Source organism: Thermobia domestica, chromosome 6 (assembly GCF_964235325.1).
Source record: "Thermobia domestica chromosome 6, izTheDome1.hap1.1, whole genome shotgun sequence".
NCBI classification, from domain to species: domain Eukaryota; kingdom Metazoa; phylum Arthropoda; class Insecta; order Zygentoma; family Lepismatidae; genus Thermobia; species Thermobia domestica.
Window position 1 is genome coordinate 97,270,489 of NC_137459.1, and position 60,948 is coordinate 97,331,436.

Here is a 60,948-nt window from a genome sequence, read left to right on the forward strand (position 1 = left end):
ACGCGATAGCAAAAAGATCAGTAGAGGAAGGTTACATTGACTAATCAATGCATTAGCAAGAAGTTCAGTAGCATGGTTAGAAAATACTTTTTTTCCCCTTATAGACCATGAGGTTGACTAAAAGCAAACAGTTGTAGAAAAAATTACTACTGAACTATGTGAACCTATTAATCATCAAATATCCTTGAATTGTGAAGTCAGAAGTTTATCAAGTTAATTACTTAATAATCACGTTCGCCAACTTGACGCCTGAATGGTTGAGATAATGCACAACGAACTCTATGTACGTATATCAAAATAAATTATTATATTCCAAAAAAAAAAAAACACTAGAAAACAACTATATTATTCCAAAGGCTTTGTTTGTTTTCTTTAAAAAAAAAATGCCATACCTGTTATATTACAAGTAGTATGCATGTTACTGTTAGAATTTTGTGTGTCATAGTTCGGACTTTGTGTGTCACTGTTAGGGCAAATCAAAGAATAATATATAGATAAAATCTGCTACTCAACAGTATGTATTTTTCATATATATATATATATATATATATATATATATATATATATATATATATATATATATATATATATATATATAATCTTTCCCAGTGGAATAGAAAGTATTAAAAAGTATCAATTACATGAGATTGGTAATGTACGACGTAATTTTTAGCACCATAAAAATATATTTTTCTTTAGATTCCCTGAAAAGGTACACATAAGAATTTACTTCCAAGCATCTAATATTATTCAGCTTTATGTGGTCTCTTGAGCTTAATGGCGTCCACGAACAAGAAAGCGCTATTATTCAGGTCAAAATAAAGTGAGACTCCTTTATAATGACATACCCTTCAGGGCCACCTTTAGCCGCTATAAGGAATCAAAATTCCACTATGTGGCAATACGCAATATCGCAAATTAACTTGGAACCATTAGTGTTGCTCTACGAATCCGTCAAGCAGTTAAATCGATTGTTACGCTAATTGGTGGTGCTAGTGTCAACGTGTATCGATTTTAACTGTCATCTGGAAAGAATCGATGTAACTACTTGATAGATTGGTAGATCTTCTTTGTGGTTCTTTATCTGCGACGTTGTTACATAGTGCAACTCGCGTCTCCAAACGAGAGTCCGAAGGGTATACAATTATACATCCCTCCCTCAATATCTCCACCTTGCCGCGGTGGGGGGTTTGCGTACTCTAATGATCTCAAGCGCTATGCCGGAGATAGCTTCGCTATCAGAGGGCTTCCAATACCGGAAAGATCTTTAAGGATAGGAGTCAGACGAAGAGAGATATTATGGTAGCGGGCAGAAGTTCTACCATTACCACACTGAGGCTGAAGATGATTGACATCGGCAAGGCTCAGATGTGGCCAAAAACAGGCAGGGACAGAATGCCCTCTATGGCTATTTTACTGCGAGGTGGAAGGACCTGGTACACCACCACTTTACTCAGTCCCTAAAAAACAACATGGAAAGAGAAATAAGAGAATGTAATATTAAGAAATACGACACTCCTGTTCAACAGAGAGTCGTCGCCGGCAGTGCACAGTGGTCCAGAAACCCCCAAAACCTGGCCAAAAACCAACTCTTTAAAAATAGCAAACAACCAAATATGTTTGAAAGTCAATGACCTGGGGGTATTCAAACCTACCTGGGTCTTAAAGAAATTGTCACCCCATAGTCAGAAATTGACTTCCGAAGTGAGAGGTTGACCTTGTGCATTAATTACTGAAGATTTCTAAGTTAGCGCTAACAAAGTGTGAGAATGTTTTCTACCTAGCCTTCCTGTAGCCAGGTGGAATGAAGTACTTTTGTCACATCTATAAAGATTATTATTTATGATGATAAGTTTGAATTAGTGTGTATCTATTATATTTATCGATTTACAGGGGATGAAATGAAAGTAAGTTGGAGCAAGAAATTTTATGCGTATTTTTTTGTTCTCGTAGAATTATCTTTTGACTTCCACGTACTTCCCCTTTGGTATCGCACTCTGGAAGTAACTCAACTCTTCCTCTCTTAGAAACCGTAAACCAAACTTGCTCATTTTTGCTCGTCCGTGAAATATTTTTGTTGTAGATAAGACTCATTGTACGATGTGCAAAATTATTTTTTACTGTATTTGTTTCTTCTATTTTTCAGCCATGTCTTATCAAACATCAAGAAGACAGCTGTTGGAGGTCCTTCGGAGGGCAAAAGGAGAAATAGCTGTGAAAAAGAAGCACCTGTTCACGTACCTCAAAGATAAAGCATCTGCTGAATGGCCAAAGGAAGCCAAGCAGAGTGTGCACGTGTTTTGCTCGAAATTGTTTCACATGCTTGACAAGTGCAACAGGAATTACCAAAAATTGGAAGAGGAGAATGCGGATTGGCTGGACGGTGAGTTATTAATGATGACTGATCCTGTCAGTGAAGACGACTGGGGACCATCGACTTCAGCAGGTGTAGCTGGACCTGGGCGACCAGAGGTAGCTTTCACTGTGAGCAGCGAGCGCTCGAAGAGGAGAAAAACAGAAAAATTGCGCTCCTCATTCAGCGGTACTGCTCTTGCTTATGCTACTCAAATGAAATATAGAGAGGAGAGAGAATTGAAAAAAACGAAACTTCTTCTGGAAATGGAACAATCGCCTACCAGGGCTGGCAAGATTCGAAAGTCATGGACACATACCCAAAAACAGAATCCCAAATGTTACAACCCAGAGGAGGCTTTAGCACTGATACTCGAGGGGGATCTGACACGTCACCAGTACCAGCTGCTAAGAAACGGGGCGAAGGACTTGGATCACAATATATATCCTGCTTACAACCATGTTCTGGACACAAAGAAAGACTGCTATCCTGAAGTCGTTAACGTCACAGAATCTGTACCTGAAGTAGCTCTACAATCTCTCCTCGACCATACAACTGCAAGAATTCTGCAAGTACAGGAACCTGTGCTCGAAACCATCCCAGAAAAGTATCAGAAATATCTGCAGCTGATTACCAAATGGGGATCCGACGGAACCTCTGGGCAAGCCCAATACAAACAGACGACACGGGAGGAGGGCTTTCAAGACAGCGACATTTTTTTCACGTCATCTGTGCCTCCTCAACTTTATTATGAGAAAAAAGGGGTTAGAGTTGTAGTGTGGCAAAATAAACGTCCCTCATCCACAAGATATTGTCGGCCGATAAAGTTACAATTCAGAAAAGAAACTGAAGAACTTGCAAGGCAAGAAGCTAGTCTAATGGAAAAGCAAATTAGGTGCCTGACTCCAAGCTGCGTCAGTATTCCGCTGTTACGAGATCGCAGTATAGAAACAACTGAATTCGAGGTTACACACATCTGCAGTTCACAATGGTGGATGGCAATATATGTAACGCCGTGACACAAACAAGATCGGCACAAACTTGCTACGTATGCGGTGCTAATCCAAAAGAAATGAATTCCTTCCAGAAGGGATCCAGAGCTGAAAAACCGGGAACTTTCCGATTCGGAACTTTCCGATTCGATCCGCTACATGTCTGGATTAGATTTATGGAGTGGTTGCTGCATGTGGCATACCGTTTGGATATTAAGATATGGCAGGTGCGGAAAGGCGACCAACCGACCATAATGAAGAAGAAAAAAAGAGATCCAAAAGGCCATGAAAGCTAAGTTAGGCCTCAATACTGACGAACCGAGGCAAGACGGCAGTGGTACTTCCAACGACGGCAATACAGCCAGACGATTTTTTGGAAACTCAACAAGTTGCAGCAATAACAGATCGTAATGAAAAGCTTGTTGAGCAGTGTGGCGTCTTGCTGCAGGCCTTGTCTTGCGGGCTGGGTATCGATCCAAACAAATTTGAAGCTTGGGCAAACGATATCAGGGACCTCCCAAGCATTATTCGTGGTTCTACATGCTCGCCTCCATTCACAAAATTCTCACTCTTGCGTCCTCAATAATCTCGCACGGCCTATTACCCATTGGGCAGATGTCGGAGGAAGCCCAAGAAGCCCGACATAAGCATACTAAACATTATCGGGAGAATCATTCCCGAAAGTGCTCACGCAAAGAAACAATGAAGGATGTGTTGTTGCGGCTCCTCGTAACAAGCGACCCAAAGATATCCATGCTTTGGAATCCCATGGCACAGAAGCACAAGAAAAGAAACTTATCTTCAGCCGTACTGAACATTTTGAAAGAGATGAAGACTCCAGAGCAGCTGTCATCTGAGGATGAATCAGAATAGGCTTAGTGTGTAAAAATCATAAACTGTTCAGTTATTCTTTATTTCACGTTCAAAAATATTATTCTCATTGTGCAAATATATCATTAAAATTGTTAGTAAAACATTTTGTCTTCTTGTTTCGCATTCATTAACAGCTGTGATCTGAGTATGAATCAGAATAGCCTTTATGTGTAAAAATCATAAGCTGTTGTTATGCTTTATTTTCTGTGGAAAATATTATTCTCGTTGTACAAATATGTGCAAATACATTATTATACATGTTCTTCCATCATTCTGTCTTATTTTTAGCATAACATAACATTTCTGCAACGAAAAACACAAGATTTCAACTTTTAGCACGAAAAGGTAATTTTGGCCAGGTTTTGAGGGTTTCTGGACCACTGTGCAGTGGAAGGAAACACAGCAGGGCCTCCTCGGTCGTCATCAAACAAAATCCCTGCAGGATAGGAACCTGGAAGGTGCGATTGCTGTTACAGTGTGGAAAACTGGAAAACCAGAGGAAAGAAATGGAACGCATGAAGATAGATATCTTGGGAATCAGCGAAGTTAGATGCCCAGATGGAAGAGACATGTGGAACGGAGACTTCAGAATGATTTACTCAGGTGCTGTAAACGGTACAGCAGGAGTCGGTTTTATCTTGAATAAGAAAATAGGACAGAAAGTTATAGGCAGTTGGAAATATAATGAAAGGATAATATTAAAGATAGCAACCGAACCGAGGAATATGACGATAATCCAAGTATATATGCCTACATGAAGCTATACAGATGAGGAAGTAGAAGAAATCTATGAGAAAATAGAAGAAGTATTGATGAAAGTTGAAGACCAGGACAATTTAATCATCATGGGCGACGGGAACGCAGTAGTCGGCGAAGGCAAAGAAGAAAAACTGGGAATTTCGGCTTAGGAGAAAGAAATATGAGATATACACGATTAATTGTGTTCTGCAAAAGCCATAATCTGACTGTAACGAACACTCTCTTCGAACAACTACTAAGAAGAACATACACATGCATAAGACCAGTAGACAAAGAAATATATCAAATAGACTATATACTGGTCCGACAAGCATTTAGAAATCAAGTGAAGAATAGTAAGAGTTACTCAGGAGCAGACGTTGACTCAGACCATAACTTAGTTTTGATGAAGAGCGAACTCCGACTAAAGAGGAAACGAGTGGTAGCACCAAACAAAAGATGGAACACAATCAAGCTAATAAGAGATGAAAACATAAAAAGGAAACTTGCAAATGCGATAGACAAAGAGACGTCTACGGTAGCTTTAGCAGATGAGGATATCGAATCGAAATGGGAATCCATGATAGCAGGGATTACAAAAGCTGCCGACGAGCACGTAGGAAGAGAAACGAGAACCCAATAAAAATCCTGAATAACAGCAGAAATATTGGAAATGATGGAGTGAAGAAGACAGTTCAAGATAAACAAAGAAGAGGAATACAGAAGGTGCAGAAATCACATCAACAAGGAAGTAAAGAAGGCAAGAGAAAACTGGATAAATAATTTATGCAAAGAAATTGGGCAAAATGTAGTCAAAGGCAATACAGAAATAGCTTATAGGAAGGTTAGAAAACACACCCTTTCTATCTTGTGTTATTCCATTATTTAAGATTACTTTGAAGGATTATATATGTGGGGGAAGGATGTGTTTGCTGCTTTTACTATTATATTGAAAAATACGTTCGCTTGTGGGGGCCCCAAATATCCTCTTGCACCTGTGCCCCGAAAGGATTTGTTACGGCACTATGAGAACATACATGTAAAGAAAAAAATGAAATGAAATCTGTGAGTTTTACGTCCCATGGTTATGCCGGTTAGGCTAAAGAAGACGGAGATTATGAGAAATGAATGAAATAGTGGAATGAAGAAAGTGGGAAAAATGGGAGAACCCCGAAAAAACCCACACACACGGTGTTTGTCCACCATACACGTAAAGAAATGAAATGAAATCTTTGAGTTTTACGTCCCACGGTTATGCCAGTTAGGCTAAAGGAGACGGTGATGATGAGTAATGAATGAAATGGTGAAATGAAGAAAGTGGGAGGAAACGGGAGAACCCCGAGAAAACCCACGCACACGGTGTCATACATGTAAAGAGCCTGCAGGAATATCTACACCTATGATACTACCGGCACCATAGATTTATGGACGATCCGAAAGTTGAAGTTCGTGATTTTGATGCCATTTTGGGGGCGTAATATTGTGACGCCGGATTCAAAATATGGTTACATTGCTCTTTATTGAAGGAATTGAAAAAGGCTATTTTGGATTAATGTGCAATTACAGGACGGTTTCTCTTTTAGCTTATCATGAGCTGGTAACAGAGAACGGAACTACGCAAAACCTCGAAGTTGATTATGGTTGTTTTACTGCGCAAAAAGGTCATAGGATGTTTACTTATGCTTGGTTACAAACAGGATGAACTATTACAAATTTGTCAACGTGACCCCGCATTTGCGGAAATTTTGGTTAATAGTTAAGAATCTCTGGACCAGTCATAGATAAATGTGGATAATTCTGGAAATCCTGTTATTGAAATCTTCCGGCGGTAACAGTCACGCCATCCACGTGTGTACTGGATCACGCCATAATTTTTGGGTGCGGTTACTTGCTAATAGCCAATCAGAATGCAGAGAGCAATAAGTTTCCATATTTGTGAATCTGACGACCAGGATGTGATGACTGATGTGCGGTTTGGGAGTGGCCCTTGCACAAATAATAAAAAGGGACCTCAAGGTCTAGATAATAATTCATTCGGGCGGCAACGACGTAGTGACGACGTGTATAAGAACTCAGACCTTCGGGACACCAAGTTGCAGGGTGTAACAAGACTTCTATTCAAGGTATGTACATGCACAATTGCTATTTTGAGCTCAAGTAATAATATGTCAGTCAGCACTGCAAAATGATTCATCAGTTGATAGTAAAACTCTCACGAATAAGAGTAAACGTCGCATACTCGTAATTCATTTTTTTTATCTTTGCTAACTCAAATGCTTGAAAGTCTATTTAGTTCTTCAAATTATGATAATGTAGTCAAAGATCACTGAAGAGGCAAATATCACTACTTTTACTAATTAATTTTGTAAAATACCTAAATTAAATGTTGATGTATACTACCATTTTAGTTGTATAATAAACTAAATAATTTCAATTTATGTTGTCATTTTCCCCTAGGTTAATCCACTTTTCCCATGAAAGTCATGGTGTAATTTGTTTATAATACTTTTGTGACATCCACTAACTTATAGTGCGAGCAGATCTCATCTTTGTGTGGAAATTACGAGCTAAATAATTAAAAATGGAGTCTGCAAATCGTCACAAATGGGGGCTCGTCCAAAGCCTTTTCTTTCTTTTCCATTTTTCGGGACGAAAAATTTTGCAGTGCTGCTATGACATCATCTTTTTTTTCTCTGTTTTTGTTTATGTTTTGTTTGGTATATTGTTCACAGTGCATTATACTTTAAGTAAATTATGTGAATTGTTGCAATTTTGCTAATGTATTATTGTGGATTATAATGGCAATTAGTGATTGATTACATTACTCATAGTGAAATACCCCATATATATATATTTTTTTTCTTTCTTTCCTTCGCTTAGAGAAAACAAAAATTTTAATTCATAATTTAAAATGTCTTTCCATTGGTTCCCCTTTTTCAAACCTAAGAAATCTCCGCCGAAGTATCATGCCTGGTATATTACAAAATCAGGAGAGGCAAATTGCAAATATTGTAGGAAATCTCTCGCTCAGCAAACTGCGCTCACGAAGACTTTGCGTTCCGAGTTATGTCCCATGGCAAAAGAAGCAACCGATTTGCCAGTGCAGCAGGCTAGTTTGCCAGTAGCTAGTTCGCCTACTTCTCTTGAACCGCGGATAAATCATCCACAGCAGTATAGTTTACCAGATCCTGTGGATAGGCAACCGATAACGAAAACGCAACGTTATAAGGAAAATCTTGCTAAGTTTGAAGAAACTTGTAATAAAATGTCATCCTTGACTCCTTTGGACAGTACACAATATAAACCAGTGGTCGTGAAACGGACAATTTTTCTTAAGCCAGAACTACTGACTAACCCTTCTAATGAAGATGCAGTTAGTTCTTCCGAAGAATCCCCTGGTATTATGACGAGTGATTTTGAGTTTGATCCTAGGTTTGTGTCAACACCTTTAAAGACCGAAGCCCAGCAGCAAGTAGTTGCTTCAGAAGCAGTCAAGGATGAAGTTTATTTTCCATTTGATATACCACCTCATGTGGGCGAACCCTTGAAAAGTAAACTCCCAGAAAATTCACCACCTGAATCAAGTAAATATGATTCAGAAGACGAAATTAAGCAATTGGCAAAGAAGGAGCTCTATCAGGAAAAGACTGTACATGATGTACTAACACCAAGTCCTTTCTCATATGAATCAAATGAAGAATTCAAAGATTTTGCAAATGACGAACCTTGTATAGAAAATCTAAGTTTTCCTAAATATCCGCAAGTTGCTTCTCACCCTCCTTCAGTGAAATATTCCCCCACTGCCGATAATGCACTTGCATTATTGTTATATGAGAATATTAGGCATGAAATATTAGATAATCACGATATGAAGACTCCCTCAGAGGATTCATTACAATTGGACGAGAATAAATCTATAAAAGTTAATTCACCTTCTCCGAAGGAATTCCAAGTAGAAAATGGGCAAAACCTTAATGAAACAATTGTACAGGAAGAAACTGATAATCAAGTAGCCAATGTCCCGGTATTTAAATTGCCAAAATTTAAAGGAAACCCTAACGAATCGGTTACTAAATTCCTTGATGAATATCAGACCATAGCTCGTGCCTTAAACTGGGATGACCGGGAGCAGCATATATATTTAGTGGCCTGTCTTGAAAATTCAGCTCTTGATTGGTTTTTATGTCATAAAGATGCCATCCGACAGATACAATTTCGGGAATTAAAGCAAATGATTTCTCGAGCATTTCCTGATGATTTGTATAAAGGTCAGCTTGAACAAAAGTTGAAGAGAAAACGACTTCCTCCTCGTTTTCCACCTGATAACTTCGCGTATACTTTAATACGGGATTGGAAATTCGTGAGACCTGAAATTGGAGAAAGAGAGTTATTACGCCTACTATATAAGGCATTGCCTAGTAACTATGTCCAAGCTTTAGTCTTAAAGGAAGTATCGACCATAGATCAAGCTATCCATGTGCTGCGGTTATTGTACTTAGCTGACGTTTATACTGAATCTCATCGGGAAATGAAAAAAAAGGTAGAGAATTAAGACCACATCATGTAAAACCTTATATGGGTGCTAAAAACAATTCGTTTGTTAGAAGAATGTGGACATATAGACGTGAAATCGGGGGAGATGGTAGGCCAATTGAAGTGAAAAGAGCTCGAACGAATTTGTGTGATCACAGATTGCCCACGATACCAATTCGTATTTTTAATAAAAAGGTAGATGCTTTATTAGACAGCGGTTCCCAAATTTCGGTTTTAGCTGAAGAAATGATCCCTCAAAATTTTCCAATTGCTAAGCGAATGCGTGCCACTATTCGTTTGCGCACATTGGGGGATAAGTTAACTGAACCACTGCCAGTGGTTCGATTAAGTTTCCAAGTTGGAACTTATGGTCGAAGATCGCGTCGCTTGTGGTTAAATGTGGCCTTAGTTAAACAGTCTCAATTAGACGAGAAAATGGTTCTAGGAATGGATTTCCTTCAGCGTTATACGTATGGCATTGGGTTACAGTCCATTCTCATTAAGGGTAATCACAGACATCCTAACATGAAGTTTTATGTCCAGTATTTGCCAAATCGTAAGGAGCAAACAGTACTTAATTTATCGCATGTTCAGTTTTATAACAAAAATGGTAACTCTAGGACGAATAGGAAAGTTAGTTCAACATTAGTATCACCTACGAATATTGACGTGCCTCAAAGTAGTTTAGAACTTCATGAGTCAATTTCCCTTTCTGAAGACGCACATTGTGGTTCCCAACCTGAGGACGAATGTCCTATATTGAAAATCAATTGTATTGAGCAGCAAACCTCTCGTAACTTGATCACAACTGCCGAGCGCATGCGAATACCTGCTGGGAAGGTTGGGTTAGTGCAAGTTAAACCAAGTTATCCTATAACTGGAAACCATTATGTTGAACCGAATGATGTTTTGCATCGCACCTACTCATGCTTAATACCACCTACAATGTATGAAGAAGAAAATGGATATGTTAGATTGCCTGTGTTTAATTTGAGTAAGCGGGACGTCACTATTCCAGATGCTCAAATCATAGGACATTTAGAGGAATGTGTTCCAACACCAGAGGCAAGAGTGAATATGGTTAAGGCCAGCTCACCTTCCCCTGAGAAAGTAAAGGAATCGAATTCTAAAGTACAACACGATATTGGTAAAGAAATTGATATTTCTTCGGACCTGTCCCCTGAAGATCGAAAGAGAGTAGTAGATCTATTAACTGAATTTCAAGATATTTTAGCGTGGACAATTGACGATATGACCGTCACGCATGAATATGAACACTCCATTGAATTAATTTCCAACATTCCGGTATCTTCACCTCCTTATAGAGAGACCTTAGAGACTAAGAGAGCCATGCAGGAAGAAATAGACAGATTGCTCAAACAAAACATCATATTTCCTTGTAGATCCCCTTATGCGTCTCCGGTCCTATTAGTCAATAAGAAAGATAATACTAAGAGATTGGTAGTGGATTTCAGAAAATTAAATTCTATAATATCTCCAGACTGTTATGCTCTTCCGTTAATCAACGATTTGATAGATCTATTCGCAAATATTCAATTTGTAAGCTCCATGGATTTAAGATCAGGATTTTTCCAAATCCCCTTAAGGGAAGAGGACAAATTGAAAACAGCCTTCATCTGTTCCGCGGGCCTCTTTTGTTTCCACGTTACCCCACAAGGACTATCCACTTCCCCCGCAGCATTTCAAAGAATGATCGATAAAGTATTTGCCGGTTTGAAATTCGATATCATGGCCTGTTATATGGACGATTTGATTGTGTTTGGGAAATCAATAGACGAGAAGCTAGATAGACTTAGAAAAGTATTCACTCGGTTGCGAGAAGCTAACTTAAAATTAAATCCATCAAAGTCCCACTTCATGTATTCTGAACTACCTATTTTAGGATTTGTCGTAGGACGCGACGGGGTAAAAATATACCCTAAGCGAATCGAGGCTATTGCTAACTTCCCCGAACCAAAAGCAGTTCGTGATGTTCGCAGCTTTGTCGGGATGGCTAGTTATAATCGAAGGTTTATTAAAAACTTTTCTGTTATCGCGAAACCTCTAATAGATTTGACTAAGTCCGATGTACTCTTCCATTTTGGAGATAGAGAGCGTCAAGCCTTTAATACCCTAAAGGAAAAGTTAATTACTGCCCCTGTATTAGCCATCTTTGATCCGGAAGCAGATGCTATCGAGTTGTATGTAGATGCATGCGAGTACGGAATAGGTGCAGTATTAATGCAGATCAAAAACGGAGAAAAAAGGCCTATTGCTTATTATAGTCGGAAAATCTCAGACCATGAAGCTAAGTCCTTGACGATTCCAGAAAAGGAGACAATGGCCTTGGTACAGGCCGTGTTGCACTTTCATGAATATCTAATAGGAGTGCCACCCTTCACGGCATTTACTGATAGTTGTTGTGTATGCTATTTGAGGAACATGAAAAATCTAAAAGGCAAATACCTTCGTTGGTTAATCCGTTTACAATCTTACAACTTTTCGATTAAAGCGATAAGAGGTAATCCCTCTAATCGTCATTCCGATTGTATGTCAAGATATCCGACGCAAACTTTAAGTGAGGAAGAAAATGCCAATCGCAATGAAGGACTGTGTATAAACACGATGAAAATTGACACGACTGATGTAGTCAAAGCACAGAAAGAAGATGAATATTTTGGTAGAATTCGTGATTTAGTGAAGTCTGATCCTACTAATAATGAGGCTCGTCCTTATGTATTAGTAGATGAGGTGTTATATCGTAAGTCTAATAATGATTTAAAACAATGTGTTCCTCGAAGTCTAGTTCCTGAGGTGCTATATGCTATACATACTTCATGTCTAGAAGGCGGACATCTTGGAGAACGTAAAGTATTTTCTCGTGTTAATGAGCGATTTTATTGGCCTCGAATGGGATTCGATATCAAACAGTATATTAAGTCATGTCGCGAATGTCAAGAACGTAAAGACCCAACCACTAAACCATTAGGGTTGCATGAACCAATTAAACCAATAGCTCCTTTTCATACTCTAAATTTAGACGTGTTTGGCCCACTGCCCTCCTCAAACGGTTATAAGTACGTCATCACTGCTGTTGATCTTTTTTCAAACTATGTAGTAGCCCGACCGTTGAAAACCATAACAGCCAAAAATGTCGCAAAGTTCTTATTGGATGATATAATTTGTTATTTTGGGCCACCGCGTCATCTTTTAAGCGATCTTGGTTCTAATTTTGTCGCAGAAATGACGCGAGAGATTACTGGTGTATTGGGCATACATCAAAAGTTTAGTACTGCTTATCATCCTAGAACAAATTCACGAGTGGAGAGATATAATCATACGTTAGCAAACTATTTGAGTAAATACGTCTCCACTTCCCAAAAGGATTGGTCGCTATTTGTTAAAACTGCTTGTTATGCATACAATACGGCAAGACACGAACATCATCCTTATTCTCCATATGAATTGGTGTTCGGCAGAAAAGCTGTATTAGGTATCGAACTTGAAACACCATGTCGAACTCCATTTGGAAAACTTGTGAAAAAGAATTTAAGTCGAATAAGAAAGCTCGCTCAAAATGCCCTAATTAGGCAACAGGAAAAACAAAAAGTCAAAATTGACAAACATAGGAAGGCCCATACGTTTAAAGAAAACGATTTAGTCCTCGTTAGGAATTTCGCCACTAAGCCAGGATTATCTCCCAAGTTAGTAAGGGCCCGATATGTAGGCCCCTATAAAATTGTACGTATATGTCCTAAAAACGTATGCGAGGTTCTGCATGTGAATGGGAAAAGTCAGCCAAAGAAGGTTAATGTTGAACGAATGAAGCAGTATTATCCAAGTTCTCTGGTTCCGAATCGGATTGATTTTAGTCGATCATCTATTGCAAAGTCCAATTAAAAAAATGTTATTTAATAAGTTATCGCGATAGGCGTAGAAACTTCTAACGTGAAATTCTATATTGAAGCAGGCTTTCTGAAAGAAATGATAGAGTAAATAAAAAAAAACATGAATAATAAATAAATGATTGAGTCCATAAGGAACTAACTGATTTGTAGACAACGTTGTCATAATAAGTAAAGTGTAAGGTCTAAGTTAGGTAAAAAAAATCCATTAATGGTCGGAAACCCTGCAATTGAATAAAGGAACAAATTAAACAACATGAATACATTAAATACAACTAAGGAAGTTAACCGCTTACCTTGGCAAGGTATTATTTTCCTGGTGTTGACTTATAAGACAGATGGCCAGACAGACTGACAGACAAACCCATAACACCAAGTGAAAAAAAAATATTAAAAAAAAGGGGAGAAACTCATCTCCCTCCGTTACAAAAAAAAATAATAATAAAATCAGCGATAGATGAATACCATGAAAGAATACGCTTAAACTAGCATGCGCCTTTCGTATTTTGTAGGTCCAATTAAGGTCAATACTATCATCCGGCTACACCAATACGGATGTCAAAGGATTCTTCATTTGTTCGAAGTCCAATCAGGACAAGAAGTAAGTGTAATAACAAGTGTGTAGAAAATCAATTCCCTTCTAGTTCTCTCGAGAAGGAAAAAGTATTAAAAACAAAAGTGGAAACACAATCAGAAATGGCTGGTATAACTGTAAATAACAAACTGCCCTCCATCACAATTCCGCCCTTTTCTGGAAAATTAAATGAGGACATATCTCAATTTCTTGACGCGTATAAAACATGTGGAAATCTTTATTCATGGAGTGATAGCGAGATGAAAAAGTTTCTTCCCGCGTATTTGCAAGGAAGTGCCGCTGACTGGTATCATATGAAAAAAGAATCATTAGTGGCGTTAACAAAATTTGAAGATCTGGAGGTTCAGCTAAGAAAGGCCTTCGCAGCCTCAGCTGAGCTTGGTGAACCTTTTGCATTACTAGCGAGACGAAATAAAACTCCCCATGAAAGTTTTTCTGAATATATTTATGCAGTTTTAAGACTGTGTAACAAAGTAGATCCTAGTATGAGTGAGACTGAACGCAAACGACATATATTAAAAGGATTGGATCCGCGTGCATTAGAGTTCGTCATCACTCGTGAACCAGATAGTGTGGATGAAGTTGACAGATTGCTTAAATTGTATGAATCTGCTAAAGTTCAAGCAGGCCTACGTGCCCTTTCTGATGTACCCTTGGAACTCCCTGAGGTGGAAGTTAATCAACCGAAGTTCGAAGTAAATCGACAGAGACTACAAAATCGTGTAGGACAAAGATTTTATAACAATAGAGGTCGTGGTACTCGAGGCCCTCGTCCTAATCTGATTCGAAGATTTCAGAATATAAATATTAATAATATACAATGCTACGCATGTGGTAAATATGGTCACTTTGCTCGCGAGTGCCGAATTCGACAAAATCAAAATCAGTATAGGGATCAATCTAATAGACCCCACCGCGGAAATCAAAATTCAAATAGAGGTCAACCGATTAAAAGAGGACAATCTTTTGGAAGACGCCCAAATAGAGGAAGACGAATTAACAATGATAGAACTCAAAATGTAGACAATTCAAATAACACTCAAAAATAAGTATGTATTGAAGTTCACTTTAAGTATATTTTTTTTAGCGATGACTAAAGCGATAAAGTATACTGACTAGAGATTGGCACAATAATTTATATACCCTTATATTGTAGGATAACCAACTATGAACTACTATACGATTCACCCTCGAATAGGAGAATTAGGAACAATTCCGAATTCCATAAGGTCACTAGTAGAGCATTGGTTGAAGGATATCTTACGGCTATGTTTCGAAGGTATCCCAGAAAGGTATGTCAAGTTCATAGTACCCCTTGAATTTTCGTCAATCTTAGCCACTGAAGCTTACTTAAGGTATGCACATTTTCGTTCCGGATGTCTATTAAGATTTTGGTTATATAAATCAAAAAGACGATTAGTATCTATAATTCGTAAACTTCGGAAAAGGTATGGCATCGCCTTCAAATTAACATTCAGGTTAGATAGGAGACTTCAGCAAGTAATATTATTAGTAGTATCTAGAAAAATAACATGGCATGAATTTTTAATTGGTAATTAACTCTGTTCTTTACAGATGGGATTTCTTGTAATAGGGTCTATTCTGATCAACTTAGGGTTATTAATAGATGTATCATCACCGACTTCAGGTAACCAATTCACTGTTTCAATCACAACAGGTGCATTCTGGAATAAGATTTCAAAGGTAATTCCTTATGAGGCTACAATTCCATTAGTTTACCATCAACAGGTAACCACTATACCCCTGATGAAGATCAATTGGCTTTAATTCATAAGATAACTCAGGAAGTATGTTCTCAGCCAGAGAACGTAACTTTTTCATATTGTTCAGTAGTCCAGCACATTAATGAACTTGCTACGCTACTTAATGAACATGATATGACACATCTTGATTATACAATATTAGATCAAAGAGTGAAACGCGGCATAGATTTTCTCGGCTCTGCTCTTTCGTGGTGTTGTTCAGTAGCAACAGTCTCGTTGGTAGATAAGGTGGCTGTTCGAACCACGGAAATGGAACGAGTCATTGAAGGAATTAAGACTGAGATATATCGAGACCATAGAAACATAGTACAGTTTGTGAAGGCTGGTCAAAATTTTAATTCGCAGTTAAAAGCCACCATATCTAAATTAGAAACCCAAATTAAGTTGACTCAGAAAGCATTAAACCGCGAATTAGAGGAAGGCATTCCAGAAAAACAATTGTTGCTAACCCTACAAGTCGCCGGGCTACACCGATTACTGATTCGGATTATCAAAAGTAATGAAGACCAAACAATATTAGCTCATTGTATGTCACAGAGAATACCTCCTACTATGATTACCCCAGATCAATTAAAAGCAAATTTGACTAAATTACAAGTTAAATTAAGACGTTATTCATACATATTAGCTGTACCATTAACGGATCTGATGAAATATTATACATTACCCATTGCGTCTTGCCACTATGAGAATAATGATTTAAATGTAATAATTAAGGTACCTATTACTAGAAATCCGGGCAATGTCGAAGTATACGAATTAATAACAGTACCATATAAGTTTGGAAATGCTACTTGCTTAATCTCACATCAACCATCTATTGTTGTGAAACGTGCTAACGATATTTCAGTATTGGCCACAGATCGGTTATCGGCATGCGATCCTAAGAGTAGTGAGTTATGTTACATTCCAAGTTATCCCGCGGATAATTTGCGTTCACCAGGTTGTGCAAGAACACTATTTCATACTGCCTCAGTAGCAGAGATCAGTAAATATTGTGTTTTTTGATGTGAAGAAACGAATGGATTATTGATCACTGAAGTAAGACCTGGACTATTTGCTTTAACCAACCCCTCTTCTGAAATTTATATAGAATGCCCCAAAGTAAAACGAACAATGCAACTCGATTCTACTATGCCTGGAGCTTATCAGTTATCATTGCCTTGTGAATGTAAAGCAATTATTACTGAGACTCATGTGATATCCCCTTCTTTTCCCTGCCCAGAAATTAATGATAAGGAATTGGAAATGAAAATCATAATTCCCGCTTCTTGGACTCAAGTTTCTACCTTAAAATTGAAAGGATCAACCTTTGAAAATTCTGAATTCACACATCTCAGTCAGTGCTTAGATCCAAACTGGACAGCTCGCGTTCCCCATTTCAAAATCTCGACCACGTTATCTTCAGTTACGCCACTAACTTATAGTGCGAGCAGATCTCATCTTTGTGTGGAAATTACGAGCTAAATAATTAAAAATGGAGTCTGCAAATCGTCACAATATCTCAGAAGGGCAACGTGTTAAAAACTCCCGCTTAGGCGACAAAGTAATTCTGTATGTGAATAAACTATTGCAGAAAATCATGACTGATATTACATAGAGAAAAGTGAGGACATGGTAAAAACGCGAAGAAAGCACGCACGTAACCATGGTCGTACCCGGAAAAAATTAAATGTTTTGATATGTTTCATGCTTGATCTCAAAAACTACGCATGGTTTAGCAATTAGGCCCGCTTTTGTTTGTGTACAGTTGTGCAAAAGCTTACGAGTGGCGTTTCTTCCATCTTTCTAGCTCCATGATGATTGCCACGTCTACAGGGTGGACAATTTATCTTGACCATCCGCTATAATGGACAAACCAAAAGAGAGAGAAAAGCAAAACTTTGCACGAAGCAAGTACAAGGAGGAGGACATCTATGTATGTATTAAACAGAAAGACCCAACAAACAATTTTGCCAACCCAGTATAAAGTTATATTTTTTCAAGTGGCACTACGTCAGATTATTACATAGTTCTAATCAATGTGTCAAACGTAAACGTAAAATATCACTTTTATTATTCAGTGTTGCAAACTAAGGAAGTTATAATGTTACAATCATCCCAAGTTCAGAAGCCTCCAGCGCAAATACAGCATAACGGAGATGCACAGGATAATGCACATCGAAAGTACTTTAGTGTTGGACACCGCGATCATGGTACGCCTTGTTTCGAATGAATAGAAACACGAAGTTACCAGGGCTTGAATTTTTTTGAAAACTTTTATTTCGAAAAATGCTGAGATAAGTATCATATCTAGTTACTTGTGTGGTTTGTAATGGATATGTAAATTATTTTGCCGTTTACACCACTTCGATATCTTAAACTGTTCCGGAAATATGATAAACATTGTTGCAGTTTGCAACACTTCTTAAATCTTGTAATTGCGAGAACTTGTAATTACAGCTACTAAAAGCTATTGCTGTAATGCCATAAACGAGGAGGGAAACAACAATAGTTTTAAATATTTTCTACAAATACGACATTTTAAGCAGGATAGGATAGATAGGTGTAACAACCTTGTAAACACATTAACTTCCATGGGATTTTAATGATACTTTGCTGATACATTAAGTACCTTAATACCGCGGTCCAGTTCGAAGATGGGTGTCGTAGGTGCAAGGGAGAGCTAACCCCTTATCATATAGACGTGGCAATTATTATGGAGCTAGAAAGATGGAACAAAGGCAACTCGCAAGCGTTGGCACAACACAAACAAAAGCGGACCTAATTGCTGAACCATGTGTAGTTTGAGATTTTTGCAATAGTTTATTCACATACAGAATTATTTTGTGGCCTAAGCAGCAATTTTTAGCACTTTTCACTCCTGAGATATTACGCCCAAAAATTGGCATCAAAATCACGAACATCAACTTTCGGACCCCCATTAATCTACAGTGCCAGTAGTATCATAGGTGTCATGAATTTTTTGCAGACTCTCTACATGCAATAGTATTCAGCACAAAACTTATATAGACCCCCCATTTTATGCCATTCCAAATTACAGCCCCTTTAAAAGTGTAACTTTCTATATTTTTTCTAGTGATTTCATGTATTTGTAATCCTGTATATCTATTTAGAAGCAAGAGTATATGATCTCCGTGTACCTCAGTCTATACTTTCAACATTCGTTTTCGTTTGGTGTTCGTCTGATTCGTACGTCCTCAGCAACTGTACTTTTCGTAAACGCTCTCATATGCAAAAATGGCACTCCACCGACAACAAAGATGGCCGCCATTCAGGAGCACTTGCACATATGACAAAGCCAATGATGTTATTGACGTTCTCATACACAAGGTTCATCACACTCCAATTTCTAAAATTTTCGGAGATGGTCGAGCAACCATTTTCGCCATTTTTGGACCACTTCAGATGGATTGACCCTTCATTGACTGAGGTCCCTGATACCGTCTGGCAAGCGGCTCTACTGTTCCTCATACTTCTTACGTCGTCTCAGCGACTTCGCTAAAAATCTAGCGGATGGTTATATTTTGACTGATCAGTGTGAAACGTGCGCGTAGAATGGTGAAGGCCGGCGATATATCAATGTTTAATAGAGGCGAGATTATGTTGGCAGATGACTTGGAACGAGCATATCGGAAATAGCGTGACTTGTCGGATGTTTTCGGGCTCCGGTGGTTGATGTCTTCCGAAGGTGGGAAAAGGATGGTAAAAGCAGCACCAAACCACAAGATGTAGGGCTTCCACACCTCTTTAAAGATGTCGGATGTTGCAGACTGTTAAAGAGTTACAACAGGGTACAATTAACAGCAGACTAACAGACCTTAACAGTGGACAAAGCACGAGTGTTTCTGAACACACAGTTTACCGTACATTGTTATATATGGACCTTCGCAGCCGACTTTCCACAAGTCTACCAATGTTAACCATATGGCATTATGGATTACCACTGTCCATCGCCATTGGACTGCAGAGCAATGGTTGACGTTGCATGGTCCATACTGCATTTATCACATTGATTGCAGAGTCAGAATCCGTCGTCTTCCAGGAAACAGCTGGAGATGTGCATAGTAGAATGATTGCAGCCAGTGATGGCTTCATTATAACTTGAAGAATCTTTACATGGCCATCCATGGATCCGGTAGTGTATGTGGAGAGCACATGATTGCTTCTAACTATGGGAAATTCATTGCAGATCACGTACACTCGTTTATGTCTGTTGTTTCTAGCTGAGAATGGAATTTTTCAGCAGGACAACGCTCCTTGTCACAAGGCCAACATTGTGCTGCATTGGTTCGTGAAGCACAGTGGTGAATTTAAATTGCTGCAATGGCCCAAAACTCACCCGACCTTAACCTAATTGAACATCTTTGGGATGCCATTGAATGTCAGATCCAAGCTCATCGAAGAATTTACAGGAATTAAGTTACTTGTGCAATTATGGTGTGAAATGTCTCCACCAACCTACCAAATCTCATTGCTTCCATGGCAAATCGCACTGCTGTTGTCCTGCGAGCCAAAGATGGGTATATTATATAATAAGCAGGGGGTCATAATGTTCCGGCTTATCAGTATATATTATACTATTATTATTTTGTGTCTTTTTGATAATTATAAATTTTCTCTTTACATGTTACCTTGCATTTTGACAACGAATGTATAAATTACGTAAGTTGCAGCTTTAAAGTTGAGGAATAGAACTTGACCTTGCTCTGCTTATTATGACGCTAGTTGTGGCCTTCAGTAGTTAAGCCTAGACCTTTCACTAGATGCACACTGATAACAGCTTCACATACTATTCAGGACTGGTGATAGAATAATATAGATTGTATCAATAATAATAATAAACCAATCAAAGCCAAGATTAGTTAAGTTTCTCCGTCACAAAAAGTAAAGCACATTACCGCGAAACCACGTAACAGTATAAGAGTTTATAAGTAGTAGTATATTGTAAACAACAAAAACGCAATTTGGGTTTCTTCCACTCTATATTTATTATTTAAAAAACATTTCAATGTCAAGAAAACAAGTGTATAATCAACAACAAGTCCGTTCATGAAAGGACGTCTTACATCACACGTTTAAAATCGCTTCATTTTCATAGTTTTTCTAGCTGTCAAGAAGGTCAACTCTGTTGATTGTAGATGCATCAAAAAGTTTACATGCGGTATTTTGAATATATTTTAAGAAGTAATTGCAACAAATAAAACACTAACAAATGTTCAACATGCTATCGCTAAGACGATAGTAATGGCTATTTCTGAAGTTCAAGAAATGGTTTCCTTGTTTGTAGTTTGACATTCTTTTCCAGCACTACAGCTGTATGCAGGGCCGGCGATAGCGGTCGCGGGCCCCGGGGCTGAACAATCCCGGGCCTTTCACATATTCCCTTATGACTTTACGTACTTAGACCCCTACCACTTTGGACGGAGGTAAACTAAAATGAACATTAAGACTTATTTTGAACTCCTTATTAGACCATTAATTCGTTTAATTTACATGTTAAACAGTATTGCTATATCTCCAAATAAGTAAATAATAACTCTGAACCTAGCCTATGTTCACTGTTCGCTGAAAAAAAAAAAACTCATTAATTCACTATTTATGATTTTGTTTAGACCCCATACTTGTTGGTCCTAAGATTTTTGAAGGCTTCAAAACTAAAATGAATAAAAAAAATAATATATTTAATACAATGGTATCAAAATACAGAAAAAAGTAACTTATCTATTTGTAATAGCAAAAGTTCTCCCCCAATGCTCAATCAAATGCTCAAAACAAACTAATTTGTGAAGGAAATACAAAAAGAACGTATTAAATAGTTAATAAAAGCTGAGAAAGTAAAGGTTCTCAACCATCCAACCTACCCTGTACTATGAATATCTTTGCACAAATTGTTGCTATAAATAATTAGATAGAAGTAAGCTATAGAAGTCTTCCTTAACTAGAGACATGAGGCATTAGGCCTCATTTAGTTATTTCAATGAAATATTGCTCAAATTGACTATAGTGTGATTAACAATATGATATTAATAGTAATTGTCTGTAGCAGAAATTTATTATAGGCCTATGTATTACTACTAGACAACTGTTACAGTTACAATGTATCCCTTTCTACGTATAGTTACAACAGAATTCCCTTTCTGACCTTTTTCAGGGCGAATTCATCAATGATAGCATCCAGGTTGGTACACTTGACAAGTTCTGTCTCCACTGCCAACAAGCCTAAGCTTGATAATCTGTCTTAACACATTATAGAGCGTAAAACATTTTTTACTCTATTTAACACAGAGAAAGAGCGCTCTGCACTAGCAACGGTAGCAGGGATTGTGGCGAATATACGAAGGGCCACTGTCAGATTTGGAAATAAAGTTTCTAGATTCAAAGTTGTGATGTTATTTAGGAGATCCCATGGTGAAAGCGTTTTATCATCAAAATTGGCCGCATATATCAATTTCAGGCTATGCAGTTCATCAGAAAGATCATCTTCTAAATCTTTTGGGTATCGCTGGACTAGTGCAGCTCCTTGTTTTTGGATCTGGTCACCTGTAATTTCTTTGCAAGACCACAGTACACAAAAATTGTTACACAAAGAGCGCACTGATTGGAAGCGAACTGAGTAAGAATATACAACATTTAGTAATACTTTATCCTCGGCCGCGGGGCCCCTTTGGGGCCCTGGGCCCTCCCCTCTCGCCGGCTCTGGCTGTATGCGATGTGAACCTGATGATTTGAACCACGTGTATTCGTCGAAAGAATGAAAAGAGGAACAGCACACTAACTTGTATGCTGATCACTTACCCCCAGAAGCCATACGAGAAAAAGTTGGATTAGGACCATGATGCATACATATACTATATGTATACAATAGAGCACATTATACACTGTATACAAAAATGAAATGAAATCGTTTAGTTTTACGCCACACGGTTATGCCGGCTAGGTTAAAGGAGACTGTGATGAGAAATGAATGCAATGGTGGAAAAATAAAGTGGGAAAAAAACAGGAGAACCCCGAGAAAACCCACTGACATTGTGTTTGTCCACCACAAATTCCACTTCGCGCGATCTGGGATCGAACCAGGGATCCCACGCACCAGAGGTGAACGTTCTTCCACTGAGCCACTGCGGCCCTTACACTATATACCTATACACTACCACTGCGACCCCTACTGACCTGCCACTGAATTAGGCACACCTACCTATTGTGCTGCCAAAATGTCTTGAGCCGTGGCAAAAATGCGAACTAAAGCTCACACCCTCACACACCCACGCGTTGAGCCAATAAGGGTTCAGCTGTTCCTAAGCGAGAGAAAGTGAGTGGAATTCCTTCGCTTGCAACAGCAACGAAGCAACGCTTGATAGCAGCGCTTGCAACGGAAGACTAGGGATCAAGTCAATGTGGCATTAATATAGTACCATGTCGGTCCCCTTGTTGTCCTAAGAACTGCATCGATGCGGCGAGGTAATGGCTACAAGCGTCTGAACGTCGTCTGAAGATATAATAAGCCATGTGTTCTCCACAGCGGCCCATAGCTGATCTGTCCCACAAATGTTCCACTGGATTCAAATCTGGACTCTCGCGAAGCCACTGCATCAACTGGAGGTCGGTAAATGTTTCTCGAACCACTCCGCGGTTGACCTGGACCTGTGGCCTCGACAGTTGTCTTCCTAGAAAATTCCCGTCCCGTTGGTATAAACCATGGCCGTGAATGGATGTATATGATCTCACAGTATGTTTATATACCGGTTGACAATTAGGGATCCTCATACGTGGACTAGTGGTCCCAATGATGCCGAACTGAAGACACCCCAGGACACAATAAACCTCTATCGCATCACACTGCACTAATGCGAGATCCATGGCTTCAAGCTGTTGTCAGATTATATAGAAAATTTTATAATTATTAATGCATTGAGGAATATATATCATTGCATGTAAGAAAGTTTGACCCAAACTGAAATCGAACTCAACCATACTAAGAGCAGTCCCACGCTTTGACACTGAGCTAACATGAACACCCCCTTCCAAACTACTCCTAAAGAAATATAACAATTTCCAAGACAATGACGTTCATATCCATTGCAAATGCTGTTTTTCCTCATTTGTCTTTTTTCATTCTACTATGGAATGTTACTTTCTACTACACTTAACAATTCATCATGTCCTATTGCACTTAAAAGAAGAAACACATCTGAACATTTCTCCCCCCAATTGCGAAGGTTGTCTTGAGGACTGGAACCTGACATCTTTGGTTTGCTGTTTTCGAAGATACCCCAAGTTTGAATTAGAGAATTTTCAGTTCAAAATGGCCATATTCGATGCGGTCATCGTTTTTGGAATAGGGTGTATATTAATTTCCTTTTTAATTGTAAATGTATAGGTATAGGCCCTACTTAAAATATGTATACTGACGGGATTTAATAGTGATACTTGTCGATTAAGAAAAGAATTCAAATAATTGTGTAAAAAAAAAAAAAAAAAACATATATCATGATAGAGACATTTGACATAATTGAAGAGGATCATTAACAGCAACAGCACCAGACTAAAACTAGTGGGGGCTAAGGTCTGTGGCTTCAATTTTCAGGGAGGGATGACTATCAAAACAGATAGATATTAATTACCTCACGAATATTTTAAAAAGGGATAATTTGATCAAGTCAGTGCCCAAATTCTATTTGGAATAAACCAATAATTGAAAGTGTAACATTTAAGATACGAGATCAATCAATGACAAGTTAATACTGGATATAGTTCATATATTTTCTTTTAATGGAACCGACCATACTACCAAAATATAAATGAATGAAATGTTTACAATTGAATGTGGCTCATTGCTAAATATTTTTTGAATATTTTATATATATATATATATATATATATATATATATATATATATATATATATATATATATATATATATATTATATATATATATTTAAATATTAAAATCTGTAAAAGCATTTCAGGGAGAACTGCTACTTATCCATATGTTATGAAATCTGACTAAACCAATAATGGGCCGAGAGTTGTTTTACTGTTTTAATCAATTCCAATATTACACTATCCACGGGTGGATCCAGGGGCGGCGATCAGGGCGATCGCACTCCCAGAAAAGGTATTCTTTTATTTTAAAAATGAAAACTATTCTAAGAATTTTCACCTTTGTATTATAAATGTAAAATAAAACCTTCAATAGGTAGGCCTTATTTTATTATTATTATTATTATTATTATTATTATTAATTATTATTATATTTGGTTTTACGTTGCAGAAGTCAAGTAAAGCAATAAATAGGAAGAAATTACTTACCTTGTCGTTCTTGCTCAAAAAATGTCCACTTTCGAAATCACAGGTGGCCATTTCTGTTCTTTCTTTCCAAGATGTGATATTTTGCGTTCTCCTTCCGTTCTCAAGACTAATCTCTGATTCTTGTTAACAATTTGCAAACAATAGACTATAAACCCTATTTATTCGCATGTGTGGTTTTGAAACTGTCTTTGACTCTCAAGATGGAAAATTGCGTTTGCGGAAGCAGGTTGATCAGAATTGAACACAGTTTTGTTTCACAGATAAGCAGGCTCACAATTAAAGAAACAAAATTTAACGGACAAACTAATGCAAGTGAAATAAGGTACGAAGAGAGAAAAGAAGAAAGGGCGTGGCAATGGTACGAATTACTTAAACGTTGAAGGCAGAATAATAATATAAGGGTTCTGTTTGTAATACTAACACCAAAGCGTGCCTACTGTAAACCTTAGCACTGAAGTAGCCAAGCGACAGTAATCCATCAGTATCAATTTCTAAATAAGTCAATTCTACAGAAGAGCTACTTCTTTACTAAATTTGTTTTACCATTATTATTATTATTATTATTATTATTATTATTATTTTGCAATACACACTTACCTGGATTTGACTTCGAACGACCCTCCCCCCAAACATTCATCCTGGATCCGCCACTGACATTATCTTTGTTTAGGTTTGTTAATAGAACAATTTCCCGTTCTGGCATTCATCATAGGCGTGTTACTATAAATTAGATTTCCAAACTTTAAAGTATTTCCTTTACCACATGAATAAATTTTCTTAGGTAATATTTTTAAAAAAATGGACAACCATTACACTAAATAAGTAAAACATACTAAAGTAAATCACCACAAATATTTCTACGAGTAACAGCAAGAAAATCATCTACAGGAGAAAACTAAAGAAGAATTCGCTTGTTCTTGTGTGCAGTTTCCAAGTTATCAAGTAGCTTATTCAAGTCAATCGAGTTTGCAATTTTCTTCTCTACTGACAAAACAGCATTTAACCGGTCACTGCACATTCGACTCTGAAAATAACCTTTAATTTGTCGCAGACAAGAAAATGTTCTCTCCCATCCAGCGGTTTACAGAGGAATGCACATTGCAATAACACACACTTTGAACCCGTAATTCATGCAAAGCCATCTTGAAAGATTCTAGCATAAAACTATGATCTTAAAGATTCAGTACTTTCACATTCCTCTCAGTTTCTTATCTACTGACAACGTATGGAGCTAATTTCAGTTGAGACTCCAAACTGTCTAAATCGCAGGAGTAATGACTGGCAAAGGGTTTTCTTCATATAATTCACAAAAATCATTTTATTTTTCTTCTTCTTTTTTTTTTTTTTTTTTTTTTTGATTCAGAAAGGTCACACCTTCAAAAATTTCATTATTATTTGAGAACCTTTTACTTTAGTTATTAATCTGTTAAGCACTGGGAAATATATATTTTAATTTATACACCCGTTCAATCATTTGCCCTTTTACTTTCAGACGTATGACTTTCTATAGCATAATGAAATTTCTTCGAAAGTTACGCAGTGTTGACATGAACTGCTGAAATATTGTTTTCTTAAAACTTTTTCACTTCTTCCAAAAGCATCTCGAAGATGCACTGGTTTGTTCGCAGGTAATTTATTCTTTCTTCCAAAACATCTGCTAGTTCACGTACAATTGCCAGTGACAGTTACTTTTCTGCAAGTAGTCGGAAGTCAACTTCAGATCTTGCAGAAGAGCACAAAATAGATGAAGACAAATTACAAAATGCAAGTCAATACGATCAATGATGCCCTTTGCTTCACGCATCTTTTCCGAATAATTTTCCGTCATTATGATTTGATTCAAAGTCAAAAGTATGACGGGAAATGTAGCTTTCATCACTTGGGATGATGTAATTTGGGACACCCACCTGGTTTCACAAAGGTACTTCAATTCGTGGTAAGTTATTTTCCTACTGTGGTTTCTAAAACAAAGAGTGTATAGTAGGACGTGACATGAAAACCTATAGTTGTTGCAACAAGGAAAAGAATATGTGAACTTCCGCAACCTCATGACTAGACTTCGGATTTCTGCATAGTTGCAAGTTTTTTTCCTGATGTGATATTGATATGCTCTTTAAACAGAAATTCGTTTCAGCTGTTTTGGGGTAAAATAGTAGAGTTTTATAGTGCATATATTTGCATATTTCGGAGGTTAGTGCATGTTTATGTCGTTATTGCATATAAATGCATATTTAAAGAAACAACCAAATTGATAATTTTTAATGTGCAATAACTTTCGTCATAAATGGAATTCCAAGTTTCTAATATAAATAGACTCAAGACCTTGAAATGGGTCTTTGTTGTCGGTTTCGAATATCTTCCTAGGTCATGTTAAAGGAGAATAAGAAAGGGGTGAGTGATTGATCCTCCACGCAATGATGCATGATTGACACCTTTATTACATATATATCTAGAAGATATAAATAACGGTGTCAAATCACCTACAACAAAATTTCTACGTCACTCATCTCGGAAGTTAAAGTTGCTAGCGTTGTGTGCGTATGGATTTGAAATTTTGTGGTCCTGTGGCTGGATAAAAATACCGAAAAAAAATCTTCTAGAAGTTATCTCCTGAAACAGGGTCCATTTAGTTATATTGCGACATCTACAAATTGAATTTTAACTAGCTCAGAATTTTGTCCAATTTTTGTCCATTTTTGTCCAACCTAGAACAAATTTTAAACGATATTAAGAAATGCATCGCATCTTTCTTTTATAAGATTAGGAACAAATATCAAGAGGTTAATAGAAATCATGACTTTAAAAAAAAGAAAGAATAATGAATGGCTAAGGCTAATATTATCGTTTGCCTGATAATACTGCGAAGACATCAAGGAAACAAAGTTCAACCACCACCTTCGGAAATTTTATTTTTAAGTGAACGTTCAAAGCGAAGTGAAGAAATTCGCAATAATAGTGATATTAATACATTGGCATACGTTACGCAAATGAGTCTTCGCTCTTCTGGAAAATAGACCGCTTCAAAAGTTGTCAAAGACGTTTTGTCTAAGTCCATCGAGAGCAGAGAAGTATATGAAAGCTGTGACATCACTGTCTTCACACACGTACTCTATACCAATGATGAAGCGTTAGCTCTTTCTTGATATGAGAATATCAAGAAAAAATCAAACGTTGGAAAACGGGGCACAACAAAAGGTTCTAAATTGCACCCACCATATTTATATAAATGTTAATTTGATCCGCCATATTGGATCCACCATTTTAATTTTTTTCCATTTTGGTATCAAATTTGTAATCAGTGAGTTTGAAACCACCAGTATGTATTATTTTACTTTATTCCACTTTTTCAAAATTTGATCCGCCATATTGGTTCTGCCATTTTGAGATTTTCAATTTTGGTACCACATTCTTAATCAGTGAGGTCAAAAACCGCAGCATACTCATTTCTGTTCACTATGAAAGATTGTGAAATTTGGCCACGTTTTACGCATTTCGTATACTGTGTGCCAGAAGAGGACAGAATGTACAGGAATGAACCTCTTACTATTGTTTGTAGCACCACTTTACTCATTACTGACAACAGTTCATCTTGAATGGTGAGTATTTCTCATTTCCAGGTAATACCGCAATCTTATTCCGAATCCGCTTGTCACGCTTAACAGTGAACTGCAATAATTCTAGGAAGTTTCCTCTGTTTTCACTCTTGTTGCATCCCCTCAATGGAATTTTTGATTTGCAATCAATAGTAGAATTTTAGCAATAGTGGAAATGTCTATTTTCCTCTGTTATTTTATTAGCATCACTCAATTTGAGAGCCTCTGGGCTATGACTTCATTGATACACAACACACCCACTTTGCCATGCTGTTTCTATGATTGTTACTCTCGCCATGTTCGATACCAGCATGTTTTGTCAGTAGCCTTCTTCCAGTACTTCAGATTTGCAAATAAAAGTCTGCAAGTTGAAGTTTTAATGGCCTTCTATGAAGTAGCTTGAACAAGTTCTAGGACATTGAAGTCATCCAAGATGTCATAAGACGTTTATCTCTCGACATGAAATACTGTCATGGTCAATGTTATGATTGTGCGAGTAATGTCAGTGGACATTTAACAAGATTACAAAGTAGGATTACTCACTTGAAGTCGAGAGCTATATTTGTCCATTGTTCGCTACACAATTTGAATTTGTTAGTGCAAGACGCTATCCAAGGTATTACTTACGTGCAAGACTTTCTGGTGATTCTTCGTGAATTAATATTTGAGAAATTCGCCAAAAAGGTTAGCAGTGTTTCAATCGCTACAACAAGGCAACGAAGTCGAAGAAGGAATTGTAGAAAACATTCCCAGACTGATTTTGGGATCATTCTGCCCCACAAGGTGGTGTTAGGGTAAAATCACTGAAATCGTTGAAAATAATTGTGAAGTTCTCTTGAAATTTTTCAAAGATCTGTCAGAAGAAAAAAGAAGTTAGTGGGAAGGATAGTGGATATTTTTTAAACTTACATCAATTCAGATTTCTTATTTTGCTGAAAATGTTAATTTCATTTTTCGGCAGGATTGAACGACTTCATTCTTTTCAGAAACAATCAGTGTCATACCGAGAAATCAAAACTTCGGTGGAAATTTTGTCTGCAAGTTTAGCTTCACAAAGGGATAGATTTGAATTGTGGAATGAAACCATGATGCACCTTTGGATTCGCTAAATTGTAGATTTCAAGTTTTGGAACTTATTTCAGAACTTGAAGCTTTTGCTATTGATGAAAGTGGCTGATCGAATTCTGCAGTTCTATGAGAGACTGGTAAAAAGCTAATATGGCGTAGCGATAGGTTTCTAGATGTGTGCAGAACGAAGAAAAAGCAGTGGCCAATTAATCAGACATTACAAATATTTTAAGTAGAGAAAACAGTGCTCCCTTGCGTGAAATGCTCACAGAATTTGTGAGTTTGTGTGGATGATTTTAAACATACCTGTTACTTTTTGTAACTCTGAGCGGTCATTTTCAACACAGACGATTGAGAACACTTTTGCGATCAACAAAAGCTCAAAAAAAAAAAAAAAAAAAAAAAAAAAAAAAAAAAAAAAAAAAAAAAAAAAAAAAGATCGAATGATTTGGGAATTTTGCATCATAAAGAAATGACTAAAAATATTCCACCTTATGCAGAGTCGTTTCGACGTATGATTAGAGTCATACTAAAGGCCTCACTACTGCAGGGAACATGTTAGTCGCTCTTTAGTATGGCACTAATCACGCATCAACCACTCTGCAGAAGGCCCATTGACATTATCAAACTTGCAGACAAATTCATAAGTGCAAATGCTTTGAAAAGGAATGTGTTTTATATTGAAAGCTAACATGTCATGATTATTACTGTTATTTGGTACATAAAGTTAGTCATCTTGTAGTTCATATCCACAACAAAATCTTTGCGCAATTCTTTCAGAAATACCATTAAAATTATTTGGTTGCATGATTTTTTTTTTCATTTTAATTTGTATGTTTTTTTTTAACGTGTTGATAATATCACTGCCTCTTTCAATCATTGCGTATTATGTAAGTTAAGTATACAACTAATATTACATATATCGAGAATATCTATTACAGTAGCTTAACCTTGGAACCGGATTTGAACCCATTTCTCTTATGTTTAAGTTAGTCATGTTACCAACTGAGCTAGAGCAGCCCCAACTTATCCTAATAGTAGGCCTACCGGTATATTTTACTTCATCACAGCATAGTCCTCTATGACTGTGTTCATAAAATTTTAACTAAAAGGAAATCAATCAAAAAATATCGAGATTCTCCTGAAAACATAACTCATCCCGCCGCGCTGTTGATATGCACCTATTTTAGAAAGTGTGCCGCTGCGTCTTGGTGCTTTATCTGAATTGCAACAACATCCGGTTTATTGTAAGATTATTTCTAATTGTTAAGTCTACAACATTTTTCTTCAAGATTGGCATCACACCTCAAAGGATTTCATGGTTTTCTTTTTACTTTACGACAGAGGCAGGCGCTGAAGTGGATTATCGCACTTTATCGTTGAAGTATTAGTGAATTGTTATATCGCACACCCGGTGGAAGAGTTACAACTCAAAAAATGGAAATTTTGAGCCATCATCGCCCGGAAGAGAATAGAGAGAAGCGAGCTCTACCGGGTGGTATTTTCACAGAAACTTAACTAAACAAATTAACCCCTAGATGGCAGAAATACAAGTATTCCAGGGTGCGATTTTGAGAGAATAACAAATTTTAAAAGTCATGTTCCCACAAATGTCTATTTTTGACTTGGAACAGTCTTCCACTGGGTGTGCGATATAGTGACTGGCAGCTTCTGGTCTAACAAAAATCAAACCTAACCTGATTTTCACATACTATCGAAAAATGAGATTCACAGTCTGTATTTCACGTAGTTTTTCTTCTTGGCTGAAATACGGTAATAGGACAAATTCATTATGCGGATAATTGATACATAAAGTATTTGGAGAATATGTTTAAATTTGGGATGCTATTGAGGGGGCTGAAGGCACTTTTGGGGCTATAGCCCCATCTAGCTCCCGTAGCGCCGTCCCTGATCATTAACAAAAAGAACGCCATTTTCTAAATCAACGTGTTGAGAAAATATATTGGTTGCTACTTTCAAATTCTTTAAAAAATGCTACAAAAATTTTGTACAACAGTTTATTAAGACAATTATAAAAATGTTTTAAAAGGTCTTCAAAATACAATAACAAGTCTAATGATATTCAATTAAAATTTATATGAGTTAAATTAACCATGAGGCAGAGGGAAATTGTCAATCATGCACAATAAACATTGTAAACTACATACAAAATACATAAAATCAAACGTAAATCTTAACATTTAAGGCAAATATCTACGAGCTTTTGTATAGCTGTTTTACAAATGATTATTCTAATACTTTTCACAATAATTAAACTATTAAAATTTCAAATTTACCTATATTATTTTGGCATTTTGTCATAGGTCTAATATGAAAAATAATTTATAGAAAATAGCTATAACATTCTGTATATATTCCATGTAAACTTCTAATACTAAGTATTGTTCTTAAAGCATTTGAGTTTATTGTAATGTGATATACATTGACACTTATCTAACACTATAGTGTTAAAGCACATCAAGAACTATTATACATAACTAAAGTTATTCATTTTTTCCTTTTTTTTTTTTTTTTTTACGGAAACAAATATTAACCTAATGAATATATTTTAGAATGCAATTTTCAATTTAAACGTACTTAATTTAAACAATTCAAATAAACAGTCAACTTGCAATTATGTATTTTAACCTCCTGTATTTGTATTATCAAAATTTGAATGAGGGAATTTTAATTATGCATTACGTATACCTAAAATTAACTCAATTTCGGTAATGTTAACTTAGTTTATGCCTTTCTAACCGCCAAGATTTTCACTGAGGTTCTGGGTGTTTCACTGTGGATTGATTACTTCAAAACAATTCGAGTTTCATTGTTGTTGTTCATAAGCAATTTTTGACTCTCTGCTGATGTGGATGCATCAGAACGAACGGAACTGTTACATGATTTTCTATTAGGTCTATTTGCTTTGCAAATTTCAACGATCCCTTTTGTTCCACTTAAGCGAATTCCACGAATTTTACCCTGAGGTTTGTTTGTAGGTGTATTTTCATTTGTACGACTGGAAGGTGTAGCTGAGAGACGACGGAACTTAAATTTTGAAGTTTTGTCGGACTCAGGAAGTGATGCACGGGGGCGCTTATTACTAATAGGTTGTTTGTTTTCTTTCCCCGAACTGCATGGTACTGGTATTTTAGATTTCTTCATCACTTCTTCGCTGGACTTTTTTGGCGTAAGGGAAGTTTTCAACTTTGTAACGTTGCCTACCGTAGATTTCAAAGCAACTAGACTTGAAGCAATTTTATTTTTCGGAGTTGATTTACCTGAAACTAGAATATTGGGTGATCTGGTATTGCTCTTGGCACCTATTTTTAGTAGAGATGACTTAAGTTTAGAGTTTCCTTTATCGTTTACCTTTGGTAAGGATTTCTGCAAGCCATGTGGACCTTCAAAAACTGAATCATTGAGCTGAGTTTCGGAAACCGCCTTCTCAGGTAGTTCCACCTTTGGGCTAGATGCTGTAACTTCACTTATGTTAAAGCTTAGATCAGATATATCTGATTCTTTTCCCAACGTACTTTTGGTCTTAGGCTGTGTTGGAACACTAACTTTGGCTTCGGGAGTACTAAATTTTCCGGATGTGCTACTCGTAGCTACTTCTTTCTCCGCTAACTTTATCATGGGTTCTTTCACACTTATAGTTCTTTTAAGAGAACTGACTCTTGCCGGTACCTTGAAATGATCTGTTGTTAAAGTATCCAGAGAACGATATCTTGCAGGAGTTTCTTTTCCTGACAGAGAAAGACGCTCGAGACGTTCGATGGAAGTAGAAAGGTTTGTATTTTTATCTTCTTCTTTCACAAATTGACTTAAGAGCAGCAATATTTCACGAACTACAGTAGCTGTACTTTGCTTCATACCAGGCAACTCACTGCTTCCTGCTGCGAGGGACTGCAGAGACGAGTATTTCCTCTCCTAAGAAGCAAGAAACATGCATATAAGTGCATTAGTAAGATTGTGATTCAGCATATTTCGAATCAAAATATTATGAATCTATATGTGAGACAGATGGCATTCAATCTCTGGCGAGAAATTTTAAATTATTTAATTTAGTTTTCAATATTTTGTAAGTGGTATAAAAAATATCTATAAACAACTGAATTCGGAATATATAGTGTCAATTTATAATGATAGTCGTAAATCTCAGAAATCGTATAAGGCAGAAAAGCGAAATTTTGTACCAAGAAACTATAGAAAGGGGAACAACGCCCTAGGTATTTTGTAACATCACAAGATGAACAGTGTTGCCAACACAGTTATATTTTTCAAATATCACTACGTCAAATTATTACATTTCAAATCAACATGTAAAACGAAAACAAAATAGGCCTACCAAGTTTATTATTCAGTGTTGCAAACTAAGGATGTTATAGTATCACATCCATCCAAAATTTGGAAGCCCCTAATACGTACAACACAACGCAGATAGACAGGATAACACATCGAAAGCACATTAGCGTTAGATACCATGGGCATTGTATGACTTGTTTCGAATGAATAGAAACCAAGTTACCAGGGCTTGAAAACAATTTTTAGATGCTTTATTTCGATAAAATGCTTAGATAAGTATCATATCTAGTCACATATGTGGTTTGTAATGAACGTGCAAATTATTTTGCCGTTTACTGCATTTAAATATCTGAAACCATTCCGGAGATACGTTAACTTTGATAAAGTTCGCAGCACTGCTGAAAATGGTGTATTTGTGGAAAATATTCAAAATGATTGTTATTTTCCTTCTCTTTTATAGCATTACGGTAATAGTTGTTATTACAAGTTAACGCAATTACATGATTAAGCAGAGTTGCTGACTTCAATGTTCATAATCTCCGAAATCGAAGATGATCGATTTGATATATCGAACTGCTGTAAACGGCAACAATTAACACATCCATTACAAACCACACAAGTAACTAGATATGATACTTATCTAAGCATTTTTTTTTTTTTTTTTGAAATAAGGCATTAAAAGTTAAATATTCAAGCCCTGGTAACTTGGTTCCTATTCATTAGAAACAAGTCATACCATGACTATGGTATCCAACGCTAACGTACTTTCGATGTGCATTATTCTGTCCATCTGCGTTGTGCTGTGTGTGATAAAGGCTTCCAAACTTTGGATATTTGTGATACTATAACATCCTTAGTTTGCAACACTGAATAATAGACGTGGTATTTTAAGTTTTCGTTTAGCATGTTAATATAAAATATGTAATAATCTGACGTAACATTTAAAAAATATAACTATATTAGTTCGTTAACACTGTCATCCGGTGATGTTACAAAAATACCTAGGACGTTGTCTCTCTCCCTATAGTTTCTTGGTGCAAAATTTTGCTTCTCTGACTTACACAATTTGAGATATTTACTACTATCACTATAAATAGACCACCCTCTATAAACCGTATTCCTGCGTGTATAAGCCACGGATTTAGTTTTTACCTAAAAGCTAAAAGAATCTCTTGTGTAAGTCGTAAGAAGACTAAGGGAATTTTGAGTCTTAACTGCGTGAAAACTGTTAAAAATGATATTATTTCTACACGTTCTCAGAAGTTTATTTTAGCACAATCAGGCTATCCTCAAAAGGACATACTAACTACTCGAACTTTCTTATATGAGAGGCAACGCTAACTCATCAATGATGATTCATTTTTCATGTACGTACGTACTATCTGTCAAACAAGTAAATTCATGTTTTTCGCGGGATAGTATTATCTACGCCTTGCTACTATTGATGGTATGAAAAAGTACCACAAATTACCACATCTCACTTCGCCTACAGATTCCAGTTTTCTTGATCACTTAAAATAGTATTCCTGGACATCGTAGCGAAAAAATGTTTTTCATGCATTGTACAAAAACAATAAAAACTATAGGGGAACACGGAACACAAAGGGGGGGACAGGGAACACATCTGTAACCAAATAGATAAATACAGGATGGACCTAATAAGGGTTCAGAAGTTGGATGGGAAGGAAATGGAGCAGTGAAGTCCGCAAATTTTACGTTCTTTTACGGGGAAGGAAAAAATCAACTGCAGGGTTTCTCGTTCACAAACTAATAATATCAACAATTAAACGGGTTGAATTTGTTAAGTAGAACGGGTATTTGACCAACTCCTGTGACACCATATGAAAATTCTATTAACGGATTTCAATGCGAAGATAGGAAGAGAGGATATTTTCAAACCGATTATACGGAATGAAAGTTTGCATAAGGAAAGCAATGACGCCGTGCTACACTAACTTTGCAACATCCAAAAACCTTATCGTAAAGAGTACACAATTTCCACAACGTGACGTTCATAAATATATTTGGACCTCACCACATGGAAAAGCACAATCAAATTGATCACGTTTTAATAGATGTAAGAACACTGTCTGGCATAATTGATGTTCTGTCATTCAGAGGAGCTGATTATGACTGATCGCCTGGTTGCAGCATTAAGAGAGACTGTCGTTGAATAAGATAAACATCCAATGTCTGAAAATGGCGAGATTTAATTTAATTTCAAGAAATTAAAGGAGATTCAAGTGAGAGGAATATCAGATTGAAATAGATTCTCGGTTTTAGAAGATTCGGAATGCCCTAGTGTTGAGGGTACTCGAGTTGAAATTAGAGATAGTATTAAAATTTCAGCAAAAGAAAAAATGGAGCACACGAAAATACGTAAGAACAAACCATGGTTTGATCACGAATGTACTGAACTAGCAGAGAAGAGAAAACAGGCAAAATTACGTTGGCTACAAATTCCGAACGAAATAACTACACAAAATTTCGTTGACATCAGAAGGGAAACTTCCAAAACTTTTAAAACAAAGAAACACGATCTTTGAAGGCTAAAGATCTTTAAGATAATGGTAAAAACATACATTCGGGGCGCGTAAGAGCATCATCAAATTTAGGAAAGGCTATCAACCTCGCGCTTATACAGGGCGGTATGAAGCTATTTAAGTAAACTTCGGGAGCTGATTCCCAACACCGAAACACACACACACACACACACACACACAAAAAAAAGTCCTCTGTAACTTTGGTCAGTGAGGGATAGTTTCGGCGATATAAGATGCCGAAAGCGTGGGAAAATGAATTCAGAGGGCTGTAATTCAAAAACGACGCAACGTAGAGAGTGTGGTTTAGAACATAACACTCGAAGTCATACCTACTCGATTGAAAATTGTAGGTTTCAAACCTCCGCAAGATATGTGTGAGGGATTTCCCAAAGGAACGTAGGGCTTACTTGCCAGGTTATAGGAAATTCTTGCTAAGTTATTTAATTTCTAGTTCCAAATTGAATTGTCTAATCTAAGTAAACATGAGCTAAATTCACCGTACCTGATTATTTCCGCATGTCCACGATACTTCCCAAAATGTAACTGCTGCTACATCATTCATATTCTTGCAACCACAATTCGTAGCCTCTAGTTTAGCAAGAAGAGAACTTCGTGCGCATGAAATGTCTACTTTGCAACCATTTGATTCAGAAGTCTTGGAATTTGCAGTTTCCGCAGGTTTTCCAAAATACGTCAATTTGTAGCCCCAACCTTGTAGCAATGCTACAACATTCCTAATGTCTGGAGTTTCCTGTTTCTGTAAGATAAAGTGTTGAACAGATAAGAGACAAGAGAAAATGTTCTTTAAGTAGTTTAAATAATAAACTTAATGTTGCATGCTTTTAAGTTGAATAAATTAGATCACGTAGTAACGTGCAATATAGAAGCGGTTTTTTTTAGTTTCCCCGAATGCATTTCACTATCCAATTATTGCACACATGAGTAACTGAGAATCCTCGCGAAAACTTAAGACTTACATCCAGGAAATATTTTTTCCTATCCTTTCCATTTCAACTTTCCACTTTATTTATAATTTGATTTGTGTTCTGTTAATTTTCGTGGGGTGCCATATGTTGATTATCGAACAAAACACACTCCCTAGATGTTTAAGTATGAAATAATTAAAATGGCGAAATGACAACTAATTAAGAATTAGTCTCAGAAGCGAAAGTCCTATTAGCGACAGGAACTGTTATCTGTCCTATGAGCGACCGATTCATTTACATTGAGATGGAAGATATGATTCCATCTCGTAAAGTATGTTTGCCTCGGGCGTTATAAGCGCCCAAACAACCTTGGTATGAAATATGTACGTGCCAGTGATACTGTTCGTCAAATATATTTTTCCTCTACTGTGAGTAAAAATAAAACTTATTTTGAGGTAGATTTGACATAAAACATATCAAACAATTTAACGAGACAACAGGGATATTTCCATGAAAAGTATATTCCTATGAAATTATTGAAAATCCAGTTGTAATATCCCCTTTCTTCAAAAGCTCTGTTTTCTGTACTTAATTTGGTTTCAAATCTAATTACTCACTACGCCCAGTAATATATTTTATTTTGAAAAACTTAAACGTGTAACAGTTTCGCCGTGAATAAAATAAAAAAAAAGTCAATGACAAAAGACAGCTTTTGAGATCCCTTACATCTGGTTGGCTATTCTCAACCAATCCCACCAATTACAATGCAGTTCACTCTAAACAATCTAAAAGGTAAACAAAGTCTTTAAACTACTTTCTTCCCTATTGTAAGATACTAAAACGAATTGCTTGATTTGCCTTCCTCTCTTGTTTTGACTTATACATAAAAGCTTGTTGTGTAGCAATCTGAAATAGTACCTTATAACTAGACGAACTGTTAAGTGTTGCGAGAGATTTGTAACTTGTGTAATAATTTCTTCGAATACACCGTGTTTTTAGATTTTTTTGATATCCTCAAGTGGTGAACACCCTCTTTCCATGGGCGCCCGATTGGAAGGCAGGGGTAGGGCAGTATTCATCCCTGGCTAACAAAAATGTATACATAATATAGCAAACCACATATATTGAATATCAGATATACCAGACGTGATAGGAGATGCCCTTCCCTAGAAAATTTTCTTCGGGTGCCCCTACCTCTTTCTGATTTCTTTCTTATGCCATAAACATATTCAATCTAAACTTATGCTTCGTATAATCTTAACATGAAATTTTTAATTATATTAGAATCATAGACAAAGGCAGAGCTACTCTAAGTATTTAGTTAGTTTTCCCCTTGATATACTCAATGTATTCATAGAAATTAATTCAAAAATATAATATTAGGAAAAACGTATAAAAGATTGTTAATGTAATGAGAGCATTCTCACGTATTAAATTCAGGTAGAGCGAAATTTTTCATAGTACATTTTGTTAGGTTCTAAATCACATTAGCATGAAACAAGTTAAAGAAGAGAGAACCTTTTCTTCCATTATCTTAGTATGAACGAATCAGTGACTCATAGGGCAGTTAACAGATCGAATCGGTCGCTCATAAGATAGTTAACAGTTCCTGTCGCTACTAGGACTGTCGCAAGTGTGAAAACACCCTAATTATCTGTAGATGAATACTGAACAAAGTTCCAATTTTAATAATTTATTAAATAAGCAAAAGAAACAACTAAGAAATATACGTACCTAAGGTGTATTTTGATAAGAAAAATTGAAACAAAGTCGAAACAGATTAAAACTCATGAGCTTCAAGTCTAAAATTAACACAGGTTTGATTTTGACAAAAAGGTATGCTATTATGTGTCATTTAAAGCATATTCACATAGTATTTTCTAGTGATATGCTATGGTAATTAACTTTTTTGTTACTGAAAAGATCAAGTTATAAAGACATTTTTCTGGCTTTCAATTTGGCAAAATCTCTTATTACTGTATCCGTATCCATTTCATTGAGCATGTCATTTTCAATAGCCATCAAAGCTAGTTCATTTAATCGTTCTTGAGATATACTTGATCTCAAATCATCATTCTTTAATTTTAGCCGAACTTGCTTAATACACAAGTGACAAAAGTGTATGGCTTAATCAATATTTGTCTTCGATCCAGTAACAGAAATTCAAAATCAGGTCACCCCTGACTAAATTATTTTCAGGGCCCCTTAGGCCTATAAAACAAGTTAGTCCTTTCGTGTCTCTTTCCAACATAGACGTTCGAAATTAAGCAATGATTGACAACGTAAACACAAGCAATGGCGCACCCAAGATTTATCTTTTGAGTCCGAAGAGTTTTAGGAGTAGTCTACAAAATGCAAATAATGTGTATTTTCATCCTGAAATTGTGCTAATTTTCTTAAAAATTAAAAGATCTGGAGGATCCAGACTCCCGGGCCACCTCCGTCGGTGCATCCCTGAACACAAGTAACTAATACTCAAAACTATTTTGCATTAGGACTATTACCTAACGTTTAAAAATATCGCTCCATCTAAATTTAACGAGAGAATGAATTGATAATGATTGTTACATTGATATAATACAACGAGCATATGTATACACTGCTGTGATTGACAGTTCTGAAAAAAAAAATGTGTTACCGCCACTTACTATAATCCTAATGACCTTCCTATTACAGTTTCGATTTCGATTACAGCTACTCTTTCGAGTTACATACACATATACTGCATGAAAACTAATTATATTCAAACAAATTTTGAAATACATTAAATTTAACTCAGACCTGCAACTGAATAGGCCGTATCAATTCCATTTTAACATTTAATTACTGCAATCAAATAAAATAAACTTACAATTTCAAAAGCTTGTCGACTTGGGAATACTTCGTTAACAGTAACTGGTATTAAGAACTCCAACCTCAACATTTATATGATTATCACTTTCGAAATTTTGTCCAGAAGTCGAAAGACTTTTTAAAGCCGTCGCTTGCCTCTCACCTGCTTTCAAGTTTCGTAGCTTTCTTTTCCAACAAAATGCTCACTTGGTTCTTTATCGTTGGTCATTATTATTACATGAAAAACAAATCACTTGAAAACTGAAAATACACATTATAAAAAACTAAACTACTTAGGATAGAAACAAAAATGTTGACGAATGACAAATGGACTAATAAACATTAACAAAGTGAGGATTAAGCGGTGGGCAGTGATTGTGAGCCACTAATATTAAAAAGTTAAAATTTTCCTCAGAAATAATCAAAAATTCCATTTGTACTGCTCGTCTTTTCTTAGTATTCGCCCCCCTCCCTGGACAACAAAAGCCTAGTCGCTTAAACTTCAATAATGTGCATTTAATTTACGCTGACCTTTCTCAACCCTTAACTATGGTCATTAAACCGAAGCACTATGCGGGGGACACTGTTTATGACAAGGCGGAGCACCCTTGAAGACATTTCTTTGTACTGTGATAATGCCACCATAAGAAACACGTGCATTTGACGTTTTTTGTTAGTTGATCCATTGCTATTTCAAAAACATTTAGCAATGATATTATCTTGTAAGGTCGCGGAAGGGTTGTTGGGAGAGGAACGCAAAGTCTATTATGTTTGTATTTTGTGCATATGATGGGATTTTCAAAAGAATGCCGCCGTCTTCAGTCGAATTTTCGTAGTAATTAATATAACATGTATTGAAAAGCTAAATTTCCCTACATTTTATGTCATATTCGCAAAATCTTCCTTCCCTCCCTCCTTAAAAATATTTCTTAAATTTCCCTGCTACAGGAAATTTTCCTCAAACTAGCATCACTTGTGAGTGTAGCATTGGCGCCAATTAATGTACGAGTCCATTTCAATTGTAAAGTAGTATTTTGCATCCAACCACGCAAAAATGGGACTATTGTCCTTTTGATGTATTTTTCTGTATCTCAGTCTCTGTAATACTTATTTGAAGCTATTTAGAAAAATTTTCATCATAACATTTTCTCTAATAAATATTCACATTTACAACAAAATTCCTTTTCCAATTTGGCGCCCTCTTCACCTGGCGCCTCTTGCGAACGCGTAGTCCGTAAGATTTAAGATCCGGCCCTGGTAACATTCAGTACCAAGTCTGTCACGAAAGGCAATAGTATATAGAAAATGTGCAAAGTGACAGAAACGCAAGGGTAAAATTAGTAACTTCGTAAGATTAAGCTTCTTTCGCCGGGTCTAAGTGGGAAGGGTAAATGCACATTCTGAGCTATGGTGAAAATATTAAACTTTGTAACACTGCTTAAAATTGTTTAGTTCCGAGAACTTACCTACCAAAAAGCACTATTTTAATGTTATAGACGCAATATTTTTTAAGTTAAAATTTCCTACAAATATTCCATTTTAAGCAATGTGTCAAATTTTACATTTTTACTTCCATCTCCCGAATGGTTTGAGATAATAAACTGTTTACATGACTGACTTTTACGCCGATTAGAAACCATATACAATTCTCCAACATATATTTTCGTTCCTGATTTTTTTCTAACTCCATTAAAATAGGAAGTTTGGCAACAATACATTTAGAGGAGGGAGAATCGGAGTAGTGAAGCATTCCATACCTCGCTGTTCACCGTTTGAAATATTCACTTTTTTTTTACCGAGTGCAATGTTACTTTCAGTACAAAATTGTACCTTACAGAAAACTTTATTGTAGTTAAAGAAAGTACACATACTTTTCGACCAAAACAAGAAATCGTAGAAAAGCAAAGAGGATTGTTAGGGAGTTCCTTAGGTATTAATACAACTAAAAGGTAATTCGATAGCCATGCGTGTAGTCTCTTTGTATTTAAAACTTTTGAATCGGGTTCGAATCCCACTGGGTAATGCTATTTACTTTTAAAAAAATTCCCCTGTTCTTGGCTTAATTTCTGATTTTATAATTTCTTTCCTATTTTGCTTCTCCAGAAGTATTCGTGGTTTAGAAAGTAACCAATTGTTCACTGTTTATGTCCGACAATTTTTTCAGACATCATGAAAACGAATAATAAACATTTTTTTTAAAGTTTTAAGAGTACATATATGCTACTAAATTAAAATGGATTAAATCTTTATTCTTCGCATTGTGAGAATTGACAGTGGGATATCCGAGATTTCCCCTGCTGACAAATTTTCTCTCTCATTGGAGAAAAAAATCTGGCAGGAGTAACTTTTCCTCAAGATTTGTTTTCAAATGTGCATGAGGATAAATACTTTTATTTTGTAGACAAAAGTACGAGATCTTACCACGACGTTTGCCCTTGACGTTTTCGTACAACTTCCTCAAGAGCCCACAGTAATATGCTGCATTAATCGTTGCACCCACTGGAACATAGTCCACCAGCAGAATCCAGTCCTTATTTTTAAAAAAAATGCCATTTGTTTCTGTGCTGACCTCTGCACGCGGCACTTCTTTGGCGGGGAAAAAGAACTGTGCTTCCATTCCTTAGACTGTTCTTTAGTCTCGAGATCATAATAGATCCACGTCTCATCACCAGTTACGAGTTAAAAAAAAAAAAAAAAAAAAAAAAGTTTGCAAAATGTTCCACAACTTTCCGCAAAGTTCTGTGTTGTCATGTTTACTTCTGATACGAAAAAGAAAAGGATGTTAATATAATCGGAAATTGCATTTTTGCAACATAGTCTATACAGATCATGTCCTATATACCCTGCTAATTTCAGCTTAGCTCTTTTCTTGGTAAGGCTCAATCTTGAACAGCACCCTCTCGTACAACATGTAGAAACAAATCTTCGTAAGCAGATTGGTTTACCAAAACTCCTTTATATATTTACCCTGTCCATCCGTCTAGGAGGCATAAACTCAAGGACTACTTGAACCCCGCCAAATTTGTTTAGGATATAAAGGACCAAACGGTAGAAACAGAGTTAGTTTACAAAGCAGACATACAAACCGAAAGTTATAAAGTACTACCGGTGTTTACGTTGATTATTAGAGTAAAAACGGTAACAAACAGCGGGAAGTAATTTTCTTTGCTGGATTAATTGTTCCAAGAAGACACTTCATCTCCATCCTTAACTGTCTCGTAAATCCGGAAGAGAGAAATAAACATCATTCGGTTTGAATATTGATCTAGCAGAGCAAAAATGATTCGAGAGAAATGGCTCAAAGTCGAAAGGAGCAGAAAATCTACCACTTCCAGTTTTTACAGTAATTCCTATCATGGGCGCCCGAAGAAAATTTTCTAGGGGGGCTCAAATCTTGGGTTGCTATATTACGTTTGGTATTTTTTACTTTTATTAAAAATCTTAAATTTAATATATTTTATTTTCTGTTTAAGGGGGTAAGTACGCAGAAGTAAAAGCCCATAAGCAACCACAGTACAGACTTAACTCTGGACGAGCTATATTTGAGTATATTATATATATATATATATATATATATATATATATATATATATATATATATATATAGTGCATCATTTATAATGTCCAACCACGATAACTCAGAAATCAAAAGAGGGAGTAAAACAACTTCACACAAAGCAACTATAAGGAGGGGGACATCTTTCTTCGCACGTATTAAACAGAAACACTCAACAGTATTCTCAACCCAATACACAGTTATGTTTTTTTCAAATAGCACGTCAGATTACTACATATTTTAAATCAACATGTCAAACGGAAACTTAAAATACCACATTTATTATTCAGTGTTGTAAAAACTAAGTTTGTTATAGTATCACAAACGTCTAAAATTTGGAAGCCTCCATCACACATACAGCACAACAGAGATGGGCAGGATAATGCACATCGGAAGTACCTTATCGTTGGATGCCATGGTATGACTTGTTTTGAATGAGTCGGAACGATGTTACAAGAGTGATTTTTTTTTCGAAATGTTTTATTTCGAATATATGCTTAGATAAGTATCATATCTAGTTACTTGCATGGTTTGCAATTGGCAAACAAATCATTTTGCCGTTTACAGCACTTTGATATCTCAGTTTCGAAGGTATGGTAAGTATTGATAAAGTTCGCAACACCGCTGAAAATAGCATATTTGTGGAAAATATTTAAAATTGTTGTTGTTCCCTCTCCGTTACAACAATAGATTTTAGTAACTGTAGTTACAAGTTCTCGCAATTACATGATTCAAGCAGGGTTCAGTATATTCTCTCTTTTTTTAAAAAAAGAAATGTATCCTAGCATTTTCTATTTTTTTAATGGGAGAGGGATATTTTATATATGCGAAATTGGTAGTGGATTGATATGTAAATATAATCTAAGACGAACGACATTAGTTGAGAAATAAATTGGGAAAACTACAGTGCATCGCACATTATACCCATTGCTTTGTATAATAATAAGTGCTGAAGATCGTGTTTATTGTATGGAGAGTTCAGAGCACAAGGCAATCAAACGATGAAATTGTGAGAAAAATAGACAAAATATGTACTGTAAGCTTAATTACATGGAAAATTATTTTGTACAGCATGCTTTATTAAATGGTAAATTTTAGTTTTTTTTTTTTCTTCTTTACGTTGGCCTACTTTATCTTGATTTGAGACTTTCAAATTTCATCCTATTTTTTTACTGAAAAATATCTGTAATTCAAGGAAATAATTATCTATGTTATAAAATTGAAAGTGACTATGTTTGTAACAATCTCTTAAACCGCCCGAACGATCTCGATCAAATTTCTGACATAGATGTGGCTCTGGCCTGGAAGTTTTTTTTTTTTTTTTTTTTTTTTAGCTATTCACTTTGACGGTAAAACTTATGGAAGGGGGATATAAAAAAAAACTTAACTCTTGAACCACCCGACCGATCAATCAAATTTTCAACATAGATTAGGCTCGCATCTGGAGTGGCTTTTATCATGTCATTTTGAGGGTAGAACTTAAGGGGATATTATATAAACTTCAAAACTTAACTTGAACCACTCGACCGATCTCAACTTTTTAACATAAATAAGATTCAGGACTGGAGAAGTTTTGTTTATATATTTACTCTGGCTGCAGAACCTAGGAGCGGGGATATATATATATATATATATATATATATATATATATATAGTGTGTGTGTGTGTGTGTGTGTGTAAAAAATAAAAATGAAAGTAACCGTCTTGATGAGGTTCAGACCTGAGATGGTTTTGTTATATCACTTTGACGGTATAACTTAGAGGAGGAACATTTATAAATGATCGAAAATGACATATTGCCGAATCTATAGTTTTCGCGGTCGCTGAGATGAATAGTAACACTTCTAATGCTGATTAAATCCAAATTCAGCACTGCAATTTGGGGGAGGAAGGAGAAATATAAAAATGATCACAAATGACCAATATCAGTGTTAGATCCATGGCTTTTGGAGTCGCTGAGACGAACAGTGACACTTCCGATTCCGTTTACATCCAAATTCAACCCTATAACTTTGGGAAGGGGAGAGGGAAATACATAAAACTGATCAAATATTACCCATATTAGTGTTGCATCCATAGTATTCGGGGGCGCTGAGATGAACGATGACATTTCTGATGCCATCCGCCGCAACATGGGGGAAGGGGAGATATATATAACTGATCGAAAATGGCCGATATTATTTCCTAATCGATGATTTGAGATCGCTGCGAGACACTTCCAATCCCGTTTAAAACCAAATTCAGCCCCGCAACTTCGGGGAGAGAGAGAGAGCTATATAAAAATGATCGAAAATAACCGATATTCATGGGCGGCGATTAGGGGGGGCAAAGGGGGGCAGTTGCTTCCCCACTTGTTTGAAGTAACCCATTAAGTTATATAGTATCATTTAGAAATGTAAAGTTTTTGTATGTATTACTGGTTCATAGAAAAATTGTGCCATATAATATTTGCCGTTGCGTGAGTATGTCGGTTGTCTTCCCGTGGAGTTAAGAAAGCAACAAGAATTGGGTTTTAATTGCCACCGAAAATAACCCCAAAATTAACCTTTTGGAGCACAACAATTCCAGCATACTTTCACTTCTTACAAGGGCTCGATATGTTAGCCGCTGAGAGAACATTTCGCAAAAAAAGAAATTTTTCACAAGTTATTCTTTAATTGCACAGAAATTGACAGTTCTTAAAATGTCTTCTTTCTAACAGTAAGGAATATTGATTAAGAAGAGAGTAATATGAAACAACCAGCTTTTCCATTGTTTTTCAGTGTAGCATACGAGTGAAGTGGTGTGTTTAGGCGTGTACGAGTTATATACAATTAAATTTAGTAAATTCAACATAATTCTAGGTTTTAGGATTATTTTGTATAACTGGAGTGATTCTAAATATTGTCGTGTTTTGATGTGGTCCAAAAAAAAAAAAAAAAAAAAAAAATGAAAACTGCACCTAATGGCAAAGAATATGTTTCGGTAAGCTGCAAAAGTAAATATATTTTTTTAAAACGTTGCATATGCTTGTAGTATTCACTGTCTTTCATTTCCTAAGAGTAATAACACATATTTAATAGCATGTGTGGAATTAAAAATAAAGTTGTGCATTAATCCCGGTTTGGGGGCGCGGTGGCTCAGTGGTAGAGCGTTCACCTCCGGTGCTTGGGGTCCCCGGTTCGATCCCAGCTCGCACCGTGTGGATTTTGTGGTGGACAAACACCGTGCTCGTGAATTTTCTCGGGGTTCTCCCGTTTCCTCCCACTTTCTTCATTCCACCATTTTCATTCATTTCTCATAATCACCGTCTCCTTTAGCCTAACTGGCATAATCGTGGGACGTAAAACTGACAGATTTCATTTCATTTTTAATCCCAGTTTCAATGTAACTTCTACGAAACAAGCCTCATTATTCATTACTATGGTTAATATTGTCCTTTCTATTTATATGTTTTGCAAATTTGTTATTAAATAATTCTGATCACACAATTTTCCAGGCAGAATTTTAAGATGTTGATGAGGAAGGAATCAAATTTCTTCTTACACTTAGTTGTTTAAGAGTGCAAAGAGCTAGTACCTACTTCTGTTGCTCTTGTCAATTTACTTAAGATATGAAATACGATATACGGTATTTTAACTGAAAAACATAGTATCCTATTAGTTATACAACCTTTCGTCAAACAACGTGTTAGAAACAACCAGGAAAAATAACATTGATATACAAATATTCAGATCAAGTCATGCTCCCCCACTTTTAACGTTCAATCGCCGCCACTGCCGATATTAGTGCGAAGTCCATAGTTTTCGGAGTCGCCGAGATGAACAGTGTTCTTTCCGATGCCGTTGAAATTGATGCCACTGAAAACGAAAGCAGCATATTTCGCTGGTGCCGAATACATTAGATACGGATTTGTGCTCTTAAATTTTAATTTTAACCCAGCGAAGCGGGTAATCGATGATAGTATATAAATTGGAATTAATTTTATGACAAACACTTCATTTTATATCGTAAAGGTCATGTCCACCGGTATTGTAACAGACCGGTGCTTGAGCGATTGACCGTAGAAATTCCAACTCCCATTAGTGATAATGCCACAGCTTTGTTTTATTAGTGTAAAGTGTAAACTCAGTGTAAACTGAGTAAAGTGAATGGAGAAGAGGGCGTGGATCATGGGTCAGAGTTGATGAGAATGTGTTTTGGTGGGTGGTGTCCAGAGTATATCATGGTGGAGGTCATGATAGGTGGTGGGTCAACTTTTCTTTGACCCATGTAATCTGATCAATGTAAAGTAGGTCACTCTCATGCCATACAAGAATGCAGATTTTAGTAATGTGTACGCAAGAGATTCCCTACAAGGTGTAATCCCCAAAAATTCTCTGATTTAAAGGCGGCTGCAAAGTAGGCAACTACCTTTTAAATAAGTTATATTTAGTTTGTACTAAACAAAATAGTTTTAACATACAGCTATTAAAACTAAATAATAATAATAATTAAAAGTAGTTGACAGGAAACCAAAACATGATACATAACCAAATGCAGTTGAGATCGTTCCTGCAGTTGATGAGCTAACTTAGAAATTAGGGGCGCCGTTATTCTGGCAACACTGTAATTTCTATGAATGCAACACGTAATTCTTCAGGTTCATATTTTCTGTTGTAGAGCAACATTATCTATGATTGTGGTAAGTTGCATTTCATTATCTCTTTCACTTATGAAAAACAAACAAAACAAAAATGGTAAATATTGTATTATTTTTAGTAAGTCAGGTTCTTAAACTTCCAGTGAGTTGCTCACTTTTCTGTCGTTTTTTTTTTAATTTTCGGTTCCATAATCATTTCTGCTGCACTACTTCAGTTTAAATTACTAGTCATGAACTCTGCCTAGGTGCTCCGTGACAAGTTTCAAGAGATAACGCAAATTAGTTAATGTAATTACAAACTTTAAATTAATATTCCTAACGCAAATTATTTGCGAATCCTAAATAGTATTCACTTACTTTAAAATTTAACCCAAACCAATCCACACTTCACAATACGTAGATCTATGTTCTGAATTTCGCACTGTCGGAACATCTTAGAACATTGTTTATGGAAGTCCGGTAGAATTTTGACACTACTCGGGGCAAAAAAAAAAAAAAAAAAAAAAAATTGATGCCAAATACTGAATTAGTATTATCTCGAGGTAATTATCCCGCTTCTAGTTATCTATTATCTTGTTTCTTCATGGTTATCAATGTAGAGACTAAGAAATTTGCTAAAGTAAAGGATAAAAATTAATACTAACATGTAACACGAAGTGTAATACTCAGATTTTAATAAAATTTGGCAGGTAGATACTACACATGAAAAACGAAAAAAATGAAATTGAGTTTTACGTCCCACGATGATGCTGGCAAAGTGAAAGGAGACTGTGATGATGAGAAATGATTGAAATTGTGGAATTAAGAAAGTGGGAGTAAACGGGAGAACCCCAGGGAAACCCACGCACACGGTTTTTGTCCACCACAAAGTTCACTTGGCGGGGGCTGGGACCCCAAGCAGCAGAGATGAACACTACCACTGAGCCACCGCGACCCCACGAAAAACGAATACGTGGTTTTCATTTCCTGCGGGAAAACTTTTGGGGGGGAACCACCCAAAATTTTGAAATTTGACGCCCGAAACGCAAGAAGTGGACCGAAGTGAATGACATTGTCCACAGATATTTTAGACGTATGAGGGAGTACGTGTTTCGTATTTTCCTTATTAAAAAAAACGGTTGGGTGGGGCACAGACTATTCTAAACCTTTGATTACGAAAAATCTAAAGTGCTAATAAGCATACGTTAAAAGTGCCTAAATGACATTGAGAATAGCAACGAAACTTTGTTTAGAGACAATACACATAAAACAAGCGACCATGTGTTTTTTTGTGTCAAGGCCCCCCTCCGGAAAATAAATATTACCGGAGATGCACAGGAAGGAATGGATCGAAATGAATGAAATTGTACAGCGGTGGACACTTCTAAATGGTACACCTTAGCCGTAAATCTCCATATGGCTGTACCATTTAGAAGTGTCCACCGCTGTACATAGATATTGTATATGTAAAATAAGCAATACTTATTTCACAAGTGTCCCCATCCGATTTGCTTCAAATTTGGCACATCAAACAGTAAGAACAAATAGTATAGCGTTATTTCGGGAGGCGTCCTTTACCCTCACAATGTTTTTTTCCGCATAAATAAAAACACGTGTTGATTTATTTTCTGTTTACTGTTGGTGTTCCACATTTGAAGCAAATCAGATGGGGACACTTGATAAACACAAATTGCCTTATTTTACACATACAATGTCTAGAAAATTTCATCAGCTTCGGTCCGCTCCTTCCTGCGCTACTACGGTAATATTTAGTTTTTATCGGAGGGAGGTTTTACGCACGAACTAGAAATACGTGTTAGTTTATTTTTTGGGAATTTCCCCTCCAGAAAATTTCGTTTCAATTCTCCATATCCTTTAGGAACTTATGAAGTATACTTATTTGCACTTTTGATGTTTCGTTATCAACGATTTGGAGGAGGATTCATTTTGTGCCCCACCCAAGTTTTTTTCTTCATTAAAAAACAAACACGTATTACATAATTTTACGTCTAAAATATTTGTGCGCAGTTTCATTCGCTTCAGTCCAATTCTTCTTGCCTTGCAGGCGTCAACTTTCAAAATTTTGGGCGGGGGCTTTTGCCTCTGGAACATTTTAGTAGAAAATTAAAAAAAAAAACTGTACTCGCTTATTTTTTGCGTATTGTCACTACAAAATGTTTCGCTGCAATTTTTCATGTTTTTAGGCACTTCTGACATACTGTTAGCAACACTTTTGATATTTCGTGTTCAAGGGTATGAAGGGCTCCTTGCCCTCACTCAACCGTTTTTCTCTTAGAAAAATACGAAACACATATTTCCCCATTTTGCGTCTATAATATCTGTACACAATTTCATTAACTTCTGTCCACTTATTCGTGTCTTTCAGGGGCCAACTTTCAAACTTTTGAGTGTGGGCATTTGCCCTCTGAAACAGTTTTTCCACAGAAAATTAAAAAAAGACACACACACACGTATTAGTTTTTTTTTTTTCAGGGTAGTATCTACCTGCCAAATGTTATCAAAATCGGAGTGTTACACTTGGGAACTGTTACATGTAAGTTTGTTCTTGGGACGCTCAAGTCATGAAGAAGCAGCTTTTAGCTTAATTTTACAATTCTTCTAGAGTGACCAGCGCTAAAAGCGGAAATAGTTTATTTCTACCATTTAGTTTTGAATACACGTTTAATACAAGAGGAGTTTAATCTATTCTTGAGGCACTTTGTCCGTATCAAAACATTTCTTGATATTTCTTACAATTTTTGCTATGGTATCTGTCGAGAGATAAAGGCAGATGGACGCACGGATATACCCGTTCTATAAGACTTCCCATACGTACTTCACACAGCATAGTTTGGAAATCTAAATATGCAAATAAACTACTGTTATAACGAATTAGGCTTGTTTTATTTAGAATGGATTTGACGCCACACAAACGGTACCGAACGCTAGTAGTATATTGTACTGTTATAAAATAGATTATTATTAATATTTTCCATTTTTTAAATATTTAGTTGAATATCATTGTATATAATATGGATAGTCCAAGTTGGCACAAAATGACTCATTCGTGATTGATATGTAATTCTCACCTAAATCATCGGCCCCAAAATTTACTTTTCCAGGTTCCACAAATAGACAAAATGGTCCTATGAATAGGTATGGCTAAGAAGAGTAGTGCTAAAAACTGAGCAGTTATAGAGTACCTCCACAGGAAGAAAACTATCCCGAAGAATCAGTGGCGTAGCACACTTTTGCGGGCCCCCCCGCAAAGTATAGAGAAGGGGCCCCACTTGTAAAGCCGACACAAGTAAGGTGGAAGTTCTACTTCTTTCAAACTTTATTCATCGCAAGACTTCGGGGCCCCTATACATCGGGCCCCCCCCGCACTGCGGGGGTTGCGGGGGCAGCTGCTACGCCACTGCGAAGAATCCATCTTTGTGTCAACCGTTGAAGAACTTTGCACCTTGTAACACTACTCAGAAACAGAGGTGGATCCAAAAAGGTAGGGGGACGGTAGGTAGTGGCATGACGTGACGCCGTCCCCCTGCCTATCTTGGCCCGTTGTATTTTTAGGAACTGGGAGGACGCCGTATATATTTTGGAGGTGTGGGGACGCCATCCCTGCGCGTTCCCCCTAACTTTTGCCCCCTGACATTACTGCTAGAAACTGACTTGCAGGCTTCCAAAAGTGTGAGACGAACTTTAAAGATTAATTTTGTTGCGAAACACTGCTGACCTAGAAGACATTGATGTCATCCCTGACATGGTTGATTTGATTTAAGCGTTCCTATCACCAGCAAGGGAGGTTATGAGACGTGAACTTCTAGCTTAACGTGGAATCCTAACCACATGAGCTCCTGCCGTGAATCGAACCTGGGTCCCCCATCATCCATGACATGGTATTGCAAAATCTAAGACCTTTTATGTATTATAGAAACTATTTGACATATTGCGTAAGAGGTTACAACGCATTCTGAAGAAATGCAAGCGCACAAGTCTGCGGCTAAGCATGAGGGAAATACCAGTCATGTTACTAAATTTCTGAATCCTGTACACACACGGCAGTAATTGCAGTCTTCTTTCCTGGTATACTTCCCCTCTTCCCTCCAAGTAGACTGAGCTAAGATATATCAAATAGTGTCCCGGTGCAGCCCCAACACATTTTGACTACTTCGACGGACAAACTTTTCCGCAAAAAAACATGAGCAAGTGCTCGCTTGTAAACTCATCATTTACTTCTATAAAGAGGATACAAGCATATTGTAGTAGAAATTCGTAACTCAGGATATAACATATCTACAACTTTAAATTTAACATTTTTTTTAAATAGTGGGAAACACCTCATCCCCACTCCAAAATACTTCATGAGAGACTGTTCGTAGTCTTCTATAGAACTGAGGGCAATCTTATGGTGAACTTCCTACTAAGCTGCTACGGTGACTGGAGTATATTGTGAACTATTAAAGCGTTCAAGTATTTGAAAAAAAAAAAGTAAGATGGCCGTGGAAAGATGTCACAAATCATTCTAATACACCAAAACAACAGAAGCTATATGTGTAACAGTAATTTGCGAGAAAAAAAAAAACGCGTTGTCTCCTCAACTTTAATACGATCTTTCTTACAGTTTTCCTGCCTAGTAATAATAATAATAATAATAATAATAATAATAATAATAATAATAATAATAATAATAATAATAATAATAATAAACTACGTTAAAATAGTGATGGAGTTATGGCTAATAGTGATTTCTTGAACACTAGAACTTCGGATCTGTTTTTTTCCTCCTTTCTTTAAGGTTTTCGAAATCTTATAGAGCGATGTAAACACATTAAGGAGAAATCATCTTGTGAATATGGAAAAGGTTTCACGCCTATGCGACTCTGCTCTTGGTTAGGCTAGAAAGTTGGCCGCCACCTCGTGTAACACAAACTGTGCGACAAGAACAGCAGAAAAGTTAGGGGAAAAAATCACCCAGCGAGACTCGCACGAAGTTCAAAAGTATTAAAATCATCACAAAAATGAACTACTTACCGCGTATGGCTATAGAAACAACTATAGTCTGTTCCTCCAGTTGCATTGATAGTGAATGAATTTTGAGCATTCTTATACGATTTTTTTTTTTTTTGCTTTTGTGTGTGTGTGTGTGTGTGTGTGTGTGTGTGTGTGTGTGTGTGTGTGTGTTGTAGTTAAAGAAAACACAAACAAACACACACACACAATGTTTTCTATATGTGCCAAAGTACTTTGTTTTAAAAGTATCATTACGTTAAGTAACAAAAGTGGAGCTGAGCTATGTTCGGAAGTCTTGTTATCCCCCCACACCTATTACTTAGAATGCGCTGTTGCGAAATCGATAATTTTAAGGGACTTGTTCGGTTGGTAACACTTAACGTTATGGTATCACAAAAAATGCCAGCATCTCTCACTGTCAATATTTGCAACATACAAAATTCCAAAGCTCTTTTTCATTAGTTTATAAGTTGCAAGATCGTATCAAGATAAATGGTCCACCCTGTATATACGTATAAGCCTTTAAATAGAGAAAGAAGCAATATGGTAATTGTTTAATTTTTAGAAAAAACTACAGGCACAACTCATGAGGAAAAATCAACATTGCAAAATTGTTCCGTGTAATTGTAGACTACAATAAAGTGTCACAAATTAAAGAGAAGTAACAATCAAGTTAATAAAATAAACCTACCCCAAAAGGATTACGTGTTGATTGCCACGGTGTTGTTTGCCACGATTCGATTTTGGTGTTGTTTGCCACGGTATTGTGCTCTGATTCATCTTATGTCAAAATCGTGAAGATTTATAGAAAATTACTCAAACTGAGGGTTATCAGATGACCATATTATCATAAACAGATCTATCATAAACAGAATACATACAATACAAACTGTCCCAAACACTGTTACTGCTTCTATTCCGTAACCATATTTTTGAGTATTCATTAGACATTTCTCTCCAAAGGTATTTTATTAGTGGTTTAGTTTATTCTCTAAATTATATCTGAATATTCCATTTCTTATCCTCTGACTTTGTTCGTTAGCTATTTTAGTGGATTTATGTCTTTGCTGGTTTGACAGACAGGACTCGATCGCTTATTAATTTATGCTTTAATGAGTTTGTATAGGCTTATTCTATTGAGATATATGCGGTCGCTTAGTGGTAGAGCTTTTACCTTTGGTGCGCGGGGGTCCTGGGGTTCGATCCCAGCTCGCTCCAAGTGGACTTCATGATGGACAAACACCGTGTGCGTGGATTTTCTCGGTGTTCTTCCATTTCCTCTCACTTTATTCACTCCACCACTGTCTTCATTTCTCATCATCACCGTCTGCTTTAGCCTAGCCGGCATAACTATGGACGTAAAACAAAGATTCATTTCATTTTCTAACGAGAAATATGCAAAGCCCACTTCGCGCGAGCTGGAATCTAACCGGAGACTCCAAGCACCAGAGGTGAATGCTTTACCACTGAGCCACCTTTGTCCATTCATATTTAATAGGCGGTCGCAAATAGGAAAAGTTACAAAAGTCAGCTGTAGCATGTCTTCTTTCTCACCTCAACTATAGGTTGGTGTGTAACATGGAAATTTTAAAACTTCACTCCCTTGAGAGAGCTGTTTTATACTTTGATAGGGTCTCCGTAAATGTAATTTACAAAGCTCTAAGTTGATATCATATAGCCCTTCTGCTATTTCTAACCCGTTCCTAATATCACGCAGCAGGCTTTATATAGACTTAACATACTATAGAATAGAATTTATGCACCAGGAAGCATGAAATAAAGTGATTATAATATTATAACTTCACATCATATTTGGTTCTTAATCCTAGGCGGCTCCTATAAGAAAGCAGAATGCTTTGTAGTGGACAAACCCCGTGCGTGAGTTTTCACGGGGTTCATGTTTCCTCACTTTCTTCAATACAAACAAAAAAATGAAATTAAGTTTTACGTCCTTCAGTTATGCCGGTTAGGCTAAAGGAGACTGATTATGAGAGGAGTGAAATGGTGGAATGAAGAAAGTGGGAGGAAACGGGAGAACCCTAGAAAACCCAGGAGCACGGTGTTTGTCCACCACAAAATCCACACGACGCGAGCTGGGATCGAACCAGGGACCCCAAGCACCGGAGGTGAACGCTCTATCACTGAGCCACCACGCCCCTATTCTTCAACTCACAATTTTGCATTCATTCTCCTCTTCATAACCTTTAGCTTACACAACATAACCATAGGACGTAAAACTGAAATCCAGTTCTTTAGTCGTTTAGCATAAAAAAAGAAAAAGAACATTATGTAACAAAAGGTGATATTAAGAACTCCAATTATATCAACGAGAAAATGCAATTACAACAACTTACTAAGTTATTGTGACATTATGATGTTTTGTGTTTATTTGTTTGGAGCTTAATGCTCTCTTTCAGCAGCGAGTCTAATGAGACCTCTCTCGTCCTTAAGGCGAGAACACCACTTGATCCAGGGGATCACAAAACAGAGGTGCCTGGCAGCCCTTCCCTTTCACCCAGATGTGTGAGAATCCTTACGATAATGAGATCTGATAAGATCGGAATGCAAATACTGTGGCACAATCGTGGCAAAAAAACACCAAAATCGAATCGTGGCAAACAACATGCCACCCCCAAAAGTGTGTGTTTTTAAATCCTGTCAATAATTTAAAAAGAAATATCAGTCACGTGAACATTTCTAAAGCTATTCATGTTGAAGTCTCGGAGCTGAAGCCTCCCTTAAAGCCGGGTCTGCTGTCAAACTTGCGTTTTGCTGTGCATTGAGCTTGTATGAATGAAGCTACCTTGCAAACTGATGGAGCAAAGAACTAAATTGCTCTGGACAAAATTTGAATCACCTGCTTCTATCAGTTTGCTACCTCAGTATGCAGCCAACCTTATAGCCATGCTGAAACACACATCCGGACATTTTAACATAGAGGGAGGTGCTCTTTTCTCTTAAAATGGTTCTAAAAAAAAAAAAACACTCGTATAAGGACCTGCTCACTTGCATTTATATACCAAGTTTTAACTTCCTAACTTGATAGGATAATACATCTTCCATTTTTTTTACATAAATTTTGATCCCCGCTTCCCCTCAGAATACGCATTAAGCAAATTAACTAGGGATGGGCACGAGCGAGTTTTCTTTTAAACTCTACTCGAATAGAATCGAAGCAGACATCTCTGAACTAGACTCGAGAACTTTGCTTGAAAAAATTCCTCCAACTCGAATTCGGGTAGAGTTGAGCCAAATTCTGTGCATAGTTCAAAGTACTGTCTTCAATATAGACAATACAATAATATAATTATGACACTTATTACTATAACAATGTGTATAAACACGAAAGATAGGCGGTTTGTATCTGAATACTAAAAATTAGTTGGCTTCCGACCTCGGTAGTCATGAAGCCTGGAAGGCAAGGACATCGTTCATGAGGTCCTAGGTTTGAGTTCCGGAGGAGCAAGTACTCGGGTTTGAGCCAAAATTGTTAGATGTTATAGGGCGTTGGCCAAACATGTTCAAAACAGCTCAGATCGGGTTTAGGGTTGTCAACGGCTCGGCTACAACTCATTTACTATCGAGCCGAACGGAGAAGTAAGCAGAGTCAACAGCTCACCTAACCGAACCGGCTCAAGCCCTCGGTTTAGTTGAGCCGAACCCAACCGATGTCTTATTCCAACCGAGCCAGCTCTATCCGATAGCTCACCTGAGATGAGTCAAACCAAGTTGGTTACGCATCCAACCGAGCCGGCTCGAGCTGTTCGCTCAGTTGAGCCAAGCCGAGCAGGTTGACATCACTACCTGGGATGGGCTTCGCTTGGGCTAAAGAAATTCGACTGTGCAGGTCTCAGCGTTGTGGTAAGAACTACAGTATATAGCATACTTATATTGGTGTTCAGTACGTTTGAGGCTGTCTCTTCATAAAAAATATATTGCCGTCTAGTTATCGAGAAGAGATGCAAGCAGTGTCCCCTCTAGTGAGCAACACAAACTATTCCACATTACAGCTTGCATTTTTCATGGCTTTCGCTTTCCACTCTAATCAGCCCATGAGTTCAAAACGAGTTAAAACGAGCTGAACGAGCGAGCAATTTATCAAACTCGACTAGACTCGAAACTACACTCGAGAAATTACCTTCGACTATACTCCCTAAAATTAATAAAAATTTAAGTGAGCTTAGGGTTCACTATTGTACCAAAACTCAATAGGTGCAGCGGTGTAAAAAGATTTTGCGGGCAAATACAACTATTAATTTTTATTTATATAGATAAGCCTGACCTCACAAAATAGAAACCATAAAATTAAACTATAAACTAAATTTTACGCATATCTTATGTGATGAAATTTTGTACAATCTTATTTCATCTTGCAAATGAGATTTATTTTCATCTATCTTGTGGAACATGTGTCTTGTGGCAACAACATATCCGTGGTTTTCCCCGGACCTACTTCTATTTCACCTATTCTCTAAGCACTATTTACTCAATTTTCCTAGTTTTTTTTTCTTTCTTTACTTAAATGTAGAAGTATAGTCAGCAGTCTAAAAACAACATAGCACACTTCTACCTCTGAGTCACAAGTAATATTTTCTCAAGGATAAAATATACACGAGACCTTCGTGCGACATTCCTACAAACTCCTTTTTGAATCATTTCTAGGTAATTAATCCTTGTTCTTTGATAACTGCCAGTCATTTGAAGACTCAGGGCTACTTTGATAGTCATACATAAACACACAAAGTACTATATTCAGAATAATGGGATCAAAGCTCCTTATAAAGTTTACATTAACGCATATACGTTATTGAATAGCATTAAAGGACTCAAGTCTGTCTTTACGATAAGAAGCAGAAGTTAGATATTCCAAGATCAAATACGTATAGCTATATTGAAGTATGTCAGTAGTCACAAAAACAATACGATCTTTCACATCAAAGGTGAGTAGCCTATTTCACCACTGATACACAGTTTCTTTCCTGCATAGTAATGTTACGTAATTGAAGTCAAACAAAACATTAGGTTTACATCCACTGTAAGTTTACAACACTTAAATTAGTTCATTCTCAAATGAAAATAGCAACAACATCCTAGAAACAAAAGTAACCTATTTTATTTGCAGCTACCAATATGTTTATTAATGATCAAACACGTTTTATACTGTAACACAAATAACAATAAATGCAAAACTCGTGTGTATGAATAACTGATAACTTTACCAACCTCAAAATCCTTATTAAGGCCATGTACATTCCATGCCAATAAATGTTTCATGAAACGTCTTTTAGAAACGTTGTAGTTTTTCAAATCTGCATCCTCGAGTGAATCCATTATACTGCCTTATGGAACAGCAACACACTTATCTAATTGCTAAACGTAACCACCACCTCACTGTTCCCGCATGAAATGAAGTTAGGCTACAATAACGCCCTATATTAATCGTTACTCCATCTACATCCAAAACATACTTGTATTAACTTCACAAAATAGTGTTCATACACTATTTTTGGTTGTATAAGTTTTGTTTTAAAATTATTTAATTCATTCTCTTCCATAAAATAAAATAGACCTAATAGCTGCTAGCAAATTTTGTTTATGTGACAATTTCTTGAAAAAGCTTCCTCGTAAATTTTCTCGCGTGACGTAAGGGAAGAAATAAAGGTTACGGGTAAATGTGCCATCTTTGATTTTGAGACCATCGATCTATATGGGAATGAGGATTTCCACTAAAATATAGATTTAATATTTAAATTCAAAAATAAATGTCAAACATTGATATAAAAATGTCATTTAAATATTTCTTTAAAAATGTTTCAATATTTGGATATATCAAGGGAAAAAATACCATCAGAACTATGTCTGAAATGAAATGAAATTTTATTCGTCCAGGTCATAGGTATCTCTACAACTAGAGATGCGCACGAGACGAGACGAGACAGAGTTTTCCTTAAAAAATTCGAGTCGAGAGACAGCTCTTCCAATAGAGAAATATACGTACATTTTTCAAGTCGAGACATCACTTTTACAGCACATTTTCGAGACGAGACAGCCTCAAATCTTGTCTCGTGCTCATCCCTATCTATAATTGACGTTCATCTTTATCCAGAACAGATTGTCTGCAAAACCACATAATATAGTATATCTTTATACGATATTGTACCAACTGACATCTATTTAGTTAGGGAAGAAGAATTTCTGAATCTGATTCATCGTAATATGATTACTGCGGAGCTTAAATAAAAGCAGATAATGTGAAGAGTACTAAATAAGGTGTATTGGGTTCCTTACTTAAAAAAAAAAAAAAACTCTCATAATGAGAGGGAACGACATGAACAAAAGGACGAAGAGGTAAGCCTTTCCCACTGGTATAATGGTTAGTGCCTGTGCCTTTGGCGCACATGATTCTGGATTTGATTCCGATAGGAGACCCGGGTTCGATTCCCGGCGGGAGCTCATGTGGTTCGGATTCCATATTAAGCTGCAAGTCTACGTCTCATGTAGCCTTGAAGCTGAAAGGGGTGCTAAACTGAAAATCAAATCAAACCGGTAGCCAGCCAAATGTAGGAGGGGGGCCGATCCTAGAGTTAGAAGAGAGAAGAAGTTAGGTCACGGTAGAAGTTAGGGGGGCCCGATCCAACCATATAGTTCACTTGCAAGACTATCGTGAAAATTATGAGGGGGCAGTAGAACTTTAGTGGATACGGGCCTAAATCAAATCAAGTCAATATCATAGTGCAAATGATATATACCACTAGTAATTGTAGTATTTATGATTTAAATATTTCATGAAACAAGAGCTTAAAGTGGAAGCCAATATAAATCACCGGTGGTTGTGCAAAGCTAATTTGTTAACAAATCGTTTGAAATAAATTTGATTCAGCATCTTTACAGTTTGTATCTGAAATAATTTAATTTTACATACAATGAAGAGGTTCAATAAGTAGTATAGTAAATAGTTTAAACTTAACTCTGTAATTGTAAAATTAGAAGAACATAGTGAACTCTATCAAACTCACTCAATTTAGACATTGACTCTATAATTAAAATGTTAACGGCAAGATTGACTTTGTTTTAACGTAAGTGGTAGAAAGTAAATTATTACACGTGCAGTTTTAAAATACGTGATCATGTTTTAAAGAAAACAAACTCCCTCTATTTGCTCCACACTTAGATAACCGTTTAGACTTCCGATACACTCTTGGGCGCCACCTATGTCATTTTCGTAGAAACATGGTGCGGGGTCGTTTTCAGCGGACGAAGCTAAAAACATTTTTGAAAGTCAATCTACATTCAGTGGCCGAAGTGAGATGCCATACTGTCTCTGATTTTTCAGTGATCAAGATATACCGTCACTGGAGAGTAGATGCTAAATATCTTAAATAAATCCACTTTTTATAAAGTCTACACAGTAATTGACGAATAGC

At 36.6% G+C, this 60,948-nt stretch overlaps 1 protein-coding gene across 1 annotated transcript; it reads right to left on the minus strand.

The window, feature by feature from the left end:
• Positions 1-31,750: 31,750 nt before the first annotated feature.
• On the minus strand, positions 31,751-59,113 carry LOC145688110 (uncharacterized). Its single transcript, XM_081761861.1, has 3 exons — positions 58,748-59,113; positions 37,100-37,354; positions 31,751-33,679 (listed from the first exon to the last, which is right to left on the minus strand). The coding sequence occupies exons 1-3, from the start codon at positions 58,853-58,855 to the stop codon at positions 32,552-32,554; spliced, it is 1,491 nt and encodes a 496-aa protein (XP_081617987.1). The 5' UTR covers positions 58,856-59,113; the 3' UTR covers positions 31,751-32,551.
• Positions 59,114-60,948: the final 1,835 nt, after the last annotated feature.

Bases quoted from the DNA above. Each gene is read 5' to 3' on its own strand.
- LOC145688110 (XM_081761861.1), bottom strand. From the start codon at position 58,855: ATGGATTCACTCGAGGATGCAGATTTGAAAAACTACAACGTTTCTAAA. The intron at 37,355-58,747 runs GTTGGTAAAGTT...TTTATCTTACAG, and splicing joins GCCTTAATAAGGATTTTGAG to AAACAGGAAACTCCAGACAT. The intron at 33,680-37,099 runs GTACGGTGAATT...CTTGCTTCTTAG, and splicing joins GGACATGCGGAAATAATCAG to GAGAGGAAATACTCGTCTCT.